The 72,089-nt window shown below is 32.6% G+C and overlaps 2 protein-coding genes across 3 annotated transcripts; both read right to left on the reverse strand.

Moving 5' to 3' along the window:
• Window positions 1-6,713: 6,713 nt before the first annotated feature.
• LOC134684113 (sulfotransferase 1C2-like) lies at window positions 6,714-24,309 on the reverse strand. Its single transcript, XM_063543389.1, has 6 exons — window positions 24,182-24,309; window positions 16,161-16,327; window positions 14,792-15,115; window positions 13,609-13,712; window positions 7,903-8,071; window positions 6,714-6,855 (listed from the first exon to the last, which is right to left on the reverse strand). Exons 1-6 carry the CDS (start codon window positions 24,223-24,225, stop codon window positions 6,743-6,745), a joined length of 921 nt encoding a protein of 306 aa, XP_063399459.1. The 5' UTR covers window positions 24,226-24,309; the 3' UTR covers window positions 6,714-6,742.
• A 5,742-nt stretch (window positions 24,310-30,051) lies between these two features.
• LOC134684114 (growth hormone secretagogue receptor type 1-like) lies at window positions 30,052-38,337 on the reverse strand. 2 transcript variants are annotated; one of them, XM_063543390.1, is made up of 2 exons: window positions 38,289-38,337; window positions 30,052-31,146 (listed from the first exon to the last, which is right to left on the reverse strand). In XM_063543390.1, the coding sequence occupies exon 2, from the start codon at window positions 31,140-31,142 to the stop codon at window positions 30,090-30,092; it is 1,053 nt and encodes a 350-aa protein (XP_063399460.1). In that variant the 5' UTR covers window positions 31,143-31,146; window positions 38,289-38,337; the 3' UTR covers window positions 30,052-30,089. The 2 variants fall into 2 exon arrangements, with proteins under 2 accessions (XP_063399460.1, XP_063399461.1); XM_063543391.1 differs by having other exon boundaries at window positions 30,052-31,149; window positions 38,289-38,328.
• Window positions 38,338-72,089: the final 33,752 nt, after the last annotated feature.

Consider the following 72,089-nt stretch of genomic DNA (forward strand, 5'->3'; position numbering starts at 1 on the left):
CACCAAATAACAACACGAAACCTACCCAAATACCAATCTGATCTGAAAAATTAAGACATTAACATGATAAACAGGAAACACAATCAAATATTAGTTATCTTTGCAAAGTTTCCGAAATTTCAGGAATTCATAATTGTTAAAACATTTATCGTAACACATTCTGATTTTCACAAGATTTAAAAGCACACTTTTCCTACCTGTAGTACTATTCATATTCAACAGACCAGATGCGTTATACTTTATACCAAAGACCATAGTTCCATCATCACTTATAAACCCCTCAACTATAGTACATCAATGCATTTCATCACTTTACCGTATTTATCGTATTAAGTGAGCAGTTGCGTATATTACACGCTCCTTTTTTAATCTTTCCAACTTTGAAAAAAAACATAAATAAAAAACTAAAAGTAGAACGTTTAAACTTTTAAGTAAAACAAACGTAATTTCTTCCTTTTTGAGAATACGCAAAGACATTGTGATAATTTTTTTTTATATATAAATGATACATAACTATTCATAAAAAATTACGATTATAAGAATCATCAACTTTACTTTGATATTTCATTTGTGTTCGTACTTAAAGCACATTATTAATTATTAGGCTTGGTAGATAAAAAATAAAACCCTGATTTCATAGAGGTTCACTACACAACAGGATGTCTGTGTCTTTTGTTTTGACTGTCCGAAAAGAGTTTCCAAATGCTTTTCTATACCATGTTCCGTGATGAGGGGACCGGAAATAAATGTTTCCTCTCCTAGTCGAGTAAACGGATAAATCACCAAACCAGAATCGATAACGCTGAAAAACAACCGCGAACAAATATGACAAAAACAATACATTTAAGATACAGGAGTTTCTGACATCGGTAAATATTTTATAATAGCTACACAAAAGTGGAACAGAAATGACAAAGTTTTACGTAAAAACTTTCTCAGCAGCAGAACATAAGAGCCGTGATATTCAGCGGGCTTAAAACATTACAAATTATAAAAGAATGAAGATAAAACCACAGTCTTAAGCACTTTACTAAATAAATGTACAAACCATTGAAGAAAACCAACCAAACAATCGGGGTGAACTCGTGTGTAATGGAGGATCAAAAGCACCTCCATCAGCAGATAACATAATGTCGCATGAAATTTGGTAACATGGCGCATCCAGTATGATTCACTTGTCTTCAATATGATGATGTTCAAATGAATTAAGGATGTACTTATGTGAAGTCTTGGAATAAGTGTCATATATGTTCGGACTCCTTAGTGATTAACAAAGTCAAATGTTTTGCCCCATAACACCTGTTGATCTTTTCACATAAGACTTAATAGCTCATAAAAGGTGACTTGACAAAATTTAAGCAGATTCTTGATTTTCTTTCTTTTGATTTGAGATCCAAATTATACAAATGCAAACAAAAGGTAAAAGTCTGAGTCAACCTTTTCCCGCCATATTATATTAATCAAATATCCCGAAGAATTCCATAACCTTTCAACATTTTTAGCTTCATTTGATCCTTAACTGATACTCTTTAAGCTTAAAGTATCAATTTTGATTTCTTGATTTATTTTAATTTTACTTAAGATAACCTAAATATATCCTAAATATACATTTGTCCTCCCGTTAACACATACATTTCAATGGTTATACATAACTATTTGTATAATTTGGTGAAACATGCATCCTGTTCCCTTTTCGTGTTGTCGTAAGTGTCCATGATCTTCGTTCTAAAAGAAAAATTTGTCGAGGCATTTGTTTTCAAAGCTGTTATATTGAACATAACCTAACCATAGTCCTCAGCATTTTTAAGATAATTATTTGTTATTCATGTTTTTATTCCGTGACCTACTCTGACAAGAGTATTACTGCAGGTCGAAAAAAAAAAAGAAATTACTATATTTCCATATCTCAGTCAACCCTTATTTTCCTAATCCACTTTAAGGGCATACGATATAGTAACAGGGGAGGTAATGACGTTGAAACGTAAATTAAAATTTTTGCGACGTTATACTGTGACATATCGGGAAAAGATGGATTTCCGACTGATTTTTATCATTGAAATTGATTTAACGGGAAAACATGTTCATGGACCCCTCGCTTTTAAAAAGACATTTGGTTTGATAACGTATGAAGATTATTAGTACCAATTTTCATGAAAAAAGTCAATAATGCTAATTTTTTTTATTTGATAAATATATAAGATTTTTTTTTCTTAATGCATGAACATTTGATAAATATGAGTTATTCTTAAGAATAAAATACACAAATTTATAGGAAACGTATATAGAATAGATGTTGCAAATAATTTTGCAAAACACAGCTTGTGTTTACCTTTAAAACTAAAATAATAGGTGATTATTTCGAACCTAAAAAGACGTAAACAAATCCGAATTTTGAACAAATATCTGAAATATCTAAAAAAAAAAAAAAAAAAAAAAAAAGGGCATGAAAGTATATTTTTTTTATCACATACTTGATTTAATCAATGTAAAAAATAGTCTCTATGCAAATTTTCATTAAAAGTCATATGGGATCAAAACTATATCATATGTCCTTAAACGATGGAGAAAAAAATTCTAAAACTTTTTATTCCTAAATATTTCCTGTATACAATAACCTTAGTCATCCAGGAACAGTCTAAGAATCCCTGTTTACAAAATGAATCATCTATCCAGGGGAAATAGACGGCAATAAAAATTTAGTCCACCTTTTACCTTGGATTTACAAATAGTGTAAAAAATATAACCATATAATGTTACAATCATCTAACAGTTACATAATAATGTATAGTAGTAAATTCATGTAAATAATACCCAAACAAAAGATGTGTATTTACTACAATAAACATGATAGTTTAACTTTTTTATGTTTTAATTTTTTGTTATTTGTATAAATTGTTAACATCGATATTTTTATACGATAAACCATGAAAAAATGCACTTTGACTCAAGCTTATACTATCATTACTGTCTAACTTTTCATTATTGCCGACTCCAATTTTGTCTTATCAATGATGTCAACGCCTTTCAAAAGAAGAACACATTTTAGATTATTTTTCAAGTTTTGTTAACAGATATTATAAATGTCTTGCGGTGCTATAGGCGTTTTGTTAAATTTTATTGAATTTATAATTTTCCATAGTGTCCATTTAAAATATATGATAATTATGTTTAAAAAATTTTCATATTTTAGTTCTCCCTTGTTTTTACCTAACATAATGTCCTTTTCAACAAAATAATAATTTATTCCTATGTTTGATTTGATAATTACACATGTATTTCTTGGAGATTTTTTATAATTAACTGTGATGTACTACAACTAAAAAATAGGTGTTGAAACACAGGGTTTCTATATTACTTTCATTTTGACAAATGTGGCATTTTCCATTTGAAATCTTCATTTTCTTTAAGGTTCATCATAACAAATGGACAAATATGGCCGTATTTTCACCACAAAAACCGCTCTGTGTACAGACTTACCTGTGCTGTTAGGAAAGTTTTAATACCTAGCATCCACTAGATATATAAAAATTAAATGCATTTTGTGTTTGAGAAAGATAAAATCTTCTTGGTTTTTGATGGGCATTTTTTTTTTCTTTCTGGAGAAGGTGCAAAAACAAACAAACACCTGAATTACTTTGGTACTGTGTACTCAGCTGACTCAGATAAATTCTTTAACTCACCTATAGTTGTGAAGATACCTCTTGTCCATGTCAATTAAGGACAATCAAAACAATACAAACCAGTTTTTTTACCTGAGGGTGAATCTCATAGTTGTACCACAACTTAGTTATTTTTTACACCTTTTGCATAAAGAAAAAAAATGCCAATCAAATTCAAAAACCGATTTTATCTTTCTGAATCACAAAATGCATTTAACTTTATTATATCTAGTGGATGTCAGGCATTAAAACTTTCACAGGTAAGTCTGTACTCAGAGTATTTTTTTGGCATGTAAATACAGCCATATTTGTCGGTTTGTTATGATGAACCTTAATCTTTCTTCAGTATATAAAATATTGTGCATCTAAAACCTTAAACTTTTCTTATTGTATAGATGTCAGAATTTCTTTTACGTCAGATTAACATTTTTTTGCTATGAACAGCAGAAAGCCCTTCATACGAATTATAATTATATAAGTATTAAACAATACATTTTACCTTTCGATATGTACTTCTTTTGGAACATCATGTGCCTCCGCCATTCTAAGTTGCTTACTTGTGTACAGGTATCATTTACATGTGAGTGTATGTTTATTTAGGTTAATACATATAGCTATATAAAGGTACAGGGTAAAATAACTGTTAACAAAGACAATAGGTAGAACGCGGAATATGTTAAATTCATAATTACAAATAAAAATATAAATGTGTGTATGTACGAAATTCAGAATGGATGAAGTATTTAGTTGGGGGGAGATGGATACAGTTATGTTTTCAAATTCTTTCCCTTATATCCACTATAGAAGAAAGATTGAATATAACTTATGTTCAACATACCAAATGAAAGAATTGTAAGTTATGATACAATTTTTCTAATTATAATAACATACTATTTGGCTTTCCCTAGTAATGGACGAAAAATGTTCATCGATACTCGTCTCCCACATTCTTGTTCTGAACTTATACATCTCGTCGTTGTGTAATTGATCTATGGTAATATGTTGTATTCTTTTCTTTCATTTTTCGCTAAATTAATGTGCTTTGCTGATATATTAAATAAAAAAGAAGACGTATGACTGCCAATGAGACACCTCTCAACGAGAGACCAAATGAGACAGAAATTAACAGCTTTAAGTAACCGTATAGTTTTCAACAGTGAGCAAAACCCATTCCGCATAGTTAGACATAAAAGGCCGCGAAATGACAAAATTGTAAAACAATTCAAACGAGACACGTACGGCCTAATAATGTACAAAAAAGACAGAAACAAATATACAATACATCAAGAAACGGCAACCTCTTAAATACAGGTATCTGCCTTTTGGTGTTGCTTTGTTAAGTATGACGCGGAAATTTAAGCGACTTTCATACAAGTGAGAGGTTTAGCTCGCTAGAAAACCAGGTTTTACCCACTGTTTAATACATGTACATACATGTAAGAAAATTGCTGTACCAAGTAAGGAATGTGAGAGTTGTTAATTATCCATTATCCATTCGTTTGATTAGTTTGAGCTTTAGATTTTCCTGGTGTCCAGTATTTTTGTGATTTTACTTTTTCATGTTGAAATTACTAATTTTGATAAAATCATCTTATATAATGGAATACTGATCAAGTTTTATTTTGAAAGGAATTGTTTCAGTTACAAATAATTTTGGCCCAAATTAAAAAGCTGATGCGAAGATGTGAAAATCCAACCAAGACATAATATGTTGAAACGTTCATTTTTAGTTATAAACGATTTAAGACAAGTTACATAATACTGTGGATTAATTTATTTTCGTGGGTACCAATTTTCGTGGATTACCGAAAACTTCTGAGTCTGCATATAATCCTATAGAATTTTTGTAATTCGTTGAACATTTAATTTCGTGGTTCACCTGTACCCACGAAAGCCACCAAAATTGGTATCCAACGAATTATAATGAATCCACAGTACATCATTCCAAATCTAACAACTCAACTGTTAAAACAGTAAAGTGTATTTTCAGGATAAAGGACGAACTATAAATGTAATTTGTTTATTTATGTTATTGGTTGACATGATATGATAGAAACATCATATTACGCAGAAGATAACGTTTTTACAGTTTAATAGTTTGTAGATGCTAATACATGTTTCTTTACGTTTTGAACCCCTATTGTTGTGTTTGACAACATACTGATAGATTTTAAAGTTAAACAGCTCTGAACCTGTATTAAATTTGTTCTAAAACGAAACAGTGTACTACTACAATTAACCTATGTATACATACAACTGACAACACGATATCCTAAAAGTTAAGCAGTCATGGTCCTCCTCAAACTTTCATCAACGTAGACATGTATTCCCGCAATAGGTTCCATGGTAATCTTTTGGTCAGCAAAAAAGAAGCCCTGAACATAAGTATTTTATGCATATATAGATACAGGAAGATGTGGTGTGAGTGCCAATGAGACAACTCTCCATTCAAATAACAAGTTAAAAAGTAAACCATTATAGGTTAATGTACGGCCTTCACCACGGAGCCTTGGCTCACACCGAACAACAAGCTATAAAAGGCCCCAAAATTACTAGTGTAAAACCATTCAAACGGGAAAACCAACGGTCTAATCTATATAAACAAAACGAGAAACGAGAAACAGGTATATATTACATAAATAAACGACAACTACATGAACAGTCTAGGTGAACATAGTACCCTTCCTTAATTTACTATTGAACATATAAGAGTTCAATTCAAACTTCGTAAAACTCAAGTGATGCGTAAATAAGTAAGACATATATGCATTGTTATTCTTGTCAATTTAATTGATAGAACTCGTATTTAACAATTTTACATCCCTGAGAGCAAATAGAATAACTATTTAACAAGGGTTATACTGCTAGAACGGACGACGATCCATGGAGGCTGTATGTTTTTATCCAAACAAAGCCATTGGATTTTATTGATGAAGGGTAGATGATATATACCCGTGCTATTGGCCTAGACGAAATTATTTCTGTTTTTTACAGCCCGGCAAGTAACATTAACAGAACTATGAAATGAAAAGAAATAGCGATAATCGATTCCATTATTATTAAAACAAAATTTATTATTTTTATTATTGTTCATATATAAAGTTAACATCATAGTCCTTCATTTCATCTCTGTACATTTCATCAAATTTCTCATTCTGTGCTACAGTAAACCAGTTCTTCCAGTCGCCTATAATACCTGTTGGATAATTGAATAAAAATCTGATAATACAACATTTTTTTAAATAGCTATAGTTTGAAAGAATGTTTTATTAAAATTATTGATTAAACGTGAGTTAGATTAGTTAAGTGGGCTTGCGGGTATACATCCGGTTTTTTTTTAATATAGGATTTCGCTTTGTTTTTCTAAAAATAAACTTGATAGAATGTTTTGGTTTAAATGGGGTCTCCATACCATAAAGAAACAAATGACAGTATAATAAATATTTTTTTTAAGAAAAACTGCTGAAATTTGTGTACCCTCGAGCCTCCTTAAATCTTGAAACTTGTTTAGTAATACTTTTAAAAAACATGTCTGTGACGATTAAACACAAACATGACAACATTTACTTTCTGAAATAGTTCATTATTTCATGGTTCGGTTTAATAAAATGAGCTAGAATACTAAAAAAAAGCAGTACATCACACAATATTTCATAATACTGTGTTCGTGTCGACTGATGTACTAGAGTATACTGTGTGCTACCTTTTTTTCTTTTCTTGAAAATATGTATTTTCCGTACAATTGTACATAGTTATTCTAAATATTTGATATAATTATAATTGTACACAGCTATTGGGATATGTTATAAACAACCTTTAAAGAACGATCATTGTTCCTTTGTTGAAACGTTTCAAAAAAGAATTATTGAACAGTACAATATCTGTTTTGCTCAGTTTTTGGTAATCTGCTTTACCATTGGTTCTCAAATCTCCATTTTATCTAACTTTTATAGATGTGTTTAAAGCAATAAGTACCACATGGATTTAGTTTTAACATATTGAACACATAACCTCTAGCAATATTACCTGACGGCGACTATATTCAGTTTTCATTTTCGTTTTAACTATAGATGACATTGTTAAGTTTTCGTATTTGTTTCCCTAGAAAAATGCACGGACTCAATCCATTATGAGTACACAGAACGATATCATTTTGAGTGACACAGAACGTAGCAGAAATTTAAATGAAAGTAACCCAGTAGACATCTAAGATATCACTTTTATCTTTTGATAATTAGATTACCTTTTCGGAATAATGTCGATTCATGATTTGGGTCGATCATTCTTGAGGAGTCGTACTTGTGTTGTTTAATATTCAAGAAACTGCACTTTTCTATTATCTCTCTGATGAAGTCGTCAGTATAAGAGATATTTATAAACTCAGCCATTGTTTTAATCGTTGAGAACGGATGCTGAAATACAGAGATAAATACATCTGATGAAGTGTATCATTTTCTGAAGGTGATACAAGAATGTTTCTGATTACAAATGTTAAGCTGTAAATAACTCTCTGAGTTTTGAAATACTAAGGCTTGTGTACCTCAAAAATAGGCGTTGTCAGTTTATTTTCAATTGATGAATTTGACTGTCCTTTGGTATCTTTCGTCTCTTTTTCACCTAGCTGTAAAACTTTTAGGAATTTGTGGTCCTCAATGCTCTTCAAAGTCGTACTTTTTTGGCCTATTAAACTTATTTTGATTCCAGCGTCACTGGTGAGTCTTTTGTTGACGAAACAGCAAATGGAGCAATACTAAATTGTAATCCTGGTATATATGATGAGTTTTCCTCCTTGTTCATAAATATAGCAATTGTTAACAGACAATTGGTCCTATCTCTTCAAATAAAGTTCCCTTCAGTTGAATTTGAGCATCAGTGTATGCCACCTTTTGTAACAAAGCTCATAATGTTTCCCTGTATTTATACATTTCTGGACTTTCTGATAAAGGAAAATCAAGGGTGGACCAAGCTTAAGCTATTGCAATCTTTTTTTAACGAAACCCACACCTTTGTGAAACGCGCAAACATTATGTGATGGGACAAGAAACAAGTTTATATGCGCTCAACCCTCTTCATTTAAGCCATGTAAGTCATTGTGGCAGCTCAAAATTAGAGCATAACGTAGAACTTGTTTAAAACGTATTTAAATTGTTTTCAAAACAAATCAAGAGCACATCACTCCTTTTGTTAATGTTTGTTAAATTTTACCTGAAAGACGCTTTACTATGGTAAAGGTACGCATGATTTCATTTTTTTTCTCTGATTTGTCGAAATTACGGAATTGACAATATTAACAAAACAACTCATACTATACAAATAAGAAAAAAATATACACCTTAATATAATTTTACAAAGATGAATAACATACAATTCAGATGAATAAGGTGTCATTAGCAACTAGGTTGTAAGTTTAATGTTCAGTCACAGTAACCAGAAGAGGCATTGGTGTAAATGTCAACACATGGGTTATATAGGTATCAGTTGTATGGTTTTGTAAATTAAACTTTTAATACATGAGCAGGTAACTTTCCATGACAGGTTCATCAGATATAAAAATTGAAGCTAGGTCAAATAAGCTCTTATAGTTGGAGTATAAAGGTATCGTTTTGAATGTGTGTACTTGCAAGTACACTCTTAAAAATTTCCATGGCGTTCTAGAATTCTCAAAGAGTACAAAATACCTTATTTGAAACAATAAATGTTGTATAACTGGTAACGCGAGTTCAATAAACAAATGGAAGTTTTTAACGACCTTGACTGGCTATACAGCCCTTGCACCGTCGGGCGAGTTCAATAACTTGTCAAACGCTGTTATATATGAATCATATTTCTTTTGTGTCCATTATACCCCAATATGCATCTGAAATAGGTTATATCTGTAATTGTGTAAGTTGTGCTTTGCATGGGGTTATAATTGACAGTATTTCGTGGTTTGAAATTATTTTATTTTGTTAAAAAGGAGATCTGGCCTTGAAGGCATAAAACTTTGCTCAGTGCTCGGAGCACAAAAATCATGCTCGAAACACGAAATCCAGCAATTTGATTGGTTGATTTTCGAGTCTGAGTACAAAAATCATGCTCGAAAGTTTTATGACCGTGAAGCCTGGTCTGGTTGGTAATGAGAAAACAATCCATCAAAGTAAAAAAATGAAGTGGATGCAAATATGTATAAGCAAATATACGGTCTTTAATAACGTAAAACATCTTATAGCACATAGTCGGCTATAAAGGCCCCTACATGAAAAACATAGACAATTCAATTGAGAAAAAAAGTAATGGGATTATTTATAACGAATCAATTAACGAAAACCAAATATTACAGACATAAACCAACGACAACCACTGATCTGAATGCTCTTAAGCTTGGACAGGCACACATATAATTTGGCAGGGTTAAATAGGTTTATGAGTGCTCAAGCCTCCATTTATTCTAAATAGTGGTTTTACAGCACAACATAAGCATAATGTACAAATCAGTTGAAAGGGAATTAACTTCAATGAAATAATACTTTTAAAACAAAATGGTTAAATAGTATACTTATTGACTAGAGATAAATGGAATAGTGCGTTTATTGTCCCCAAAGGTGCAACTATTGCACTAATGCGTAATTGAGGGGACAACTAACTTACTATTCCACGAATATCCAGTTCGTTAGTGTTTTTTATATCGAAAAGACAACAGACAAAAAAAAGACGTACAATCGATATAGTTTAGAGCCAAATCCAACCATATTGTTTAACGTTTTCTTCCTCAATGTTTCGAAATATTAAGGCTATGTCCTGCACTGACTTCAACCCTTAATACAATTGAATAGTAGGAAAAATCGTCGTCGTAACTTCCGAGGGTTTTTAAAAATGCTTCAATTCCCTAGCTGCATTTAAAATTCTTCTAAATATAATGAAGTTTCCAATCAAATAGTTCCATCGAGGCACAGTAGCAAAAATCATTGACCGGTCATATAGGTCATCGCTTGCAATTTGGAAAATAGTAAAAATACCTATTGATATAGAAAATGATAACGGAGGTATATTAAAAATTGTTATACAAACCGAAAAACAAACAAAAAGAGTAAGGCAATACGAAATAATCAAATTAATGAAAAGGTTTATTTACATGCATTGATTATTTCTATTTGTGAATGCAGTAAAGAGGGCGATCACAATAGTTAATATGACACATACAACATCAATTCAATTGTTGCTAGCCACTCTTTAGAACGAATTCACTGGAAATATGTGTAGCCCAGCATCATTTTGATGTGCCTGTTTTAAATTAAAATTATGTAGGTCAGTGGTTGTCGTCAGTTCATGTCCGTCATATTTTGTTGGTAATTAGTTTTGACATAAATGTAGATTTATAATTTGTTTCATAGGTGAAAGCCCTACGGTTGTCCATTATTGCTTGATTCAACCTCTTCAATGGGCCTTGACAGATGTCTCATTGGCAATCATACCACATCTTATTAGTGTTGCTATATACATTCATTGATTTTTACCTAAATTGAAAGACACATTAAGAATTGCATGCTTAATTGTTGACAACATAGAGGGAGCTTGAATATGAAATGACAAAGTTATGCTGACTCTATGGAGGTCTTATCGAAGACCTGTAAATCTTCCTTACATAGTTATCAAAAGTACCAGGATTATAATTTTATACGCCAGACGCGCGTTTCGTCTACATAAGACTCATCAGTGACGCTCAGATCGAAATAGTTAAAAAGCCAAATAAATACAAAGTTGAAGAGCATTGAGGATCCAAAATTCCAAAAAGTTGTGCCAAATACGGCTAAGGTAATCTTCTCCTGGGGTAAGAAAATCCTTAGTTTTTCGAAAAATTCAAAGTTTTGTAAACAGAAAATTTATAAAAATGACCATATAATTGATATTCATGTCAACACCGAAGTGCTGACTACTGAGCTGGTGATACCCTCGGGGACGAAACGTCCACCAGCAGTGGCATCGACCCAGTGGTGTAAATAGTTATCAAAAGTACCAGGATTATAATTTTATACGCCAGACGCGCGTTTCGTCTACATAAGACTCATCAGTGACGCTCAGATCGAAATAGTTAAAAAGCCAAATAAATACAAAGTTGAAGAGCATTGAGGATCCAAAATTCCAAAAAGTTGTGCCAAATACGGCTAAGGTAATCTTCTCCTGGGGTAACAAAATCCTTAGTTTTTCGAAAAATTCAAAGTTTTGTAAACAGAAAATTTATAAAAATGACCATATAATTGATATTCATGTCAACACCGAAGTGCTGACTACTGAGCTGGTGATACCCTCGGGGACGAAACGTCCACCAGCAGTGGCATCGACCCAGTGGTGTAAATAGTTATCAAAAGTACCAGGATTATAATTTTATACGCCAGACGCGCGTTTCGTCTACATAAGACTCATCAGTGACGCTCAGATCGAAATAGTTAAAAAGCCAAATAAATACAAAGTTGAAGAGCATTGAGGATCCAAAATTCCAAAAAGTTGTGCCAAATACGGCTAAGGTAATCTACTCCTGGGGTAAGAAAATCCTTAGTTTTTCGAATAATTCAAAGTTTTGTAAACATAAAAGTTATAAAAATGACCATATAATTGATATTCATGTCAACACCGAAGTGCTGACTACTGAGCTGGTGATACCCTCGGGGACGAAACGTCCACCAGCAGTGGCATCGACCCAGTGGTGTAAATAGTTATCAAAAGTACCAGGATTATAATTTTATACGCCAGACGCGCGTTTCGTCTACATAAGACTCATCAGTGACGCTCAGATCGAAATAGTTAAAAATCCAAATAAATACAAAGTTGAAGAGCATTGAGGATCCAAAATTCCAAAAAGTTGTGCCAAATACGGCTAAGGTAATCTTCTCCTGGGGTAACAAAATCCTTAGTTTTTCGAAAAATTCAAAGTTTTGTAAACAGAAAATTTATAAAAATGACCATATAATTGATATTCATGTCAACACCGAAGTGCTGACTACTGAGCTGGTGATACCCTCGGGGACGAAACGTCCACCAGCAGTGGCATCGACCCAGTGGTGTAAATAGTTATCAAAAGTACCAGGATTATAATTTTATACGCCAGACGCGCGTTTCGTCTACATAAGACTCATCAGTGACGCTCAGATCGAAATAGTTAAAAAGCCAAATAAATACAAAGTTGAAGAGCATTGAGGATCCAAAATTCCAAAAAGTTGTGCCAAATACGGCTAAGGTAATCTACTCCTGGGGTAAGAAAATCCTTAGTTTTTCGAAAAATTCAAAGTTTTGTAAACAGAAAATTTATAAAAATGACCATATAATTGATATTCATGTCAACACCGAAGTGCTGACTTCTGAGCTGGTGATACCCTCGGGGACTAAACGTCCACTAGCAGTGGCATCGACCCAGTGGTGTAAATAGTTATCAAAATTACCAGGATTATAATTTTATACACCAGACGCGCGTTTCGTCTACATAAGACTCATCAGTGACGCTCAGATCGAAATAGTTAAAAAGCCAAATAAATACAAAGTTGAAGAGCATTGAGGATCCAAAATTCCAAAAAGTTGTGCCAAATACGGCTAAGGTAATCTACTCCTGGGGTAAGAAAATCCTTAGTTTTTCGAAAAATTCAAAGTTTTTCATACATTTTCCTTTACCTGCAATCACTGAATTATTATGGATGAAAGACTGACTGGGTAAGTAACATGCATTGGTTATCATTAAATGCAAAACGATGCTGAGAACATGTAAATTGCAAATAAATCTACAAATTGAACTGGATTTCTAACGCTGGAAGACATATCACTATACTTCGAAAGATTCTATGTTTTTGAGAAAACGAATTGTTAATAAAGGCACTTTTAAGTATTGGGCAGCGTTTTAATAACTGAAGAACTTTGCATTTTAATATGAAGAATGATCTAGTAATCTATATTAACGCATTCAAATAATGTTGTTCACACTTACTAGTTTCAAATCTTCATATTTAACTGGTAATATATTTGATGTCTCAACTTGTGCCGCCTTTTCAAATCCCTTTGTAAAGTTAAACCAGCCTCCTTGTAAGTCATCTGAAAGGCAACAAATTCGGAATCTAAATGACTTAAAAATATTCGAACGTATAGCTGTATGATTTGTGTCTCATTTTGTAAAAAGTGTTTAGAGATACCATTTGTTCACGGAATATTCTTTTTTATATTCGGGTTTCAAATTAACAACTCGATATTATTTTAAGAGAGCTACTTAAATATTTTAATATTCTTAGGCTTATCATGAAATGCAAAAATGATAGACGAATCAAAGGATCACGTAAAAATCAAAACAGGGTCAACCATGTCAAAAGAGAATTGTAAGTTTTTTTTTATACAACTGTCGTCCTGAACATGAACAAAGTATGCTCCATTAGACATTAGCCATCAACCAATCTTAAACAACAGTCACTGGATGTAGTCCTTTACATAGCCTAACCAAACATGACTTTCAGAAATAATTATAAATTGGCAAAAGTAACATAAAATGTCTATTAAGAAAGTTCGTAGATAATAATGGTAAGAAAATCACAAATTAAGTGTTTTGAATTACGATATCTAAACATCAACGAACATTTTTAAAAATGTTGCAATAGCTGAAATCGTCTTACTGGAATATTGATTTTAAATATAAGCTATTAGCAACTGAAGCAAACAACCAAGTAATATGTCCACTTATTCATGAATCCCAACGCAAGTTGTAGAATGTAAACAATTTCCAAATTATTAACTGAACAGTTTAAAATAGATGACTGGGAAGTATTTTGTTCATGTCTGTCAGTTTTTGGTTCCGTAGAATATAAATTAGACCGTTAGTTTTCTCGTTTCAATTGTTTCATAATGTTCATATCAAGGCAGTCTATTATAGTTGACTATACATGTTGGTTTTAACATTGTTAAAGACCGTAGTTTTAGTTTTCGTTATTTAAACTCGGAGGGGTAGGAGTTGTCTATTATATAATCAAGACACATTTCCTGATTGTCAATAAATTGTGCAATATGGTAAGAGGCACTGTTTATTCGATATTTTGTCTAGAGCCTCATGTCCAATACCGATGATTTTAAGTTCAATGTTACTGTATTACTTAATTAGATGACAATATTAAGTGTGATAAATGTACCTTTAAGGATCATCTTATCAAAAAATTCATTCCATGTCCAGTCTGGTATTCCAAGCTTCCCATGAAGAAATGTGTAATTAGAAACCCATCTATCTTTCGGATTTCTATTGAGGTATATAATTTTGTATCCATTTTTAACGTGATGAATTGGTAGATGATGGAATGGTAAATGCGTTGTGAATAGTCTAGGGTCCTCCATCTCGTCTAGTTTATCGAAGAAGTGTGCTGCTAAGTCTAACAACATGTGATGTAAAACACCTTTTGTGTTATATTCTGTAGTATGAGAGAGTAACATGGATAATATCTCATGGCACCAGTGTGTTCCTGTTTATAAAAGACAATTATTTAATTATTTTGTAATCCCTTATCTTTGAGTGTTGGCGAGATAAAAGTAAAAATTAGAATTAAAATAAGGCCATTTAGACATCGACGTACATCAATGAAAACAAATGGTTAATGAAGATTGGAACTAATTGATAAACGTATTATGATATGGGATTTTACACTTTCCGTCTAATATTATCTGTAAACATCCATAAACACCGAAGAACGGAAGGACACAGATTGATTTATGACAGAATTGTGCTTTGGTGATGGTGATGTGTTTGTAGATCTTACATTACTGAAATTATTGCTGCTTACAATTTTCTCTATCTATCATAAACTTGGCCCTTAAGATGTTTAGTTACAGAGGAAAATATTTAAAAAAAATATTAAATAAAATGTTTAGCAAATTAATGAAAATTATTTGAAATTGACTATAAAGGGAAAATAACTCTTTAAGGGCTCAGCTTACAATTTGGTCATGTTGACTTATTTGTAGATCTTACTTTGCTGAATATTATTGCTGTTAACAGTTAATCTCTATCTATAATAGTATTCAAGATAATAACCAATAATTATCAATAATAACGGCAAAATTTCTTTAAAAGATACCAATTTAAAAAAAAAAAAAATGAAGGGAAGAGGGGGGGGGGGGGTAGCAAACCAACAACCAGTTGTCTAATTCATGTGACAATTTCAGATCAGATAGATAATAACTTGATAAACAATTTAAACCCCTGTCAGATTTGCTCTAAATGCTTTGTTTTCAGAGTTTTAAGCCATGGCGGTCATCTTGGTTGGTTGGCCGATTCAGCAGACTTTTTTTTCAAACTAGATACCTCAATGGATTGTGGTAAAATTTTGTTAAGTATCTTGATTATACAACCATTTCAACTTTTTAAATCAGGTGGTTTCTTTTTTGTAAATAGAGCGGACAAGTAAAGTAAATGCTACCAATTTGAGAGACAACCCCAATTAGAATACATCAAAATTTGTGAAAATTTAAATTATACATAAAGAAAATGCACAAGACAAAAATAAAAACCTGATTTCATAGCAGTACACAGTAGTATATCTGTGTCTTTTGTTTTAAGGGTCCGAATGGTTTTAAAGTTCTTCTCTATACCATGTTCCTTGATAGCGGGACCCGAAATAAATGTTTCGTTTCCTAGTCGGGTAAACGGATAAATCACCAAATTGGAATCAGTAACGCTGAAAAAAATAAGAACATGCTAAGAAAAAACAATAGTATGATGTCTCTGGGGTTTCTAAAAGACGTCAATGTAGAATATCAGTTTCACGTAAAAACTGACATGTTTCTGGTCGAAAAATTAAAACAAATATACCACACTTTGCTAAGAGAGAAAAACTACAATGATTCCGAAAATAAAGTCGAACAAAAAACTATAAAATGTAAAATAACAACAAAAAAACAAATAAGAAACCCCCTCCTTAAAAATTTACTAGCAAAAAACAAATTTGTATGATCTGGTGGATATTTATTAAAAGAGGGACGAAAGATACCAAAGGGACAGTCAAACTCGTAAATCTAAAACAAACTGACAACGCCATGGCTAAAAATGAAAATTACTTGTTCAACAAATGGTAAAATCAGTTTCCTCATACGTATTGTTTGATTATGTAATGTCATTTGTGTTATGGTACCATGCATTTATACACTTGAATTCAATAATAATTTTTTTTTTAAATAAATTAAATTAGCAGTATTTTTGTTCGGACAAATGAAGTATATTTTCTTTTCCAATATTATAAGACCATAATCATCGTTTGTCTCCCTTGGTTCTTACTAAATTTGTTAACATCGTTAAAAGAATGCATAGCCTTTTTTTCAGTGTGTTGTCGTAGATGTATACAAATGGTCTGAAATACATGAGTTTGGATATATTTTGATATAAAGATTTCAAAGCTGCTTCAATTGATAATTAACTTACCATAATCCTCAGCATTTTATCTACACTCATTCGAAACTCGTATAAAGAATTTTTATAATAACACACACGGCTGCAGTTTGCTAGCAACATCTTGGGAAATTTAACTTCAAATTTTAGATCGTCACGGAAAATCTAAGATACTCGCACTGCTTATTCTACAAAATTTGTTATAGATAATCTATACATTTATTTAACAAAGATATGTATTTTTAACAATTTTTTGTGAAGCGACATAAAAACAGTTCTGTGGCAAAAGTAATTTCTATCATTGACAAAGCTGAATTCATTCATTGTATTGATAATTATGTTTTTGTGTGTTTTTTAAAACCGTTGTGTTGCAAACACCTCGTAAATAAACAAGACGGAAACAAACACACATATATACAAATAGGTTGGTACATGTTCTTAAATAGTTGTTGACCAAACAGAGATCAGACGATCTGGAATGCCGTTGAAATAAGAATGAAAGACGGGGCGAACAATACTCTAGGGATATTCAAACTCATAGCTCGACATGGCTAAAACAGTCTAGATTCTACTTCGTCAAAATTATCTCCCCATTACGCCAGTTTATTTTCACAATCGTAGAAATGGAAGCCATTGTAGGGATGACGCGCTACCAATTTTGCTCTTTGAAACCGATAAATTTATCCACATTGCACCATTACGATTCTTATATGTCAGTTGTATTTTCAAAGACAAATGTATCAACTAGCTAATGAAGATCAGTTAATGATCTAGTCTGCATTGATTCAACTTAAAACTTTTTTCTGATCGATTGTCAGCTGGAATTTTAGAAAATTCATAAACATTTAAAAAGATTCTAATTAAATATTTCGTGGAAGGGCAGAATAGATGTTTTAAGTGGTTGGAGACTATAAACCCTAGTTATCGCACACAAACAATTGTAATTTTTCGAAGATATTCATTTTCATCATCCAACTTGAAAGACTGTCGTCAAGTACTTTAGTAAAAAAAATAGCTATTCGAACCCACCTACTCTGTTTTTTTGTGATTCATTAGAAAGGTATTTCACTTGACCCATATAGTGCATCTCTTAGTACTGTGATTTTTTATGCTATAAATCAATCTGTAGCTTTGATATATAAAAATAATAGAATCTGAAGCGAGACAATGTACGATATCAAGACAAAATATTCAACTCAAACATGCCCTAACATAAAAAGTTGCACTCGATTCTCTCCTTTCGATACTATTATGACTTATTTTATGGAATTTTCTCTTGAGTCACATAATGAAAGGGCAGACACGAAAATTATTGAACTGATAGATTGATATATTTTCCGTCCGTGGTATTTTTCTTAAATCGGAGGTTATGCATTTTAGTCATCCAACTTGAAAGATACCCATGTCGTTGACTTGATATCTAATTGTTCTGCTTAACTATATACTGGATAAATTGAAAACTTATTTGTAGAATAAAGGATCATGGGAAAACATTATTTGTTTATGATTTAAAAATACCAAAATAAATGATTTGAAACTAAATTTTAACATAGTTTCATTATGATGTGTCTTTTTAATGTAAAATAACAGTATTAAAATTCAAATATGTGTTATAAAAGCAACATAACATGGAATTTAGTTTTTAAATGCGATCTATTTTCACTATAGATGCGATAAATTATCACTGTATGGCATTTATTTCTGATGTAGAATTTTCGAAAATGCGATGAATTTTTATTGCAGATTGATGTAGTATTTAGACTTGCAACAAATGAAAAACTTATTTCATTACTTTAATATTTATATCTATTAATAACTTGTATATGTCTATAGAAACTCTGGCCATTTATATGTTTTCCCACAGTATTGACATGTGTGAACTGTATTGCCATGTTTCCCCGCAATGTTTTTTTTCGGCTCGAATATTGCTCTGATGTCATTATCGTCTGCGTCGTCCGAAGACCTATTTGGTTTCCGGACAACTTTAATTTAAATGAATGGATCTATATAATTTTTTTAAGAAGGTTCAATACCACAAAAGAAAGGTTGGGATACTGTTAGGGATGATGGTTTCAACCGTTAATGAAAAAGGGGCATAAAAGAAGCATGTTTTTAGTTTCAGGATAATTACTTGTGTAGAATAATTTTGATTGTTCTGAAATTGTACCACAGTGTTCATTACCACAAGTAGATGCATTTTGGGGTTATGGTACTAACAGTTTTTGAATGAAGGAACAAAAATGGACAAAAAACAATCATGTTTGTAGTTTCCGGATGATTACTTGTGTGTACGTTTTTGGATCTTGTTTGCGTTGTACGGCAAGAAACAATATCACAAAGGGCAGATTGGTATTTGGTTCGGGGATAATTGCCCCAATCATGCAGAAATTAGGGGCAAAAGAAGTGACAAAACAAATGGCAAAACAAACATGTTTCTAGATTCTAGACAATATCTGGTGTTCAAGTGTATGGGCTTCCCTAAAATTATACTACAAGGTTCATTACCAGAAAGAAAAGACTGGAATTTGGTTGGATGGTTATTTATCCTAGAAGGAAAACAAAATGTAATGGGCGGAAAGAAATCGTCAGTTGCACAGTATTGCGTATACGATTTAAGATCTTCGACCCCATTTACCTTGTGTCAGAAACCTATATAACGTCATAAATTTTATCACAATCCAAATTCAGATAGTATCAAGCTTTAATATTGTGTCCAACTGTGGTTCGATCTCTGCGGTCAGCCAAGCATTTTTAATGTTTTACTATAAAACGAGCAGATGTGATTAAAAATTTCTGTTGCTTTCTTCATATGGTAAGCTATGCCAGTATAGGCGTAACCAGGGGGCCTTGTAAAATTAGGTTGATTATATAGGGAATCACTGAAGTGTGACTTGAAGCCCCCCCCCTCTTTTTACGTCAGCCATCGGACCCGCCTTACAAAAGGTTCTGGATCTGCCAATGCCCAGTTCTGCTTTTAAAGTGTTTGGAACAATGAGTACATGCTATCAGTTGTTATGGTTATTGAGAAGTCTTAAAATTTTAATTCACACTGGTCACATTTGTTTAACCAATTAGTGTAGATCTTCTTATGCCTGGGAGAACTACATGTAGCTTCCCATTTTGGTCGTGAAAGGACAATATGAAGACCCCTCTTTACCTTTAGTTATTTTTACTGTGATGCATCTTCACTTGCCTCCCCTATTGTTGAGCCCCAAATGTTTCAGTATCCATATTCCGAAGGAAAGATAGTTTTTACCTCGATTGTTGCTTGCATGTTCTTTACTGTATAAATTGAAACGACAATGTGACATATAATTATCCAAAGTCATTAAAGCGTGAGATGCAAGTCAAATTGTGCAGGGCAAACTTTATCTATCAAAAACGTATCCTGATTAAGTTGCATTGGAACATGATGTGCGTGTACGTGTTGTAGAACACCCTTGATACTACCACAGATGACAAACCCTGAACAGTTTTTGGTAAGTATGTACACAACATTCAAGTTAGACTTCATTTTTTATGAAATAAAAAAAAATGTTGAATTTCGGACACTTTTGGCCTTTTAGAGTTATGGACCATTTCTATAACTTGGCCCAAAATACCAAAATACCAAATTTAAAAACACGGTAAGATTCAGCATTCCTAAGTACCCCAAATATTCAACTGTTGTTGAAATCCAAAAGAATTTATTTTTTGACAGTTTGGATCCCCAAACGTGTTAAATGGGCCAAAAATTTACAAAAAATAAAATAATAAACACAATGTATGGATTCAGCCTACCAAAGAACCTCAAATTTTTATTTTCGACCCTGTGGACCAATTTAAAACAGGACCCTAAATCAAACATCTTACTTCAAAACCTCATTGAAATTGCTCAAGGAGTGATTTATAAACAAAATTAGAAAGTACTGTTGTTTTTATCCCTTTTTATCCAATTCTATTTCGATACACATGAGAGATGTGCGTGTTCAGTGATGAAGTTTCAATGCATTAGATAAATATAAATAACTACACTTTAAATAAAGATTCTGATGAATTCTAAAAAATTCTATGACATTCTTCTTCTGATTGGTAAATAGACCCATACTCTAAATCAAAGGATAAAATTTGTTTTCACATGCGTATAATTACTACTGCAGAAACATGAATTTTATCAAATTGGTCTGCATTTGAAAATATTTTGCATTAATCTATAAAACACTTTCAACTCTGAAATGATCCACATATTGTTATATTATGACAACTATGTGTTTTATTTTAAATAATTATTAGTTCTATTGAATATATTGGAGTGGTTAATCAAACTTTTCATCTCAAAGTCAGCACTATCAAATCCTTTTCTTACTTTAGTTATTGTTTGAGCAAGTCGGCTGAATTTGGAATTTAATGCATAAAAATTAATAAAATTCATACAGAGAAAATGCACCGCATATACAATACTAATGAATCGCTCTACAGTGAAAATGAAAGTAAAGTATCATTATTCAACAGTAAACATGACTCGCATAAAGATAGCATCATAGTGGAATTCAATACAATATGGACAAACTGAATAACAAAGCTATTCTACGTAATACATGTAATACAACAATAATAAATGTGTTGTAATGAATATTTTTTTGCAACTACATCTTTTCTGCTTGTTTTTAATCACCTGCACGATTTGTTCGTTAAACGTCCTAAATATTCACCTATTTTGGTATATGGTTCACGTATGGATGGCTCTCGGCGCGATAAAAACCCGTTCCCATTTCTTACTTTGTATAACTTGTATTGTTTATTACTAAACATAATAGATGTGACCAATTTTTTTCATTTTCTTCAAAAATCATATTGTTTTCGTCTGTTTATTTACCATTCTACATCAGAAATGCATGGCATATACAGTGAAAATGGTATTTTAGGATCCTCACTTTACATACAGTGAAATTGTAGACAGACAAATAATAGTATACAAGACGTAACAACAATTATTAATGGATAAGACTATAGATTTAGCCTTGTAACAGCTAGGTCCCTAGTATACCCTTCAAAGATTTGTTAATGATATTTTAACAATAATATTTCATCCCAATGTTTGATTGCTAATATAAAAACATTTTTTTGTAAATATTTTTTTATAATAAATATTCTTTTCTGATGTTTTTAAAACGTTAAATAGACAGTTATATAAATTAGAACAATTGTATATCGATGTGATATTTCTTTCCAATATTCAATCAATATCCGATGGACATTTTTTTATAACATTTAATATATATATTTTTTAGATGTGTAAAAGAAATATTTATAAAACATTTTGATTTACATCTATGTAAAGTATAGGTTTGATGTATAATAAAATATCTTGTTGATGTAACATCAATATAATTTTCTTATCCTAATTAAAAATATAAAAATGGTAATATCTAATGAATATTTCAATAACATCATAACAATATATTTTTTCGATATTATTTAGAAAATATTAGTTAAAGACTGTTTCATAAACGTTTTAAGATAATATGTTTAATAGATATTTGTAAGATGTATGATAGAAATGTTTTCCAAATGTTTGTTAGTGATATTTGAGTGAAACACATGTTTGATATGAAAAAAGAAATATTTATAAACATTTTTACATAATATTTTTAATTGATATTTGTAAGATGTACGACCAATGTTTTTCTAATGTTTGTTAGTGATATTTGTGTGAAGCCCATGATGTTTGATATGAAACAGGAAATATTTTTTTATACATTGTATAATTTTTTAACCAGATTAACATGAATGTCTCCTCCTTTTTGATACAAAAGTCTTAACAATTCTAATCTAGCTTGGAGGAAAAATTCAAATCAAGTCAAAAGAAAAACTATCTAGCGAATAACGATTGTGTTTGAAGAGCATTGAGGACTCAGTTAAAATCAAAATAATAAAGTCATACCAAATAGGACTACGATAATCTGTACCTAGAACTAGAAAATGCTTTGTATTTTGCCTATTTCAAAGATTTTTAAACAGTGTTTATAAAAAAATATCATTGATATTTCATGCCAATAAAGAAATATAAGCCAACATTGTGCCAACTATATGCCAACGTATTTAGGTACTTATCTCCCCCTTTATACCACATACTTAAAAATTATATTATTGCAATGTTCTAACAAAAAAATGTGCTCTTCCTTCTCCATATCTAACATTTTCAAATCTGTGTAGTCATTTAAATGTATTTACCTAAATGATTGAATGATTTAATGCACAAACAAAAAATATTTAAAACCAGCCCAAAACAACAAAATAAAATACAATTTGAATATACTTTCATTATTTTCATTTTCATTTATATCAATACATCATTGACACGAGTTTATTGTTCTTACTCTCCAAATGACAATTGTGAATTTACTGAATATATATATTATAATATGTACCAGTAGAATTTATGAATTGACTTATAATCTTTCATAAAACATAATTATCCTAGACATTAGAAGAATATTTTGTCCAGATGTTTAAAAGATGTTGTCTGGATATTTTCAATTGACACTGAATAATATAAAAATTATGTTATTTCAATATAAAATTAAAGATATTTAAAAAAAAAATGCTCTTTAAACATTCAGAACAAATATTTCCAGAAAATATGCTATTCACATGAGTACAGCCATACATATCACGTCAAAAGCATGTTTTTGAATGATATTTTGGTGACATTTTGCAATATATTTTAAAAATATCAATAAAATGTTTTTGTGCTACCTGAGAAGTCATCATAATTCATATAAACATTCCGACTAGTCTAGGCTACATTTATACATCCCAATCCCTATCTAGACAAGAGATTTTACGTACGGTCGTAAGTAAACAAAGGAATGACGAAAATTCGACCCCAGCCAACTATTGTTGCCTAAATACACTTTTAAACTGATGTCAACCGTAACAAATTCAATACCTATAGAAAGAAAACAATTTCCCCAAAATTTATATACGAAAAACCGTAATTCCCATTTAAATTAAATTGCTGCTCCCTATATATACATTAACTGCCAGCGATCGAGCAATTAAGTTTGAAAAGCTTAAATATTTCTCAGATAAACATGTATTTTACAATGAACAGCAGATAACCTTTCATTAGAATAACAAATAAGAAGTTATTAATAAATGTTACCTTTCGTTATGTACTTTTAGGGGAAGATCGTGTGTATCCGCCATTATAACTTGTTAACTTCTGTATAGAGATAATGTTTATGATTGATACGATATTTATAAAGGTTTATAAATGTGGGTATATAAAACTACAGTGACGGAAGGCATTATCTAGAACGTCGATTTTGTAAGTTAAACTGATAATTCCAAATTAATTATATTCATGTGTGTGATTTGTATAGTTTATCTTTATATTGAAATCCCTTGACAATCATAATGATATGGATATTACACGTTGTACGTGCTTTTACATCAGGTGTTCATTAGAGTTTAATGACAACTATTAGTAAGGTACTTGGAAAAGCTCTTAGCTAGGTTTGGCATTATAGTAGATGGAGTATGTTATTTGCCCCCTATGTTTTACATTTTTACCTATACTATTATGTCGTTTTGTTTTGTTTACACATCAGTGTTAATTTAGTGGAGTGGTATGCAACTTTATCTTACAGCTGAAAGGTTTAGCTAGCCAGTTTAATCCACCAATTTCTACATAACAAAAAGCCTGCACCGTTAGGAATATGAATTTTTACCATTCGGTTGATGTGTTTTGAGTGTTTGATTTGGCCATTTGATTTGGAGTTCATTAATTTTTTTCTTTTTTTAGTATTTTATTTGTGGGATTGAGACAAAAATCATGTTTTTCCATTCTTAACATTCGTCATGATAAGAATACTTGTGTAACTCTTCCTTTGAAAAAATACATAAGTTTGTTCAACGAACGAAATGTAAAAAAAATAGTAGTTATTCAGGTTATTGGTATTGCAATTATATAAAAAAGAAAAAAATATTTTAATGTTACAGTAATTGCAATTTTAAGTATATACATTTGTATATTAACGGTGCCCCTATTTCAATTACCTTACATTTTTTATAATCTTCTCGCCTTTAACGATTTTTTTATTTATTCCGTGTTGCTTGTTGACAATGTTATTCTAACAGTTTTATAATTAATCTGTATAAATAAATAGAATGTATAGATTATATTTATCATATTGACATTGTCAGAAAGTAGGTACTTAATATCCATAGGTTTAAGAAACGGAAGAAAAGCTAGCCTGACCAAGAACAAACATATTAATTCCAACTTCTTACTGAAATCAACAACGAAGTGATTGTCAACATAAATAATAAAAAAAACAATAAATATTATTATGGTTTATCTAAGATGAAAGAAGGGAAACGTAACACTTTATTTGTTAACTATTAACTATGTTAAGGCAACTACTTAATTAAGAATTGCATGCTTCTTTTTGTAACTTCATTGGAGTGTAAAAACGTTGACCGAAGTACATTTTGTATGAAGAGCGGAAGCTTTCATTCTAAAAATGTGCACACGGTCAACACTTTTACACCCCCATAAAGTTACAAAAAGAAGTATTCAATACTTATAATTACCTTTTTTTATCTAGGTTAATGAAAATACGATTTTTATCAGGTTTTTATTTAATTTACCTGTGCACTTTATTGTGGAACCTCGTGTCATCATCAATGATAAGTTTTATTGTTTAATGCAATTGCTCTAGGAATAACGCTTCATTGCAGTGGGTAGCCAATCAGAATAAAGTATTATAATGAAACATATATCTAATGTAATTATTTGTTAATACGTATTTAAATGGACGAAAATTGGCTGATTGCAGGATAAATAAAATTTAATCAATAGAAGTTTATTTTTGTCGTTGAAAATTCTTAAGCTTTTACCATTTGTTTGAAACAAATTTTACAAATATATGTATACAAAATACCCTTTCATTTTCATATCACTTCCCTAACATTGAGAAAGATAAGATGATTTCTTTAAAAGACTTCAGAACTTTAGTTTAATTAGTTATCAAAGGTACCAGGATTACAATTTAGTACGCCAGACGCGCGTTTCGTCTACACAAGACTCATCAGTGACGCTCATATCTAAATTTTATAAAGCCAAACAAGTACAAAGTTAAAGAGCATTAAGGATCAAAAAAAGGTTAAGCTAAATACGGCTAAGGTAATCTATGCCTGGGATAAGAAAATCCTAAGTTAAAATCGAAACCTGGAAACAGTGATAAACTGAGGTCACATGATCTGATAGGGGTATAGTCAGAGTCAAGTTTACAATTACAATTTAAGTATTCGTGTACTGGTTTGACTTTAAAAAGTCATGCGATATTTCTCATTATTTACTCCCCCTTGGAAATATCCCATACTTATTGATATCTATTAGCAACGTACATATAAATACATTCATCCTGTGAATACTACGTTGTATGTGCTATAGTAGTCTCATGTTTATCTATAATTTCAAAACGTATTTAAGCTGTACCAACAACTTACTTTGCCTCCCAAAGTATCTATTCATATGCAGAACTTGTTGGAACACAACTGAAAAATATACTTTCGCTTGAAATTGACGATCACATTATACATGACATATGTTACTAAACAAAAACAAAATCAAAATGGCCTGCGGTAAACTATACAACCGAGTAGACACATTTGTAACGGTTATTTTTAAAAACGATGGTCAGTATTATATTAAAGTACAGTGTTATATTACATTTCGTTTCTGTGTGTGTTACATATTAATGTTGTGCTTCTGCTGTGTCGTAGTTATCTTATATTTAATGCGTATCCATCAGTTTACTACTGTTGCCTTTATTTATTGTTCAATAGTCCATTTGCCAATAACCTATTTGATTCTGTTATTACACACTTTTTAAACAAATTACTTCCCTTTGTCAATCGTCGACTGGTTCCATACCGGACAAAATTGGCTTTTGCCAATGCAAAGTATGATGAATTGAAAGTGTTGTATCAGTGGTTTAACCAATTTTTCATAAAACATAATTCAGTGTCAAAAGTATTTAAATTAAAAACAAATTAATGTAATTAATAGATTTGAAAACCTTAAAGATTACTAACATTACGCACAGGTAAGTTTGCTCGTTCTGCTATAAATAAAAATTAATGTCCCTCATAAGGAAGACAACTGAAAGAGGGATCTCTAATTACAGGGTCAATTACGGGGAATTGGCCAATAGCCTATTGCATCCAACAAAAAGAACTTTCGATACACATAACCCTGAATCTAATTATATTGAGTTTGTGGTTTGTAATAATACGTATGTCTTTTGTTAAGATGGCAAGCAAATCTTCATATTATAATAATGTTTATGAAAGCACCCATAATCTTACCATACATCTTTCTTAATCAATAATAAACTGTTATCACAGAGATATGTCTCGCCTTTTTGTAATTTTGGCAATGAATTGTGCCAATTAATGCTAATACAATTGCAAACCAAATATCAATGACCTACCACTAGTGGATCTCCATAAATTGACCTAATCACAAACTAATACATGTAATGTAAGCAAACAAATCAAAGTCAATAGACCATGACTGAGGGGGCCGAGCCAAATAATCTCCATGGCAATGAGATGTGACAATGCTAATACATCTGCATACCAATTATCATTGATGTACCACAAGTGGATCTCCATAAACTGACCTAATCACAAAGTAATACATGTAAAGTAAGCAAACCATTCAAAATCAATAGACCATGACTGAGGGGGCGGAGCCAAATAATCTTCATGGCAATGAGATGTGGAAATGGTAATACATCTGCATACCAATTATCATTGACATACCACTAGTGGTTCCACATAAAACTGAGCTAATCACAAACTAATACATTGTTGACGCCGTCGCCGACGCCGGAAACAGCATACCTATGTCTCGCTTTTTGACTCCGTCAAGGCGAGACAATAAAATTGCTTTACTGAATAAAAATTGTATCACCCTTATCATGTCAGAAAACACAATTCACAGTAAAATCACAAGAATACTGAACTTCGAATGTTCTTTAAAGGCCTCAAATCCTAGACATATACAGAAGAAAACAACATTTTGAAAAAAGCCATTGTTCATAATATGGTTAAAAGATATAGCGTTCGTGTCCCCGAATGCATTACAAAAATTACAAAGGAATAGTTTTGTTACAGTTGTGCTACAAATAAGCACTGAAACATCAAGTAAAGTAACCATCAAAGACAGTTTGTTTCAGCATAAGATGAAAGTCTGAAAACTTAATGAGAAAGGTCCTTGAATATTACAAATGTAGTTCATCATTTAATGAAGTAGCTACTTATCTCAAATTTTCAAAGGTTTAACAATATATAATAGCGAGACATTATCATTTGTTATCAATATCTTTTATTTTTGCGAAGTATTAGTTAATTCAAAGTGAGCATTATCTCTGAAATGAAACAAATGTAAGGTAAAATTCTAAGAAATATTTTTTTACAGAAAAAATATCAACATAATCAATTGTCATCAATACATTTTGTATGTTTTAAGTTCGAATGGTTTAAACATTATAATGATGTTATTCAAGGGAGAGTTTTTGAAACAAATGAATCACATTCAACATAATAGACAAACAAACTTTTCGATTCCTGTATCTTGGCATTGTACACGGTCATGTGTTTGTGGGACGATTTATGACGTCTTTACACTATATCCATTATATTGTAGATGTGTAGTCATTTGTATGGTTCTACGCTAGTAATTTTGGAACCATTTAAAGCTTGCTATTCGGTGTGAGCCAATGTTCCGTGAAAAATACCATACTTCATTTTTAAAATGTTTTACTTTTGCAAATTGTAACTTGAATGGAGAGTTGACTCATTGGCAGTAATGTCAAATCTTATCATATCAAATAATCCCACCATATTCTGTCAGGAGCCAGTCATCCAGTGGTAGTAGTTTTGACTGTTACATATTTGTTTTCGTTCATTGTTATGCCTCATTCATAGGCATTATGTTTCTGGTCTGTGCGTCCGTCTGTTCGTCTGTCCCGATTCAGGTTAAAGTTTTGGTTAAAGTTTTTGATCAATATAGTTTTTGATGAAATTGAAGTCCGATCAATTTGAAACTTAGTAAACATGTTCCCTGTGATATAATATTTCTAATGTTAATGCCAAATTAGAGATTTTATCCCATTTTCACGGTCCAGTGCACACAGAAAATGATAGTGCGGATGGGGCATCTGTGTACTTGGGACACATTTTTGTTTGTACATTAATTAGGCCGTTAGTTTTATCGTTTAATTGAAATGTTTTACATTTGTGGTTTCGGAACTTTTCATAGCTAACTATTGGGCATGGGCTTTGGTTATTGTTGAAGGCCGTTAGGTGATATATTGCTGTTAATTTCTGTGTCATTTGGTATCTTGAGGATAGTTGTCTCGTTGGCAATCATAACACATCTTTTTCTATATTTCATCCAAATTTCTAACAAAAAACTAATTAATAAGCGTCAATTTTAAAATTTGCTAAATCCACACATTTTAATTCAATCTTGAAACCTAATAAATGGTAGATTGACAATCAACGGTACAAAATTTCCTCCTTTTATAATTTATTAACTATTTCTTGCATTGAAAGAGGTTATTCTTCTGTAACCTACTATCAAGACAAAAAAAGTTGTAAAGTGTTAAGACACTTTATATTTAACTTAATTAAGACACGTTTTATCTTACTTAAGAGTTAACACACTTTGTATCTAACTTAAGAGTTAAGACACTTTTTATTTAACTTAACTTGTTAATTCAATCGTGTTTATATGGTGAGGTCATCACACCTCTATTTGTGCTACGAGGTATGGCTTCTCTCTTAAATGAAAATCTATTAGTTACATCAATATATATATAACGGTATAGAATACATTTGTATATCAATTTTGGCAAATACTAGCGATAAATTGAGACAGTTTTTCGTGATCTTTTTTTTTATTCTTAAACAAAACAAAACAAAAACAATTAATGGACACATAACTAAAACCGGATAGAATACAACACTCTTCTTAAATATTTGATCCAGAAAAACTACCTAGATATTGTAGATTTCTTTGTCTTATTTTTACTGGATGTGAACGTGTCTCGAGGCAGACTTTTTCTGAATAATCCCACAAAAGCATCACGGAACTGCTGAGAGGTTAACACATATAAGAAAAAATTAATTCCATAGTTGAACTGCTCTAATCCTTGTGAAAACTCCTTCAATACCTTTAACCATTCATGTTGATTTCCGTGGCCGTGACTTTTTTTTTGGAAAGCTACAAATTGAAAAATAGAGACCGGACAAACAAGGAGAATGAATGATATGTTTATACCTATCAACATAACTGTTATTTTTATGTGTACGTCATCATTACTTTTTGTTGTCATTGATTTTCTAGCCCGTATTTGGATCGTAAGCTTCCAGATGATAAGGGTTGTAAGGATCACTAGAACGGGGATCGGTATCAGAGAATACCATGCCAATCCAGCTAGTAGCATTCCACCAAACAACTGGACTTCTTGTGTTGAATTGTGATTATAACCATCATGGACACACACTCCATTGGTGCTTGTGTATGCGTAACTCCAGAATCCATTGAATGTTGCGATAACCATAACAATGACGGAAATCATGACGATGACTGTTCTTTTTGTCACAATTAATTTTGCTTTCAAGGGAAACCAAACTGCTATGAAGCGCTCGACACATAGACCAACTACAAACCAAGAAGACATCATCTTTGAAGACTTTAGGATGATAAAGTACAATTTACAGAGTACGTCACTGAATGCCCGGATGTCCACACCAAAAAACTGTGTGACAAATGCCTTGTGGAAGGGTTGAATAACTAAAAAGATGGTATCAGATATGGCTAATGCTATCAATGATAAAGATGAAGTTGTATTTGAAAATCTTTTTGACCGCATAACTATGATAGTGAATATGTTTCCTGTTACTCCGACAATTGTAACAACTGGTAAGAAAATATAATTGAAGTATTGTAAAACACCTGGCTGCTGCATCATGGGATTTCCTGTGGTTGTATTCCCGCCTCTCTCTGTTAAACTCGAGTTCGAAATATCGGTGAAATTTATCATATTTCTGCTAAAAGAAAACAATAAAAAACATTGGTATATTTTAATGATGCATGGTTGTTTATTTTTATATCATTACATATACAGATATTTTAATATGTAGTATGAGTGCAAATGAAACAACTCTCCATCCAAGTCACAAATTATTTTTGGATCCTCAATGCTCTTCAACTTTGTACTTGGTTGGTTTTATAAATATTTTGAGTTGAGCGTCACTGATGAGTCTTGTGTAGACGAAACGCGCGTCTGGCGTACTAAATTATAATCCTGGTACCTTTGATAACTATTATAAAAGTAAACCATTATAGGTCTTACATATAAGCGGACTTATACATGTACAAAACAGATTAAGCAAAGTATATACAGCTTATCTCTTTATCAATCTAATACATAAAATGTCATTTTGATCACCCAAAGGAAATATTTTTTCGAAAAGTTGATTTTGCAACATTTTCCCGATAAGTACGTATTTGGTAAATTTAATGTCTTTAAACGAACACTTTTTGAACAGTTATAATTGTCACAATTCAACACTCAATGAGAGAAAAAACTGCAACATTTACAAAAAATCTGTCAATTGATCCATTGTTACATAAGCAAAGCTAGAACACACCTGCGGTATCACGGGTCCATAACTGAGTTCATGTATAAAACGATATGTAAGTCTTATTTTAGCCTGGTTTTTTTTTTGTGTTGGTATTTTCATCTGATAAAGCCATGCTGAATAAAAGATGCACAGTTTTCTTTGCTTTCCAAATCTTTTTTGTTTGAACCAGTCGACCTGGAACTTATCAAATATTGGTAATATTATTTTTTTGGGAAACCAAAGGGCCTGTAAAAAGGTTTTCCATCAACAGCATTGTCCTATATTAGTTAAAATAAGGTTGAATTCTTCGATTCACCGTTTTTACCGTACGTCATGCCTTCTAACAAATCGCAAAATGTACATAATTATACGCCTTATTTTCAGTCTAAATATTTAGTATTTGTGTTGTCATCTTATAAAGTCATGCTGAAAAAAAAAATACAAACCAATGTGACAATTATTGAAAAAAGAAGTGTGATTGTGACCCGTGTATATAGCAAATCCCAAATACACTGTTTGGTGGTGCGCCTGTCCGATGCGGAAAGTACAGATAAGGTAACAGGTAAATATACTATAATTGGTTTCGGTATCTGATTCGACCCGGAACTTGTTAATCATTTTTATTGCACACGGTTGAATTCTCAAGCTCTTATATCAGACATTGATACTCAACAAGAACCATTATGCAGAAGCTTTTGCTATAAATCACATGCTAGAAGATATCAGTTACTGGACATTACAAAGAAGTCAAAAACTGTTAAATAATATTCCTTGTTGGGGACTGATCGCATCTTGGTACTTCCCAGTTTCCCTTAATTTTTGTCATACTTATGCATAATTTATTTTCAGATAGTATAAACATTTTTACTTTTTTAAAATCCTTGTGATTCTCAATTTATAGCAGATAAGATACAGTGTGGCACTGCTTAGATGACATTTAGACTTTAAAAGCAGATGAATCTTTCTTTTTTTTTGTGTGTGTTTAACTAAACCTTGACAGTTTGTTTTATTGGTGAAGGATTGTGATAAAACTGTTAATAATTCAATAGTGTGACGTTTTTTTAATATATATTGCTGGATAGTTTTCTTACTCCTATTTGTGGAGGTGTGCCTAAATTGGCAGAAGATAGACAATACAGATACAGATTGCCAATATTATTTATGTGGGAAACAAAAGGGACTGGAATGATGTACTTAACACCATTGTCCTATATTAGCTATATATAAAGATGAATTCTTTGATTTGTCGTTTTCACCTCATGACGGCTAACAAATTGGACCCCGTTATATTAGTATTAAAGATAACGAAATCTGCACTAGAACCTATTCTACTGCAATGATTCTCAATCTTTTTGATGGAGCAATTAACTCTTTTTCAATCTATACAAAGATCGGATCTTTATTGATTGGATGTTGAGGTTTTAACGCCGCTTCTAAGAGTCAGTTTTGGGCTATATCGAGAGGGTCAGTTTTCATAGTGGGAAAGCCAGAGTGCACGATGAAAACCACTGACCTTCAATAGAAAAAATGACAATCCTAGCATAGACAATTAAGATTAGCATCAAGTGCACATGCACGACCGGTGGAGTTCGAACTAACAACATCGGTGTTGACTAGCTAGTGATGACAGAGTTAGAACTATTTATACCACTTGAACAACGAGGACCCTGGCTCTTAATTAAACCTAAACAATTATTAAGCAGGTCATAGAACAAATGTGAGTTATAAGTCACATTACAAACAGCATAACTTTATCTATCAGGTGGCAATACGAAGGATAAAAAATAAGTCGTAGGTATTTTTATTCAGTAAAGGACCCACGTGTTCTTGAAGCCCGAACAGTAAAACACCCGGTCATAAAACATTACAAAGGGTGAACGTAAAAAGTGAACCTCATTGGCACTCACACCTCATCTTTCTATATCTAATCTTTTCTATTGTTAGTCATTCTTTCTGCCAATAATTTACCAATTATAAAATGCTATTATCATGGTCATCACGATAAACTTAAAAGTTTGAATTCCTAAAAATCAGAGATCATGTAAGGACAACTTCTGTCTGAAAAAAATGTCCAGTCATCAATAAAATACGAGACAGTGATTTATAAAATATTTACAAGTACTAGACTAAGTTTAAACATATATGTATTTATAGTGGATTGGGAAACAAATTATTGCAACCTATATTACTCCCTTTCTACTGTGCAGTTGCGAGTGCTACCTTGAAGCGGCATTAGCCTGCTATTTTTCAAAATCTACGAGGGTGTCTGTCGCGTGCAAGAGATATGGCTCTCTCTTAACACGAGTCAGCCTGTAATCGTCCCTTTCTGACGAATAATCATCGTTTCCTCAAAACCATACTCGCATATAGTGCCAAGGGAGACCCGAAATTCAGTCCCGGAACGTTTCCCCCTGTAGCGGGTATCGAACCAGGAACCTTTGTGTTGGAAGTCCAATGCACTAACCATTAAAGCACGGCTTTTATAAAGTATTAGTATATAGTTTATAGACATTTGGAAATATTCTTGTATTTGCATCATAAATGTATGTTACATGAATTTATGTTATATGCAATGAAGTTTAAGTTACATTCAGAGTATTTTCTGTTTGTAAATCTCTGTTATTTTGTTGCTGTTAACATACCCACCGATGTCCTTTTAACATTAGCATATGTAATGCGTTTTCATAAAAACGGTCAAATAAATATTTAAAAGTTGAAGCTTTTCTTTTCATAGCTGTAGATCGTTATATTTTTGAGCGTTCCTGATGAAGGTAAATTCAGAAAATCGCTTCGGACGCAAGAAATTGATAAATGTGTTGCTTTCAATTTTTTAAATCACTGGGTACAATACCTCTGCTGGTGGACACAAGTCCCGAGGGTATCATCTGTATTTTCAGCTCAATAGTCATTTCTTCGGTACTGACATGATTTAACAAACTTTACTAAAATTGTCCGTGAATTAATTTTGAAATTATTATGAAACCAAGATTTCAACTCTCTCGGGCAAAGTTGGCTTTAGATGAATTTGGCTATTTAGTTTAGGTATTTCGACATATAGCTCTTCGGCGATTTTCGGTACTTATTAATCTTCTGATTTCCAATGTTTTGCTTTAAGCGTTCCTGATGAAGGTAAATCCAGAAAAAAAGCTTCGGACGCAAGAAATTAATAAATGTGTTGTTTTCAATTTTTAAGCACATTCCCTACAAAATATGATTATCTCTCTGATATGTTATGGTAAAAAAATGTAGGGAAACAGATTCAATACTAGTATACAAAGATGTATGGAAAATCTAATTAGCTCCTTCGTCAAAATAATAAAATTGTATTTTTTATCCAGCCTCCTTTAAAAACAAACACAAACGTTTATTACATATTTAATTTTCTTACCTTCTGCGTAAATATCAACTTATTCCGATTCTTCAAATGTCCACTCTTTGAAATGTCTACAAACGAATACGAAGTGGTGTGGTTATATATCAGAGGAGGCGTGACCTATGTAATGGGTAGCTAATTTGTCCAAAGAAATGATGAGAAGGATTAAGGAAGCAAAAATAAGTTAACAGATTATCTCAATGTTCGAATATCAAAGATTCAAAGTCATTCATCGATGTATCTTAAATTTGTCTTTATCTGCAAGGTCAAAGCAAAATATTAGCTTCTGTTAAATGGATATATAATGCTGATTAAAGCAATTTCTAACATCAAAGATCTCAAAAGTCACCAATCGATATATCTTATAATTTGTCTAAAAAACTAAAAAACTGCAAGGTCAGACTACTAGTAACTGACCTATCTGACACATCAGGATCATCGCAAATTTGTTTTCTTTACTGGTGAATCATTTGTTTTGTGTAAAGTTTTTCTCTACCTTTAGTTTTGATTGATTGATTGTTGGTTGCTTAACGTTCAGTGGCAAATATGTCATGCATATTCAGGACGAGAACAAGTTCACAATAAATACATTAGGTAGGTTGATACAATAGTGGCCATCTGGGATGATGGTCGGAGAAATTTGGTCTGCCACCGGAAAAGGAGGATATATTGGATAGGGACAGACATTTTGCCTTGCAACAGGCCACCTACGGACCCCTCAAAGAGTTGTTGCAAGGGTTCTTAACGTGCACAGAGCGTGGCACTCTTTTTACACGAGGCATCGAATTTAACGTCCCCTTCTGACCGGACGTGACTGCAAACTTGATACATCCCGCACAGCCAAACGGACGCCCCACTTCGGCAAGCGTTTTAGTGCCGGCTGGGAGAAGACCAAGTGACCATATTTCTTTACCCCAGTCACCCTTGGGGATTCTTTAGTTTTGAATAAAAGTCATTATATGCAAAAGGAAAAATTGAAATAGCGTCATTTAAGGAACGTTCTTTTCTATTTATATGAGAGTTATCAAAGGTACCATGCTTATAATTTATTTCGCCAGACGCGTGTTTCATTTACATTTACATAAGACTCATCAGTGACGCTCAGATCAAAATTATAAGTAAGCCGAAATTGGTACAAGTTGGAAGAGCATTGATGACCCAAAATCTCGAAACAAATTTGCCACATAACCCAAAGATAATCTAGTCTTGGGATAAGAAAATCCTTATTATTTAGAATAATTCATATTTTTGCAAACAGTAAAGTTATAAAATGATCATATAATTATATACATAGCAACACCGAAGTGCTGACTACTGGGCGGGTGATGCCCTCGGGGACAAAACGTCCACAAGAAGGGGCATCGACTCAGTGGTGTAAAAAGATTGAGGTTGATGGCTATGTTTGTTATTCAGAAATATCGTCTTACTAGTATACGGTTGTATTTTCTAAGTTTCTTGAAGATATAGACAAAATAGAAACGCAGTTGTAAATTTGGTCATTAAGCGGCAATAATTCATATAAGGAGTCAAATGACAATTGTGAACATTTGATTTATTTGTAGATCCGGTTTGTTGACAGTTTCTAGCAATATAAAGATTCTCCAGCTATTAAAAGTAAAATGAATTGATGGCATCGGTTATAAGGGAGCAATGTTTTCTTTGTGTATTGAATACTAGTATTAAATATACATGTACACTGGAATAAATATTTCGTTTAAGTTATGGATTATGTGTTTTAATAGGTCTAAATAAGGGTATGATTTTATTAAGGTTTTAATTACCCAATATTTGTCTTCGTGAAAATTCTTGGCCGTATGACTTTTGACGTGACTCGGTATTTACACGTCCCGCAACAAGGTAATTGACTTTTTGACTATTTGCATTCCTGGTGCAAGTGTGTCAACTCCTGATGTTGCGTGTTTTACAGTGTTTGTTCTGTTTTGGTTTCCCTTGTTTTTGTATTATCTACTACATGTAAATAAACTATATACGATACGTACTGTCAACAATACAAACTTTTTGTGACATTTAATGTCAAATTACCTTTTTTCTTTGCGCCTTTGTTACATTATCTATTGTGCATAGTTCTATTTAAAATCAGGTGGATATTAAAATCAATAATAATAATAAAAAAATGCACGCGATTTCATGCTAAAAATTACCTATTCGTAATTCGAAGAAATCAAAATTAGAATATAAATAAATGTAGGAATGCTATCAACACATTTCCTTATATACTGAATCACGCGACAATTATTATATTTCCTCCTGATATTGATTTGAATAAACCAAACGTGTGCAATGCTAAAATATCAATAGAAACAATTTCAGGCAAAGTCACAGTAGGTTAGAGCTCCCTTGGAAAATTAATCTTATCAAATAAACAAAATATAGTAATAATAACATAAGGGAGCAATGCTGACAAACTTCTGTAAGCGCCATGAATCAACAATATTATAAAACTATACACTTAATACAATTCATATCGGATTTTTCTTACATTTTGACAAAAAGTACGTGCGCTTGACAAATCATACAAAGACTCGTTTTAGGGATCCTTTGTTTTTACATTTTTATATAATTGTAATTGAAGCGTAAAAAAACTTCGATAGCGTTGTGTCCCAATGTTTGCCTATAAAGGACCGTATACTGCATGCACAACGACATGTAGCAATTTCATTTTCGTGCGATATAAGAATTTCAGGATGTTCAAATATGAAACCACCAAAGGGAAAGGAAAAAACTCTACAAAATATATAAACATAAGCTCGCCAGAAGAAGAATATATATATACGGGATATATACCCCTAAAAATAAAAGTTTACTTCTCAACTCCCGACCCTCTCCTAAATAATTACATCATAACATTATTCAACCTTAGAAAATACTAAACCAAATAAATTCCCCTTCTCTCACAGGAAAACAAACAAGATAATTAAAAAAGATACTTCCTTAATTCAAAGAGTTGCAGCCCTAAATATAGCAAAATTTCATAGTTCTTTTTCAAAACATTGATCATCTTACGGTCGTTCGTACCTTTCGTCAAAATGTAGGAAAGCTATGTTAGTCTAATCCAGATAATTTGCTTTAATATAGAAATAGGGTCTACTCGGCGACCATGAATTGTTCAGTATAATGTGAAATAAAAAAAAATCAGAACACACATTGTATATACAAAAGTTTTACTTACAAATGTTTGACGTGTTCTTGATAGTCAGATCTCTATACACTGTCGGCTCTATTCACAATTACTTACATCTATTCATGTTTTTTTTTATAATATTCCGTCCTGCATTGATCTACGTGCATTGAATATTTCTCAAAAGAATCATACAAAAGTCGACAAGTGAGTATAATAGTGTGAACAGAATATTTGTGTTCGTGATATTCGGTTAAACAGAATTATTTTCATCCATGTGCATATTTTTTTATGATGTCATACTTTGATTGTTATACAAATAGTCATTGAACCAATGTTGAAAAGAATCGTACAATAGTTTAGAAATGTTAACTCATTAGTGATAAATGAATGTTGGCCAAACCAGGTTGTCAGTTCATTATATTTTGTTATCACGCTTCCTTATTGTTATTCATTGTATGACTATATCTGTTGACGTTAATTCGATCACGCTAGCATTGAACTCGATCTCAATTCTCGATCCAATTAATTTTTACAGTTATCTTAATTACTACATTTTCGAAATATATGTTTGAATGTTCCTCTGGTAAGCCCTCTTCTAATTAAATACACTAGAACACCCGCGAAATCGCGGGCATTGTTTTTGGAAGAATTATGTAAAATATTGAATGACTGGCGAATTTCAGCAAAAGTATCATAAGTCAGAGGTTGTTGGGGACAGGGAAATGTGTTTTTTCTTTATCCCTCCTCCTTTATTTCCAAAATTCCCAATTTTGGTTTTCTATCAATTTCAATATGAACATAATACATTTAGTGAGGAATTTCAGCAAAAGTATCATAAGTCATAGTTTATTGGGGACAGGAAAATGATTTTTTTATATCCCTCCTCCTTCATTTCCAACATTCCCAATTTTTGGTTTTCTATCAATTTCAATATGAACATAATACATTGAGTATGTTATGAACATTTAAGTAAGGGAGCTACCATTTGATTTTGAAAAAAATAGGCAGGCCAGGAGTTTTGAGTAAAAAAAATAAGCAGGATGAGACACACTTGCAAAAAAAAAGTCAGGACGACAATTTAGGTAAAAAACCAGAGACTCTCAAGAGCCTGAATCGCTCACCTTAATTTTTTTGCTTAAATCTCTCATCAATGATTATTTTGGCTTTTCAATTTATTTAAATGTTCTTTGAATCGTCCTATTTTCTTCAAAAGCAAAAAAAAAACATTTTCTCCTATGTTCTATTTTAGCCATAGGAGCTATGTTTCTTGACATACAAGGAATTAAAATATAAAATTTATACTAGATTATCTGAAACTCATTAAGTTTAAGTTTGGCTGAAATTGATACAGCAGTTTCAGAGGAGAAGATTTTTTTAAAGTAAGTCAACATGATGAACAAATTGTGATTTTTTTTTTAAAGGGCAATAACTCCTTAAGGGGTCGATTAACAATTTTGGTCAAATTGAATTATTTGTAGATCTTACTTTGCTTAACATTTTTGCTATGAACAGTTTATCTGTATCTATAATAATATTCCAGATAATAACCAAAAACTGCAAAATTTCTTTAAAATCATCAATTCAGGGGCATAAAAACTAGTTAGCCAATTCGGCTGAAAATTTCAGGACAGGTAGATTTTGACCCAATAAATACTTTAACTTCTTGTCTTATTTGTTCTAAATGCTAGAGTTTTTGAGATATCAGCCAAAAACTGCATTTTACCCTGTGTTCTATTTTTAGCCATGACAGCCATGTTTTGACGAAATAGAAAATAAAACACAAACTTTATTTTATACACCCTACTGATCATTAAGTTGAAGTTTGGTTGAATTTGGTTGAGTAGTTTTAGAGGAGAAGATTATTTAAAGTTAGCAAATATGATGAACAAATTGTCAAAAATTGTCATTAAAGGACAATAACTCCTTAAGGGGTCAATTGACAATTTTTATCATATCAACTTATTTGTAGATCTGACTTTGTTGATCATTTTTGCTGTTTACAGTTTATCTTTATCTATAATAATATTCAAGATAATGACCAAAAACTCCAAAATTCCTTAAAATTACCAATTAAGTGGCAGCAACCTAACAATAGGTTGTTTGGTTCCTCTGTAAATTTTAAGGCTGATAGATCTTGACCTAATGGACATTTTTACTACTGGTCAGATTTGCTCTAAATGCTTTCGTTTTTGAGATATAAGCTAAAAACTGCATTTGACCCCTATGTTCTATTCTTAGCAATGGCAACCATGTTTGTTGATAGATCAAAACTTCGGATACAATTAATAAACTAGATACCCTAAGGAACATTCAGTTAAAGTTTGGAAGTATTTGGCTTAGTAGTTTCAGAGGAGAAGATTCTTGAAACAGTTTACGACGACGACGACAGACGACGGACGCCAAGTGATGGCATAAGCTCATTTGGCCCTTCGGGCCAGGTGAGCTAAAAAGTCAGGATGATCTAAAAAAAAAAAAGGCAGGACCGAATAGAGTCAAAAATAAAAAGGCAGGATAGAGATTACAGCTAAAAAATGCAGGAAAATTTTTTTCATCCTAGCCCCACAATAAAAATTAAATGGTAGCTCCCTAAGGAGCCTGTAATTCAGTGGTTGTCGTTTGTTTATGTGTTAAATATTTGTTATTCGTTCATTTTTTGTACATGACATAAATAAGGCCGCTAGTTTTCTGGTTTGGATTGTGTTACCTTGTCAGTTCGGGGTCTTTTAAAGCTGATTATGCGGTATTGGCTTTGCTCGTTGTTGAAGGTCGTACGGCGAACTGTAGTTGTTAATTTCTGCGTCATTTTTGTCTCTTGTGGAGAGTTGTCTCAACATGGCTATCATACCACATCTTCTTTTTTTGTAATCAATGAATTTTGAAAAAGATTTAATAACTGGAGAATTTCAGAAAAGGTATCAAAATTTCACATGAATAATTTTAGCGCTTATCTGTATATTATGAACATTCATTACTATATATAAATAGTGTATTTACTTTCAATTTTAAGTTTACTAATCGATCCATGGTGGTCATTGCTATAGTATACAGACCCTCTCTATTTAATAAACTATGTGATCGCCATGGATAGTAATCTTGAAAATGATAGCAGATAGAATTCTTAAAATACTGTATACAGAAAAACGCAAACCGGAAGTCTTATCAGACTTAAAATTTCGTCCAAAGACGGGACAATATCCGGATGCCTTTTTCCTCGTTTTTCTCCCAAAATAACTAAATCTGAATAATCATATGTGTGGATGACAAATTCGACTATGCACTGTACCTATAGGACACAGAGGCGTGTTGATTAATTTATTGTGGAAAGAAGAGAAGCGACACCAAAAATGAGGTCTTCTCGTTTAATAGTATAGATTAGTTAAATTATAATAGTGTGGATTGTTGTGTTGTTTATTCCTTCCCTTTTCGTTTGCCGTCTTGTGGCATGATACACGATGTTAAAATGTATATTTATTATCAGAGTGAATCCCCATCTGCTGTGTAAATCTGGATCAAATTTCGTTGATAACGAAGAATTGGATAGAGACCAAAAATACTTTTCATTACGTGTTAAGTGATATACGTCATTTCGTGGATAGGTATTTCAAAAGTAAAAGTTTTGATAAATACGAAAATTCTTGAATCGTTGTTTCAAAAATAAGAATAAATGATTTAATACGTACTTCGTTGATTTCTTGTTTGAAAAATAATAAAACAAATTTGATAGAAATATATGGAATTGTCAAAATGCTCGCTCGGTCATTCTATGTAGTTTAAAATGTACATGTAAAACAACGATTGCATGCGTTTGATATGTTCAATTGATTATTTGTTTGTTTTCATTATATTTTGTCGTAGATATTAAAAGACGATGTATCGTATATAATAGATAATTGAAATTATACGCAGTCATTAGAATAAAGTAAAAAATCGCAAAACACATTCACGATGTTTGCCGTCGAAAGTGGTTCATTTTAATTAAAGCTAGCCTATAAACAGTAATACAAACATTTGCTCTTCGCGCGGTTTTGTTATCCTAAAACAGTTTTATGAAAAGCTATTTGAAAATGAAGTATACATGTAAAAGCCTATATTGTCACTTTGTTTTTTGTCTAAAATAATTATTTTAATAAATTTGGATAAAAGATTTGGCAATATTACAATAATTAGATATCAAATGAATATTCATGACAATGTGTTAATGTGGAAGTGAAATGTTGTGATAAAAAGTCGTTTCTGTCTAAAATAAAGAAAGAAACAAGCTAAACGACAATTTAGCGAAAACAATTTGTGTCTTCCAAGCTCCTTGTTTTTGTTCTTAAAATTTGATTATGAAAAACATGTAGATTTTGTTCAGAAATAAGAAAAAAAAACAACCCAGAAATTTAATCAATATTATTTGAAATGCAGTTTGGGTTCTACATTTTCCCTTTTTATCATTGTTGAAAAATATGTCGTTTTGTCCGAATCAAAAAAACTAAAATGCTTCAACGGCAGTTTATCAAAATTTTATTTGAAAAGCAGTGTGTGGTTCTACTTTTGTTTCATGTACCTTATTAATAAGTGTCAATTATTGTCATTTATTAATAATAGTTTGTTAATAATTGTTATAAGAAGAAGGTGCGAAACTTATTTTTTTGTGTTATAAACATGATAACAAACGTGCAATGTCCCTAACACATATATTCAATTAATTTAATTGATTTTTAATCACAAATAAATCAACTTATGACACGCAATAAATTCTTGCAGTTATTTCCAATAAAATCAAAAATCAGTTAAGAACTTACAGTAAAGTGTCACAGTTTTTTTTTTTTAAATCTAGTTTTGCACGAATTGCACAACATTACTAGAACCCGATATGAAATACACCTGTGACGTAAATTATTAGTGGAAAGATTTTTTTCTTCAGGTGTTATTTTCTATTGTTCTTCTGGATTCTGCTTTCTATCGGACGTTTTGACATTTGAATAGGCACAATCTTCAAAACTGTTTAACCTTTAGGAATATTTCTGTATGACGTATTTAAACGAGATATATTTTTCATATATTGATTTGAGATGAAAACTACATGTACATGTAAGTGGGGCGGCTGATACAGTTTTAAAAAACAAAACGCAATGCTTTAAATTACACATCTCATTTAAAACAAACAGCTTTAATTGCCAGCTGACTTTCTATCTTGTAAAATATATCGTATTCACTAAATTAATTTACCAACAATATTCCTAGATTGTGTTTCGATGCTAATCTTGGGAGACTTTCTGGCACAGATAGTATCCAAGCGGGAAACACAAATAAGTATTGAGTCAGATTTCTCTTATTGACCTCTACAATATATAATGACTGTGTTATCTCTGTTGAACACATTCACATTATTCAATAATGATAAAAACACATATTATATTTAGAAATTTGCATTAAATTTACAGTCTAAATATCAGTTTCATGAAATTTAAAAATTGTACTGTGAACTCATTTTTATTCGTTGTTATTTAATGCCCAGTAGCAAATATCAAATTGTTTATATTTGGCATACAGAATACAACCATATGGGTCAACCAAACACTATTTCAAACATATATTATACAGATAGGGAAGAATTACAAAATAAACTAGAGGCTCTAAAGAGCCTGTGTCGCTCACCTTGGTCTATGTGCATATTAAACAAAGGACACAAATGGATTCATGACAAAATTGTATTTTGGTGATGGTGATGTGTTTGAAGTTCTTACTTTACTGAACGATTTTGCTTCTTACAATTATATCTATCATGAACTTTGCCCATTAGTAACAGAGAACTATATTTGGTAAAAATTTACATAAATTTACCAAATTAATGTAAATTGTTAAAAATTGACTATAAAGGGCAATAACTCCTTAAGGGGTCAATTGACCATTTAGGTCATGTTGACTTATTTGTAGATCTTACTTTGCTGAACATTATTGCTGTTTACAGTTTATCGCTATATATATATATCTATAATAGTATTCAAGATAACCAAAAACGGCAAAATTTCTTTAAAATTACCAATTGGAGGGCAGCAACCCAACAACCAGTTGTCCAATTCATCTGAAAATTTCAGGGCAGATAGATATTGACTTGATTAACAATTTAACCTCTTGTCAGATTTGCTCTAGATGCTTTGGTTTCATAGTTATAAGCAAAAAACTGCATTTTACCCCTATGTTCTATTTTTAGCCGTGGCGGCCATCTTGGTTGAATGGCCAGGTCATCGGACACATTTTTCAAACTAGATACCCCAAAGATGATTGTGGCCTAGTAGTTTCAGTGGAGATTTTGTAAAAGATAACTTAGATTTATGAAAAATGGTTAAAGATTGACTATAAAGGGCAATAACTCCTAAAGGGGTCAACTGACCATTTTGGTCATGTTGACTTATTTGTAGATCTTACTTTGCTGAACATTATTGCTGTTTACAATTTATCTCTATCTATAATAATATTCAAGATAATAACCAAAAACAGCAAAATTTCCTCAAAATTACCAATTCAGGGGCAGCAACCCAACAACCGATTGACCGATTCATCTGAAAATTTCAGGGCAGATAGTTCTTGACCTGATAAACATTTTTATCCCATGTCAGATTTCCTCAAAATGCTTTGGTTTTTGAGTTATAAGCCAAAAACTGCATTTTACCCCTATGTTCTATTTTTAGCGGTGGCGGCCATCTTGGTTGGTTGACCAGGTCACGCCACACATTTTTTAAACTAGATACCCCAAAGATGATTGTGGCCAAGTTTGGATTAATTTGGCCAAGTAGTTTCAGAGGAGAAGATTTTTGTAAAAGATTACTTTAATTTACGAAAAATGGTTAAAAATTGACTATAAAGGGCAATAACTCCTAAACGGGTCAGCTGACCATTTTGGTCATGTTGACTTATTTGTAGATCTTACTTTGCTGAACATTATTGCTGTTTACAGTTTATCTCTATCTATAATAATATTCAAGATAATAACCAAAAACAGCAAAATTTCCTCAAAATTACCAATTCAGGGGCAGCAACCCAACAACCGATTGACCGATTCATCTGAAAATTTTAGGGCAGATAGATCTTGACCTGATAAACATTTTTATTCCATGTCAGATTTCCTCAAAATGCTTTGGTTTTTGAGTTATAAGCCAAAAACTGCATTTTACCCCTTTGTTCTATTTTTAGCCGTGGCGGCCATCTTGGTTGGTTGACCAGGTCACGCCACACATTTTTTAAACTAGATACCCCAAAGATGATTGTGGCCAAGTTTGGATTAATTTGGCCTAGTAGTTTCAGAGGAGAAGATTTTTGTAAAAGATTACTTTAATTAACGAAAAATGGTTAAAAATTGACTATAAAGGGCAATAACTCCTAAACGGGTCAACTGACCATTTTGGACATGTTGACTTATTTGTAGATCTTACTTTGCTTAACATTATTGCTGTTTACAGTTTATCTCTAACTATAATAATATTCAAGATAATAACCAAAAACAGCAAAATTTCTTCAAAATTACCAATTCAGGGGCAGCAACCCAACAACCGATTGACCGATTCATCTGAAAATTTTAGGGCAGATAGATCTTGACCTGATAAACATTTTTACCCCTGTCAGATTTGCTCTAAATGCTTTGGTTTTTGAGTTATAAGCCAAAAACTGCATTTTACCCCTATGTTCTATTTTTAGCCGTGGCGGCCATCTTGGTTGGTTGACCGGGTCACGCCACACATTTTTTAAACTAGATACCCCAATGATGATTGTGGCCAAGTTTGGTTTGATTTGGCCCAGTAGTTTCAGAGGAGAAGATTTTTGTAAAAGCTAACGCCGGACGACGGACGACGGACGCCGGACGCCAAGTGATGAGAAAAGCTCACTTGGCCCTTTGGGCCAGGTGAGCTAAAAAAGTATAACTATAAATGGTAATATAACATTTACAGATGTAATGAACACGGACCTTACTTTTGCAGTTCTAAATATTGCTTTAAAAAGTCACCAACTTCTGCTTACTTTAAACATATTTTATTGTTCCAAAAAGATATTGTTCCAAAAAGAGACAAATAGATTAGACACAAGTTTTCCAACTTAGTAACGTCTTCTCCAAAACTTCTGCTTAAACTTCAGATTTAGAATATAAAATGTTTTAGCCGTAAAAGTGGTTGATAATTTGTTTAATTCGGGTTTATATATATATTTTTAAAATAAGCCATATTGTATAGTTGAGTTCAGTTTGTAATAGGGGAGAATGGGGTAAGTGGACACATTAAGCGCATACACACGTTTCAGTTTTCTGGGACATAGCTGATAATTTCCACCTGCGTTCCAATTAATTCTGTGTAGACATTTCTTCATGTTTGTAGGCATTTGTTTTCATTTTCTATCACGGGCTTGTTGGAGATGAAGGACTAGATCAAACAGCGAAAAATTACCATGCACTTAACCCATGCAATGGTGTAACTGTGAGTAAGTGTAAAAGAAGTGTTCTCAATCCATTTTCTTGTGGTAATCGCCTCGATTCCACCTTTTATTCCTACCTCCGATCTATGTCAGATTGGTTGATCAATAAAAAAAAAGTATTTGCGCCCAACTGCCGACTGCATGGTTCTTATATTGACCAAAGTATTAGCTTTTAATACAGCACGTTACCTCTAATGAATTCAGCGTCTATATCTCCGTTTGAGAAATCGTATTCAGATTTAGCAATTATGAATCAGAAATTTTGCATTCATATTTTAGTCATTGTTGGAAGGGTACAAAATGTATGTGTGGAAGGATTTTCGAATATTGTAAATTTTGATTGGTTTTGTAAATTTTTTGTTTGTTTTGGATAGACATTTAAGACATGCTTATATATGTTGTTTTGTGACTTCTTAATATATCCTGATGGGAACAAATTATGATTCCAGTAATGATGATTGCGTTCTTAAATCGACCCAAACTCTTCCATACGTTTAATGGTATGACATTCTGTTCTGTTGAACGTGTGTTCACGTCCTGATTAAGCACGACACGTTTGTTACTAGATGTCAATCAATCAATCTTGCAAATGCATGTATGTATAGTTACAAGGGGGAATTTAAAGCCTATTTTTTGGTTTGGGGTATGATCTGACTGCTTACCCTTCTGGAGCGCCTGAAGTCGCCTAAGTTTTTTTTCCGGGTCCGCTTCTCATTTACTTTTAGTTTTCGATGTTATATGTTATTGTTTTTCCTTGTGTGTCTTGTCTTATATGTTCCGGGGTTTTTCTGTTATCCATGGATTGCCATTTTTCTTTTGATAGTGCTTCGGATGTAACACTTCTTTTTTTGAATGTTTGATTTGATAGATCTCGTAATTAACAGTCAAAGATTTAAGTGGAAATAAAATATTTAATGATCACTAGAACACGCTCGCGAAATCGCCGGCATACAGAGCTTGGTTTGAAGTGTGTTACTTTTGTTTTTTGTAAAAGATTTTGTGTCTTTTAAATTGAAATATCCCAGTAGCTCTGAAGCCACTAAATATATTGAAGAGATTCATTTTTTCTATAAAGGCTTGCTTGAATGGGCAACACAAATCGTAGCGCTCGACTAATCTCCCTTTATTCTGCATAAGAAATGCTTTGCAGAATAGAGTGTACAACCTTTTCAGCGGTCCAAATATATACGCTTCTATTGGGTGGCTGTGTCCAGTGTGTTGTATGAAGACAGAACATTTCTATCTGATTAGATACTACTGTTTACAACAGATCTTTTGTTTTGTGGAAGAATGTCCATCCTGTATACGCAGAACAGGTCACTATTGAGGAAGATTAGGTATAAACAGCTTTGAAACCACTTATTGAAAAAATCTGAATCAATAAATGAACACTTACTGGATGCAGATAATGTGTTTGCTGGTGCATTGCCCATCAATGCTTGGCTTTCTCTTTGTTCCTTAAAGATGAGTATTGGTGGTAGAACTCTTGCCTCTGCGTTCACACATAATAAATTGGTTACATTTAACTCGTTCTCAGCTTGTTTGGGAATGCACACTAATTTTGCCTCTTTTACCGACAATCTTTGATGGATCATGTACGGTACTCAAGCCAGTCTCGTCCGCAATTAAAATTTACTGGGGCTTATAATTAATTTTCAATTCATCCATGAAACTTCCAAGCTTTTGAAAGTAAGCTGAATTGACATTTGGATTCATCATTGAACTTCGTGCTGCGCTAAGACCCTCTGGTATGCGTACAGATAAACATGGATGTCGATCTCTAAACCCTTGAAACCAATCAAAACTGGCACTTTTCTTATCATTGTGAAAACTGTTTTCTCCCAGACTTCATGGTTATCGCGTAGGCTAGCTTTCAATCATCTGTGATTGTTAAACAAAACCCTCTTTCCTCCATTCTTTGTATATGCCCGACCAGAGCTTCTTCCATCCTTTACAAGAAGTAAGTGCTGTTGGTTCTGTGGTTGGTGAATCCAGGTACATAGTTTTCAGTCTCCATAGTAGTGTTGTTCTTGGTATATTACATCTTTGATGCTTTTAATTGAGAAATGCCACCACTCCTTACATGCATGGCGATCCGCTTCTTTCAGATCCACTTTTGACCACTTTCCTTGCTTTGATGTCTATCATTTTTTTCTGAAATAATAAAGATATAGATTGTATTTATTGTATTATATGAGTGTTTTATAAACTATATATTTAAGAACTGAGACTAGCGTCGATATACAGACTTAAAACCAAGTAAATTGCGGGAAACACATATTGCTTACAGACATTTGCTCGTATTTGTAACTTTTTATGAGATTATCCAGCTCTTTGGAATGTATTCAATCCAAAATGTTATTGACTGCGATCCACCCTTTTTCCTTTTGGATTTGTTCATATCTATGTACCTAACATTATCCGGAAAACCTTTAATAGCCTTTTTGTAAGTTTTCATAAATTTTGATGCACAACACAAAACAATGGAAAAGTAAAGATACATACCAAGTATGTTTACATTTTCATAATACGAGTTGTCCACTTTCCTCATGTAATGGGGTAAGTGGACAACTCGATTGTTACCGTGTTTTTCAAGAAACGAAAACAAATGTATTCCTTGTAGGCCATTTAATGTGAAACATTTTTTTAATGATGCATTATTTGTGTCTATTGAACTATAACTAAACTTAAAGGGTGTGTGTGTGTGCACTGATCTGTTTAAGGATATGTTTTATGTAAATTTCTGTCTTTTTAAAGGAATGCTATGATGCATATTGCAAGCTACTTGCAACACGGCACGGCTTTTTCTATTTCACTCAAAGCAGCAATTTTCTGTACAGATAAATACGTCTTTGTGTTTGAATCGTAATTCTTGATATGCAAGTTAGATCAAGTCAGGTTATTTTCAACGGAATCCCACAAATATGTATTGTAAAAGACAATATTTAGAACGTACATATTCGGCGGATATACGACATGCACGCCGCCATTTAACAGAAGTATGATGTTTTCATTCAGCTAGTTGTGTATTTTTTATGTCATTTTACTATTAATGCATCATTGGAAGTCTCATTATAGGACATATTTGTCATTTTGAGATCTCAAGTATGCATTCACGATCGTAAGTCGCCGAACGAGATAGATTTCTGTGTTTTATGTCAATAAAACAATCGTATGATTCATTAGAACTACAAATTATCTCTCACATCCATTATCACTAACTAGCAAACAAAAAAAATGTGCATGAATATTTAATGCTACGGTACATTGACCTTCTTTGACTTTGTCCGTTGTGTTTATCATTTACGTGTCCTACGGGAGACAACTCGCATTAAGACAGCCACCGGAAATAACTAACGCGATGACCACTTACCCCAATCTCCCCTAATTCTTATATGATTTGCCTTTCTACGTATAGTTAACTGTGATTGGTCAATTCGCTTTCTTTTCTTGGGTTACACTTCGATAGCTTGGGTTGCCGGAACTTATTTTGTAACTAATGTAAACAAAATGGCGAAGGCTAATCGTGTACATGTAACAGGGCTTGTATTAATTTATATTGTTTGGTGGTATTAAAATTTAAATGAAATGGAATTCATAATTGCAGCTGTAAATCTTTTATTTAATTGGTAAAAAAGTATGGAAATCACATGACATTCCATTCATCTTAAAAAATCGTCTGCTATAAAAATCTGTAAACATGGAGCTTGATGTTGAGTTTGACACATCTACGATGCCAGATATTCCAATAACTTTTGATTAACAACTGCCAGAATATGATGATAAAGTTGTTGAATTTTTCGGAATTATGCACCAAGAAGTTGAAGTAGCCCAGTAGTCAGCACTTCGGTGTTGACATGAATATCAATTATGTGGTCATTTTTATAAATTTCCTGTTTACAAAACTTTGAATTTTTTGAAAAACTAAGGATTTTCTTATCCCAGGCATAGATTACCTTAGCCGTATTTCGCACAATTTTTTGGAATTTTGGATCCTCAATGCTCTTCAACTTTGTATTTGTTTGGTTGATAACTATTTTGATACGAGCGTCACTGATGAGTCTTATGTAGACGAAACGCGCGTCTGGCGTACTAAATTATAATCCTGGTACCTTTGATAACTATTATTAGGTGATCGTAACAACGATATTTAGATATAGTAGTATATATTACAGTTCAGCTAGACTTGAAAGTACTGCGGACTTTCAAATCGTGTTTGTAGACAGTCTGAACAGCAGTTTGAGACAAAACCTCATAACATAAACAAAAGGGCTCTAAAAATTATGCCAGAAAAGCAGGCAAAGGAGTATCACAAAAATTCATTGAAAAATGTACGTAGACAGACATCACAAAAATTCATTGAAAAATGTACGTAGACAGACATCTCAAAGACATTGTCCGTGACGCAGAATTTAAATCAGCAAATTCTATGCTGAGTACCAGATGAAGCTCAAATTTAATTTGCGCAATGGTTTATTAAGACCAACACACCGCCACTTTACTCTATCAGCTCCTGAATTGATGAACATTAACAGCTACCTTATGAATATAAGAAGACCCTGTTACACTCCGCCTCAGAGTATGGTACCTTTACGGCATTCATTTCGTCAGACGTAGAGTAGAATTCCATCATAGGTTATATGTGACGGAAGGGGATCTGAATTCCTGTCAATTTTACACGAGACACATCAAGAAAAAAATCACCAAGAGGAACTAGATGATGCAACAGACGAAACGCAACAATAAGAGAACGTATGGCGTACACAGGACACTAATTCAGGTGTACAGATATCAGAGTAATAAGTGATGCTGGTTTAACAGATAAGAGCATCATATTTATGTCGGACCATAAATGTGAACAAAGTCTTAAATCCTATTGCAGAAGACCAAGAACAGTTCAGAAGCATACGATAAGTTTGGTGTTATACAATGCAGCAACGGGTACTTGTTTGTCATCAGCAGCAATTGTACCAGTTGCCCCTTTTACTTTAACCGCCATTTCTCCAATTCTAAACTACTAGTATCTCACAGGCACAGAAACTGGACAATCTGTTTTTACCGAAAGAACCCCACTCCGCTCTTTTGATATGCCCAAATCAGAACGTTTTAATGAACAGTCAGACCCACACTATGTTTGAATGTGTAGCAAATTCTGTATTTCACAAATGTAGTTTCAATTTCAATTTACATGTAGCACTTTTAAGCTGGTAGATGGCTTCCAGTTTATTTGACTCTTGACTGTAAATATTCAGTTATTAAAAGTGAACATTGTTGCTGTCCTTTATAATTAATGGTTTCATTAAGTGTTTTAAACAACATTCTTTTATTTAGCAGACTATCTTGTTAATTCTTACTTTTCTTTTACGAGAATGTGCGATGACCTACATTAGCTTCCCTGTGCGTCTATTTCACTCTGATATATTCATGCGCATTGCGCATATATGATACGCTAGTGCTCCACAAGTGAACAAAAAGCCTACTGATGTTTGAGATGTCCCACCAAAGAGGAAGCCCACATGGCTGAGAAGACCCGTATGAAGGCCTATATCTTCACGGGCACCTGGCCCTAGAGTTGGCTCCATTTTTATGTACGCTCTGTATGTACAGATGTAAATTTCCGAAAACACTTCACAAACATGTGGACTCATTCATACCCCACTTAAATCAAAGAAACTGATGCATCACAGAACACAGATTCAGAGGAGAGTCTGAATACTTGCTCGCAAGTTCTCAACCACATGTTTTCAATGCTCTACAAGACTTTCCTGACTATGAGGTCTTGCCAGCTTTGGATTCAGAGGCATTGGACATTCAAGGTCCGGGAAAGGCCACTCGAGTAGGGACAGCGGCTCGTCAAGCCACCCACCCTTAATCTGACCAAGGCTCCAGTGAGAGCAGTAGCTCTACCATCCACTCACTATGTCCAGACCAAGGCTCCAGTAAGGTTGACAGCTTTACCAGCCACTCACCCGTACCCAACTGGCAGCAGTTACCATATGCATGTTGCTGGTGCTAAACCACAGCAAACTGTAAGGTGTGAGCCAAGGCTCTGTGTTGTAGGCCGTACTTTGACCTATTAAAATTTACTTTTATAAGTTGTTACTTGGATAGAGAGTTGTCTCATTGGCACTCCATCACACCTTCTTATATCTGGTATATCATTGTATTACAGAAAAAACATAGTTCAATCAAAGAGGAAACTATTTGTTTTAAATGAAGATGGTCAGGCTAAAGATGTAAAGGTCCCTAAAGCCTTTAACGATAAAAATTGAAGATGCAAATCGTGAAGACACTAATAAAAAAAGTTGTGGAGACTACACATGATGATGAATTCAGAATTGTTTTATAGGTCCAATGTTCTAAGGGATCTTCAAACAAATCGTACAGATTATCGATAGAGGTGTTTTAATTTTTTTAATTAGCAACTAGTCATTTACCAGTGACATCTCATAAAACGTTATTCTTACAAACATGTCGAATGTCATATACGTACGTTTACACTCATTGAATACATAATAAGTTCCCAAATATTCTATATGAAATTAGAAATAGAATGTTAAAAGACGAGTTTGAATATGAAACGAACATTTGTTTTTATTTGGAGTTTAAAATATTTTGTATTTTCAAGGTTGTCATTCCGTTTAACGAGAGAAATGATCGTGAAAGAATATATAACGGTGGTCAAGTGAAAGCTCTGGTAACGGATCGTGAAAGAAATTTAAACGAGGAGACATATGAAAGGTAAAGTAATCTTTTTTTTTAATTTAGTTAATTTCACAGACTAATTTACAACAAAATAAAACTGTCTGTCAAAACAGTTCAACATTATGATCAGTATGTGAGACAATCAAGTTTTAAAAGTACATATTTTTTACATAACTACAAAAGGCAGATTTCCTCTCGACATTTCAATGACATAAAAAATGTAAACAAACATGATTTTTCACACATAAAATAAACTACTTTTATCCGAATAAGGGCATTCTTTTTGAATGATTCAATTGTTTCACAAAGTTGTTTTGTATAAACATAATTTGACTTTGTAAATTAAGAAATATTTACACAACATTAATTTTTTCGGATTAAGAAAGATCACGCACCGCTTTTTGAAGATCATGAACGATCTGATGATACGAAAACATTTAAATTATTCTTCAATTATATGATAGTTACTATTTGAAGCAAAGATGACCAGAACCATATGATATACAGAAAAAGTAATGAAACGTCGAACAGAAAATGCACTAGCTACGTACCATTCATTCCAAAGTGTTTGCCATCATATTTTCCAAATATGAGTTACTAGGAACAAGGTATAAAAATTGTTAAAAATGGAAGCCGTGATATCATGGGTGTATCCCCCGACAGAAGTATACGAGCATCACAGAAAAAAATGTGATAACTTCAGAAAATATCTTCATTTGCCGTAGAAGTTAAATGTCCAATTTCAGTATACATATACAACACTCCTGTTTACTATCAGATTCTCGAAAGATATATTTACAAAATTATGTTGAAAACGGGAGTATTAGGTTGTAAATAGTGCCTTTTTGTTTGTTGGTCTGAAGAAAGCAGTATTGTGTTAAAAGTTCGAATAAAGCAAATACTTATTGTACTAATATTGAATGAAACTATGGATGTGTATTTCGGGATAACAAAGGTGCATCGTCCCATTTGTCAGTGAGAACCAAAGAAATGAAAGAACTTTGCAAAGAAGTATCCGAGCGGTAAGAACTCATTAATGAATATATTTTTTCGACCTTATGTTCCGAATTAATTGGCCAAACATAACTTTTACATTTGTCAGTTTCTAAGGTACTGTAAGGATCGGAACACCTATATTGTGTGTGCCGGATGTTTGTAGAGATCTGTATGAAATGGTTCATCCGACTTTGACCTCTTTATATGAACCGTTCACAATTTAAAGGGTATTTGCGCTTCTAGTAAAACCCGTAATATTACAGATGTTCAACAAGTATAAATCATAAGTAAAGCAGCCGAGACATTTCAGCATTTGCGTTCTGGTATTCTTAGTCAGTTCATTTGAAATCAATCCGCATCTGCTTCGTTGTATATAAATACACACAGAAACAGAACTTAAGAAAGTGCTGTAGCACAAATTGTTGGTTATCGTCCAATTTGGAATTGTTCAGAAAGATGCTGTTTTTGCTATGATTTTGGTTGATGGTCAATATTTTGGTTTAAACGTTGCATACCCATATCATTGGCTTTATAGTCGCGGTCTACCTGAATTCTACTTCTCAGAATTTTTCACACTGATTAAGACACGTTTTTCATTTTTTTTTAACTTTCGAGGTAAAGTGTTGAATTTAAATAGCTTTCATGTTCATTCTTATCAAAATAGTTACAGGCTTCAACCAGTTGCAGGTTTATCAAATGGTGAAAGAAATTTTAATTTGTGATTTAATTTACTAGTTTTTCAAGTGTGGTCATGCATTATCTTTCACGATCAAAATAATGCATTGGCTGGTCTCTCACGATCAAGTTCGATGAAAATTCAACAAAATTCTAGGTTTTCATAAAGAAGTAAACGCTTTTAAGGGAGGAGCGTACTTTAATTTTACTGTATTATATTAAACCCCAAAGATTGAATTTTATCATATTCCATCCAAGATAAGAGGCTGAGTTTTAAACAATCAAGGTGTTGCAATACTTTTTTCCATGTGTATATGATATTAGAGTGTTTTAAGAGGGTAAAATCGTCGATATTTTGTTAGTTACTACATACAGACGGAATTCGAGGCATAAATGATAAGTTATTAGCTTCAAACATAGTTGGTAAATTCGCATTGTATTTTATGAATCATAATTTTAACATGTTGGTGTATAGAAGAATGAAATTACGGGAACGAAGTGTACACTTAAAAGTTGTAGTATTGCGAGCGAATTTAAAAAGTTTAATGACACATCTCTTCTCCCATAAATTTCCCTTTTTGATATATGAGTTTTTTTAATTGTATAATGGTACAACGGACACAAGTAATTAATACTTTGCTAGCATTAATTAATCAACATTTTAGTTTTTGACGAAACAAATTATTCATATTTCTGACTGCGGCACCATTATCTTGCCTTTTCCTGCAGAAGCAACGTTTTACTACTAAAGAAATATGTAAACAAATAAATACAAATAAGGTATATACTCAAAACATAAGCAAAAATTGAGAAACAAATGTTTATGACAGCACAAGTACGGGATGTATAAGTACAGAGCCACGTCATATTAAAATAAGAAACAGGTTATGGCATATAGACAAACCACACCAGCTAACATGAAGACACACTTAAGGGATGTTTAAATACATAGCCTTAATAAATTCCTAGAAAAGAAACATTAATAGGCAAATAACCAAATCATATTGTTTTCCGGCAAAAATTAAATAAACATAAACAATGACCGGATGTACATGTACAAGTAGAGTCACGTCAATTGGATTTCACCAAAAAAACCAGACTAAACAGTAACGATTAATATTCATAAAGACAGATTTAAAAAAAAAACACGTTATTAACATGATAAACAACGTCTGTACGCATCTCACTCGGAAGATGACTTTAAAATCCCATATTCGAATATGCATCATCGATTATTTACTACAATTTCAAACCAGTTGAACAAACCTCATATCAAATTGAAATACAAAACATGATATCGACAGGGCTGGAACAGCGCATGCAACACAGCAATATATACCACAAAACACAGATGTTGATTTTCATACCAAGTTTTGACCTTGATAATTATTTGAGCACTATATCAGAAAAAATATTATGAACAAACTTGTTGAAAATAATAAAAACATTCCAGAAGATTTAAAAAAAAATAAATATAACAAATGAAAGAAAAATAGTTGTCAAAAGTACCAAGATTATAATTTAGTACGCCAGACACGCGTTTCGTCTACACAGGACTCTTCAGTGACGCTCATTTTGAAATATTTATAAAGCCAAACAAGTACAAAGTTGAAGAGCATTTAGGATTCAAAATTCCAAAAAGTTGTGCCAAATACGGCTAAGGTAATCTATGCCTGGAATAAGAAAATCCTTAGATTTTCGAAAATTCAAATTCTTGTTCAACAAGGGAAGCAGTTAAATACTGTAATGAAATTGAACTCTGCTGTAAAAAAAACCATCAACTTAAAAACAGTACAGGGAAAGCAATAATCACAAATCAAAAAGCGAGAGAAACGCATTAAATAGAAGAGGAGAACAAAGACACAACATTAAAATGTAAAACACACCGAAACATACTAAGCATTAAACAAAATGCCATGAGAATAACCAATATATCATCAAAACCAAATACATGAATTTGGGATAGATTAGTACCATGACACGTCTTATAGTAATGTGAATTCACACTCAAAATAAGAGAAAAAAAAAACGACACAACGTTAAAATGTAACACACAGAGAAACGAACTATAATATAACAATGGCCATATTTCTAACTTTTTAAAGGAAAACTGGTGGGTTGATCCTGGTTTTGTGGCATGCCAAACCTCCGGGTTTAATGACAGTGTCAATTATTATATTTAAATGACAACGTTACACAACAGGGTTACAATAAATAAACAGATGAATGGGAGAAAATATAGGACAAAGAAACAAACGAATAATAGTCATCAAAAGGTAACAGGTTAAAAAATAGTTGTATATGCCAGACGCTCGCTACGTCCAAACAAAACTGCTCAAAAGTTTTAAATATGTTGCAATTTTACTATCGACTATCCTCGACGCCGTCTGTTTTAAAAAAAAACCTTGAAATTTACATACATGTACTGTTACGATACGAACAGAATTTGGATGCCTTCTATTTTACATTGTACGGTAATTTCAGTCTAGTAAATAAACTCATCATAGATACCAGGACTCAATATTGTTTATACGCCAGACGCGCGTTTCGTCTACAAAAGACTCATCAGTGACGATCGAATCCGAAAAAGTTAAAAAGGCAAAATAAAGTACGAAGTTGAAGAGCACACCAAAATTACTAAAAGTTTTGCCAAATACAGCTATTAAGGTAATCTATGCCTGAGGTAGAAAAGCCTTAGTATTTCAAAAGTTTAATTTTGTAAACAGGTAATTTATTTTATACTTATTATCTGTACTATAGTACGACTAGTTTGTGTAGATTCATCTTCGCTAGCCTTGGTGTAAATTTTGAATTTACAGTATTTCCTTCTAACAAACCAGCTGCTATTGGTCGTACTCTCCTTATTAAAATGAATATACGAATTCATCAATATAAAAAGATAGGAGGGTGCTAAAAACAGTTGTGAATAAAAAAAAAAAAAACAAAACTAGGTGTTATTCCCCGACGTAAAATAACTATGTAGGGAAACCCCTGTTTATTTACTTAAAATTGGTGAAAAAAGTATCATGTTTTAGTATTTGATTGTAAAAATTAGTTAATTAGCTTTCAATTAAAATAGGTTGAAGGATTGAAATAATTCTAAAAGTTATATACATTTGTTGAGGGAAAAAAACACTGTAAACTCCCTGGTATTTTGGCAGTGAAAATTGAAAACTTATTTGCAGCCACTGTAGCTATTTTCGGAGCAGGAGAGCGTCCAGGAAACAAGATTTATTTTTCAAGGTATGAACCTATATACATTTCATACAGTTTTGATGATGTAAAATGTGCATGCACATGAACTGATTAACAGATTTCAGGTTTTTTATGTTCAAATTAGGCATTCCCTCCCCCTCCATGTTCTTTGGACGGAATTATTTTAATATATGTTTATTTCATTATAAACTAGGGAACATTCTGAGTTCTGTGATATAGTTGTATACACGTATCTTTATTAATCAGTTCACCACTACGGGTCACTGATGCATGATCCCTCAAAAGATGACGTCATATAAATAACACTGTTGATTGCAACCAGTGTCAAGCAGCGTTTATGTTGATGAATTTCAAGATTGGACACAATACGGAATCAAAGGGCAAAATTATTTAAAAAAACTTGTCACTAGTATAAATGTGATCTCCGTTACTGTATCCAAAGATGTCGAACGACTTTTTTTTTGTCGTTTATGTAATATTAATGAACTTAACCCCGCCTGTGATTCAGTGGTTGTCGTTAATTGTTTATGGGTTACATATTTGCTTTTCTTTCATTTTTTGTATACAAATAAGGCCGTTTGTTTTCTGGTTTGAATTGTTTTACAGTGTCATATTGGGCCCTTTTATAGCTGACTTTGCTCATTATTGAAGGTCGTACGGTGACCTTTAGTTGAAAATGTCTGTGTCATGTTGGTCTCTTTTGGACAGTTGTCTCATTTGCAATCATACCACATCTTTTTATATGAACTATTTCTCTGTATGTCGTGTTTTGTAAGATGACATTCCTAATTTTGAAAATGAAATACTATGGGGTTTTCCATAGATAAATCGCTTTAAACATGTTAAGGGGAAATCGGTCGTACGAATAACACGATGACAGGGGTACGTGAACAAAATAAATTGCTGTTGATATTCGTAAGAATTATATACATTTATTCTTCTCGTTTGGGATGAAATCAGTGTCTCCGATTATCGACATCATTAATGGCAAAATGTAATTATAAGCTCAAACAAATCAAACTAATTGCTAACAACTGTCTTGAAATTATAAACCAGACTTCGTACATACGATTCAATTTTTCAAATATAGTCAATTGAACCTAGATCTATAACTTGCTGAGCCTTTCATTCGCTTAACAATACATGTCATTGACAATAGTGTGTGAGCAAAAGAAACAGATATAGCGGGGATTAGCAGTCAACATACCTATTTTCAATCGGTAATAAAACAGATGAGCAAAAATTAACTGCAGCACGATAACACAATTGCGGGATGAATAAGTACTGAGCCACGACAGAAGAATATCCTTAAAGATATATTATACTAAAAATGCTATACATATACTGTGGATTCATTAATATTCGTTGGATACCAATTTTCGTGGATTTCGTGGGTTCAACAGAACCACGAATTTAAATGTTCAATGATTTACAAATATTCTAAAAGAATGCATGCAGACTTTGTCAAAACCACGAAATTAGATATCCACGAATATACAGGTTTTCATCAAATCACGAAAATTGATACCCACGAAAATAAATGAATCCACAGTATACAGAAAGCTTAAAGGAACGCATCACACGTCATTTAAATGAAAAACAAAGGCGGCATCTATAATCTATGAAGCAAGACTATGATACATGTATGCTGTTTAAGACGTTTTTACACAATTCGTTTGATGTGTAATGATAGATAGTTTGGTCTTACGACACATAATATTATTTAGTAGCTGTTAAATGCCTTAAACATGCAGTAAGTATTCTTGTATAAGTTTTTAGTGTTCATTTTGTTGTTGGGATGAACCCTCCCACGTCCACTTTGATTTTTGTTAGATGTATTTTAATTTGTACACATCTGATGCCTTTTTCATTTCCTTTTTGGTCTGTTTTTATGTTCTACTATTACATTATTGTCCCAGGTTAGGGTTAGGGAAAATCGTGTCACATTCTGTTTGTGCTTGTTTTAAGTCTGTAGCTTGTTATTCAGTGGTTGTCGTTTGTTGATGTGTTAAATATTTAGTTTTCGTTAATGAACGTTAGTTTCGTTGAGTAATTTGTTTTAACTTTGATAGTTCGGGGCCTATATAGCTGGCTATGAGGCATGGGCTTTGGTCATTGTTGAAGGCCGTACGGTGACCTATAGTTGTTAATTTCTGAGTCATTTGGCCTCTTGTGGAGAGTTGTCTCATTTGCAATTATACTACATTTTCTCTACTATACTTGGCCAATCATTCACGCAGTTATTTTAACTTATAAATTCGACGTTTAATCAGATACCTGATGGTTTTGACACATATGGACACATTTTGGCAAAGTCCCAAATGAACATGTTGCATCAATGTTTGTTAAGACAAAAAAAGGCATGTAAATATGTAGAACATAAATCAGGTTTCATGGTATTCCTTTTGATAGCATTTGATTTGTTGGTTGGGTCACTTGGACGTTCTTTAATAGATTTTTTTTGTAATGTTGTGATAATTGCTCATCTTTTGACCAATTTATGACAAATTGTTCGTCCGATCTATTAAATCGAGGATACTGAATGACGCTGAAACTACAAAATGCAACAGTGACGGATACTCTTTTCTGAAATTTATATAGCTATGGATATCAGTCTTTATAGTTACCCGTACCATCGCTTTTTTTTTGAACGACCAATTTCTCCATTTAGCGGTTAAACTATTAAAAATAACCATATTTTTTCAGGTTAAAATTTAGTAAATAAGTTTAAAAGACACGAAATACCGAAGAATAGAACATACTTATTACAAAATCGACAAATGAAAAAAATACCAGAAAGTCGTCCGCCATATCTGGATATTCGTAACTGCAGTAATACAGATCAGATTTACCCTAGTGAACTGTCAAAATTCTAACTTGGTACAGGCATTTAATATGTAGAAAATGGTGGATGATATTTTTTTAGGATACGTGGCATTAACTCGCCGTTCCCGAGTAGATAGCTGGTAATGTTGTTACAATCTAAGTGCATCTCACTACATAGGTCCTTCAATACAATTGAGAATGGAAATGGGGAATGTGTCAAAGAGACAACAACCCGACCATAGAATAGACAACAGCAGGAGGTCACCAACAGGTCTTCAAATGCAGCGAGAATCTCCTTCAGCCGACCCCTAAACAAATATATATACTAGCTCACTTATGATGAACGCCATACTAAACTGCAAATTGAACACAGGAAACTAAAATTAAAAAAAATACAAGACTAACAAAGGCTAGAGGCTCCTAAATTGGGACAAGCACAAACATGCGGCGGGGATAAACATGTTTATGAGATATTAACACTCACAAAGCGATAAAAAAACAAAACATATCCGGGTCATCAGCCAAAACCGAGGGAAAAACATTGAATAAAAGATAATGACGACACAACATTATAATGTAACACATACAGAAAAGAACTCACAATAAGAGAAAATCAGATGAGAATAACAAATATAACATCAAAACTTAATACATAAAATTTGGATAGAAAAGTACCGTGACACGTTTTATAATAATTTGAATTCACACTACAATATAAGAGGAAACAAACGACACAAAAGAAACACAATGTTAAAATGTAACATACACAAAAACGATCTATAATATAACAATGACTATATTCCTGACTTGGTACAAGACATTTAAAAAAAAATGAAAAAATTCCAAGAACAATGAAACTGCATCAAATCTTCACATTATCAAGATTAGAACTTGAATATAGAGACACAAGCTATCGCGATATAGATTGCAAGAAGCATGTATGTGTCAACTTTGTTTTTCCTATCGAGGGTAAAAAAGGATTATTTTGAAAATAAATAACTCTGCCTTGATAATTACAAAAATAAATGTTTTTTTTTCTGTGGTAGTTTGAAAATATAAATTACCTGACTTGCAATGTATTGAAAATAAATAACTCAGCAGGTCTACTCGAAAGTATGAGATGGCACAAGAATCTTCTTTTCCTCTAAAAAAATCGGGAAACACTACCACTTTTTTAAGAATAAAAGTATAAATATATTTTAAATATACTTAAAATGTCTGAAAATTGGTTTCATTTAACTTGAGGTATATTGTTTTAAGAAATATTACCTCACTTTGATTTAAACAGGGCTGTAATAACATTGAGGACAAAAACGAATGGACAAGAAATGGCGTATTCCTGGCTTGGTATAGGCATTCACAAATGTAGAAAATGGTGGATTAAACTTGGTTTTATAGCGCCAATCCTATCACTTTGATGACAGTCTCATCAAATTCCGTTGTAGGAAATTTCAAAACCAACCACTTGTCTCCATAACAAAATGTGTTCAAGTCGAGTGGGAAGAAGCAAGTTCTGTTTTCCCTCAGACTTAGTCCTGATTTTTCGGGATCAATGTTTTTTATTTATTTGTCTTTTGGTCATTGATTGCCCTTCTGTATTCTGTTAGTTTTGCATTCTTTTTGTAATCGAGTAATTTTGTTATGATCTTAATCATGAGTTTAAAAAACAACAGCAGCCACAGCCATAACTATGTGAATTCCATTTTTGCTTTATCATGCACATTGGTCTTTTTCATGCACATTGGTCTTTTTATATTGTCCCTAGAAACTAAAGTCTTGAACTGAATTTATACATTTTGCTTTGAGACAAAAATATTGTCAAAAAGTTATTCAAACAAAACTTGCATTTTCAGATTAAGAATGGGTCTTCGGAATACCCAGAAAGCATGACTTTGCATCATTTGTTCTATGGCTTCTTGGGACTTCAGTGGATCTAAAACCCCTTCAAAACCCTACATAGTACCCAAAAAGCTTTATCAAGATATTGTTGAATCATGGTTTTCTCAGCCACGTTCATGCTGTGGTGGTAGTCGTGAACCAACAGTTATGAAATATGGTTACAACTGCACAATACTGTTATCTCTGATTAGAGCTAGCACTGCTATTAACAATACAATTTCTGGTCCTGCTAGTAATCAGGATGTAAACAGTGAGGATAATAAGTTGAAAATTAAAGAGACAACAAAAAGTTCATTATGAACTACATATTGAATACCCCAGTTTTGTTTTAATATTTTATACCCCCGCTTTAAAAAAAGGGGGGGGGGGGTATATTGTTTTACCTCTGTCTGTCAGTCCGTCCCATGAAACTTTCGTCACATTTTTCTCAGGAACTACACATCCACCCTTTCTGTAATTTGGTATCAACATTTATATATGTCAGCCATACCGTGTGATGCGTTTTCAGATTCATCATTCATCGACTTCCTGTTTACCGAACAGTTGTATGATTTTTCACATGATAGCCAAGTTAAAAATTTTCGTCACATTTTTCTCAGGAAATACAATACAAGGATTTCTTAAATTTGGTTTCAGGGTTTATCTAAGTCAGCTATACCGTGTGATGCGTTTTCAGATTGATCACTTGACAACTTCCTGTTTACCGAACACTTGTATGATTTTACACTTGATAGCCAAGTTGCAAATTTTCGTCACATTTTTCTCAGGAAATACAATACAAGGATTTCTTAAATTTGGTTTCAGGGTTTATCTAAGTCAGCTATACCGTGTGATGTGTTTTCAGATTGATCACTTGACAACTTCCTGTTTACCGAACACTTGTATGATTTTACACATGATAGCCAAGTTGAAAATTTTCGTTACATTTTTCTCAAGAACTACAATACAAGGATTTCTGAAATTTAGTTTCAGGATTTATATAAGTCAGCTATACTGTGTGATGCGTTTTCAGATTCATCACTCGACAACTTCCTGTTAACCGAAAACTTGCATATTTGAAATTTAGTTTCAGGATTTATATAAGTCAGCTATACTGTGTGATGCGTTTTCAGATTCATCACTCGACAACTTCCTGTTAACCGAAAACTTGCATATTTTTACACTATTAATATTATCCACTTGCGGCGGGGGTATCATCAGTGAGCAGTAGCTCACAGTTTCACTTGTTTTATCATGTGTTTGTGAAAGATAATGGAGTTAATTTTATGATGCCTCCTTTTTCTTAAATATTACTTGTATAGGGCAACAAGAGCAGAATTTTTAAACCCCTGTTTTAAAAAAGGGGGTATACTGTTTTACCTCTGTCTGTCCCTCCGTCAGTCAGTCCGTCCCATGAATATCTTTCGTCGCATTTTTCTCAGGAACTACAATACAAGGATTTCTGAAATTTGGTTTCAGGGTTTATCTAAGTCAGCTATACCGTATGATGCGTTTTCAGATTGATCACTTGAAAACTTCCTGTTTACCAAACACTTTATGATTTTACACATGATAGCCAAGTTGAAAATTTTCGTCACACTTTTCTCAGGAACTACAATACAAGGATTTCTGAAATTTGGTTTCAGGATTTATATAAGTCAGCTATACCGTGTGATGAGTTTTCAGATTCATCACTCGACAACTTCCTGTTTACCAAACACTTGCATATTTTTACACTATTTATTTTTTCGTCGCATTTTTCTCAGGAACTACAATACAAGGATTTCTGAAATTTGGTTTCAGGGTTTATCTAAGTCAGCTATACCGTGTGATGCGTTTTCAGATTGATCACTTGAAAACTTCCTGTTTACCAAACTCCTGTTTACCAAACACTTGTATGATTTTACACATGATAGCCAAGTTGAAAATTTTCGTCACACTTTTCTCAGGAACTACAATACAAGGATTTCTGAAATTTGGTTTCAGGATTTATATAAGTCAGCTATACCGTGTGATGAGTTTTCAGATTCATCACTCGACAACTTCCTGTTTACCAAACACTTGCATATTTTTACACTATTTATTTTTTCGTCGCATTTTTCTCAGGAACTACAATACAAGGATTTCTGAAATTTGGTTTCATGGTTTATCTAAGTCAGCTATACCGTGTGATGCGTTTTCAGATTGATCACTTGAAAACTTCCTGTTTACCAAACACTTGTATGATTTTACACATGATAGCCAAGTTGAAAATTTTCGTCACATTTTTCTCAGGAACTACAATACAAGGATTTCTGAAATTTAGTTTCAGGATTTATATAAGTCAGCTATACCGTGTGATGCGTTTTCAGATTCATCACTCGACAACTTCCTGTTAACCGAACACTTGCATACTTTTACACTATTAATATTATACACTTGAGTAGCTCACAGTTTCACTTGTTATTTATGCAAGGAGCAGAGGATCTGTTTTGCATTTGGAGACCGCTACTATATAAGTTTTCCGTGGTGCCACAATTAAAAAAATTAGGTCAGCAGGCATATGTAATGCTGATCGTTATGATAAACCAGGGGAGGTGGTGGTTTATTTTGTTTTGAATTATAAATATGACTTCATATTTAAAAGAGGTTAATTATGCAGAGGTTTTTTTACTGACAAAAATACAATTTTGAATCCACCATAGAAAAATGATGTGGTCTGCGACTGTTCCAGGCATGGGTATCAAAGACTGGAACAACACAAGGTTGTTCCAAAATAGAACCAGTCATTTGTTATATACAACAAACTAAGCAGAGATGCAGATTTACATGCATCAATGTGTTCAGGAGATTAATACATTTCCTATTAAAGGGAATGACATAGCGGTATGCACTCCACACATAATTGTGTAAAACATGGAAAACACATTTTTTTTCGACAACTAGTTTGATGATGTAGTGCATGCCTCTGGAAAAAATCTAAAGAAAAATGGTTTGCAATATTACAAAAGTATTTTCATGCCAACACAGCATTATTCCACCAATAAATTAACAGGAATGTTGCTGTGCCAATGGAGGGAACAGTTAGTATCAACTCTGGTGTGGGTTCGGTTACAGTGCAGATTGATTTTAACCTCTCCATTACGTGAAAAATATAAATCTAATATATTGTTCTAATCATTGAAACTCTTACAAACTTGTGGCAAAATATGAAATATCCATCTGTGAATCATTACATGATATTACTAATGTTGTTACAAAATGTACTTACAAAACTTCCCTCCCAAACCTTAGTCCAAAAAGAGTACTTACTAGAAATCTTTTAAAGTAACAATAGGTGACAAAAAATCAAATTAAGAGAAATGATGCCAGATTGCATCCCATTAAATTAACTCATTGTACATAGACAGAGTATATACAAAAAGGACTGATTGCTGACCTTGTTGCAATTTGTGACAAACAAGTTGTGATCATCAGTATATGTTACAGTTCTGCTTATTAAAGATCTCCAAGACTGGTACTTTGCTTGTATAACTAGTCCTTATTTGTTTACTGGTAAGATATATCAAACAAAATTTACAGTTAATATTTCCATAGCATTGTGGTTCATTTCCTAGAAATGTAAAGAAAATTTTGTCTACGTTCTTTGATACTAGAACATGTAGAAGCTGAAGAGAGAACTTTTGGTGATTTAAGTAATATATTTGTATGGATCATTAATAGGCTGGCATACTGTATAGTAGAAAATTGTATACTTCGGTTGAAGGCACATTCAAAATGAATAATGATGGTAAGGTCGATTCTTCCAAACGTCATGAATCTATCATTAATAAGCAAGTACAGATACTTCAAAAAAGAGAAAACAATTATTCCTGGTCAAATAGTCACAACCAGATAAACCTTAATCCATGCTCACTGTGAGAGAATATCAGATTTTTGTGTCTGTAGAAATCATGTCTTGTGATGGAGTTGTTACAACATGTTTATTTCTATCGTGAATATAAAAAGATGTAGTGGGATTGCAAATGACAGAACTAACCACCAGAATTGATTTGAGGTCGATGTAGGCAACTAAAGGACATTTCTTTAGCTCACAACAATTACCCTAACTCAAGTATGGTCAAAGATAAATGCCCTGACATGACAAACTGTGGAATACTTAAAATGAGAAAACAAGCCCATTTTATTATAAATCCACTATAAAAGCAGATTTGACAAACAGCATCCCAAGAACAACCACCAAATTACAGGCACACATGATTGTAATGTCTAATTATTAACCTTCTAAAGAAACTATAAAACTTTTTTTCCTTTTTAGCAGGAACATACCAAGAAAGAATTTACTTATCAGTATCCTGGAGTTCCCACCGGTGTCCTCAGTATAGAGCTTTTGGTGACACTATTTAAAATTATGTTTATGATGCAGATGGCACTGAATATAACAGTGTAACAGAATGGATTGCTGAAGAGTTTTTTACTTGTCTTCCACCAGAAGCTGACATTTCTAAAGTAAAGGTAGAAAGAATAAGGGATTTTTTAATGAACCTGAAAGTAACGGAAGAAATACCCTTTTACAGAGTATTACACAATTTGAGCAGAGCAATTAAAATGATGATGGTCAAACGACAACAGATTTTGATTCACATTTTTTCTGAGCAGTTACCTCTTACGTTGAATGAACTGCTTCTTTTCATTAATGAGAATATCACCATACAAATAATCATATCATAAGAGTGCTGCATTTGCTTATGGTGATCATGTTGTAAATTAAGTTGAAAATAATACCATAATTGAAGATGACCGTAGGGTTTTATTTATGCATTCAGAAGACATGCGGATGAAAAAAAAAACCTTTTTCTTATATTAAAAAATATTTTGTCAATGTACATGCACATCAGATTAAAAAAGATAAAAGAAGATTTTGATGAAAGTATTTTCCTTGATGCTCAGATTGTTTGTGATAATTTATTAATAAGTAAGCAGTTATGTAATCTTACTTATGAAAATGATAATGGTTTGTGAACTTTTCTCTATTCATTGCCATTAATCAATCATATGTTTCCACTGTGGCACCATCGAATTCTGAAAACTAAACAGTCAGTTCTTTTGAGGAGTTGCTCAAATGATAATGAAAAATGTATTGAAATATATGCAGATATGACCTTCATAGTATTGATATATGGTTCGAATATTGATCTGGACTGGACTGATATGCCTAGAAAATAAATTGTAGTTCAGAAATCTTAAGCTTCACCGATTCATTATAAATTTGAAAGGGATTTTACTTCTCAGATGACCACTAACGTTTGTGTCACTTGGGATAATTAAGAAATCATTTACACAAGAAAGGGTTTACAAAAATAAATTAAACAGAACCCATCCCATTTAAATAAACTATAAATTTAAATCCAAGGTCGAATTAGCGAAGGACTTTGCTACAACTTCTTCAAAGTATAAGGACTTAAAAAAGAAATGTCCAAAGCTTAAAAGTAAATTTGAGCAAACTTAAACAGGGTAAGTGGACAAAGATCTGAGAGGAATGTTTCATAATTTACAAGATAGGTTATCATATCAGCACTGAATGAACAAGAAAGGTTATCAGCACTGAATGAAAAAAGTGAAGAACCCAATATGTCGTTGAAGTAAATGCCGTGCTAAGACTTTTGGCCGTATATGGACTTGTTAAAACACATTTACATTTAATGGAAGGAAATTAAAGAGTAAAAGCTGCAATTCATAAAGTCTACAGTTGTAACGAGAATCTTTGTAAAAAGGTTTTTTCTTGAAAATGAGAGTTAATCTTGCTGAACATTTCCTAAGTGAAGAAATTGTAAATTGAATGAAAAAAATGAAAAGGTGGCAACAAAATCCACACAAACATTTATCAGGACAAGTTGCTTGTTAATCAATATTTTTGATAGCGAGACACCTATAAATAATGATAGGGATCCACGTATTAATCAACTTATTGATATAAGAGATTGGTTCTAAAATGAGAAAATTACCTTGATAATAAATTGATCATGCCAAGTGAGATTCAAATACACCACATTTCTTGGCAAACAAGGCAAGATGTGCATTTATTGATTTGATAAAATATATATCTTCTGAACTTATCCGAACCATGTACCCATCAGAACCCTTCATTATACCCAAAAAGCTTTATTAAGATATTGCTGAATCATGGTTTTCTCAGTAACGTTCATGCTGTGGTGGTAGTCGTGAACCAACAGTTATGAAATATGGTCACAACTGCACAATATTGTTATCTCTGATAGCACTGCTATTAACAATACAATTTCTGGTCATGCTAGTAATCAGGATGTAAACAGTGAGGATAATAAGTTGAAAATTAAAAATAAAAAATAAACTTCATTGACCACTTCACTTGTGAGATTATGTACTACATATTGAATACCCAAGGTTCTGTTCAACCTTTTATTTATGCAAGCAGCAGCATCTATTTGAAAGATGGAAGGACGGACAACGGACAGCATACCGAAAAAGTAAAAAATCACAAAAATACTGAACTCGGAGGAAAATCAAACATCAAAAACAAATGAACAACTGTCCTATTCCTGACTTGGTACAGGCATTTGCAAATGTAAAACATGGTGTATTGTACCTGGTTTTACAGCGCTAAACTCACTTGTAGTACGGTTGCGCCAAATTTAATAATATTGATAATGATGCGTTAACAAAACAAACATACACAATCGGTAGAAATGTCACAAATAAAGGTAAACAAGTCTTATTCGTGAAAAGGGATCGGGATTACATTTACGACATAAGAAAAATATCCGATATCGTCTATAATACAGATATTTCATAACGGTGAACCAACTCGTGATGGTGTCCGTACAATTTACGAAGTGAGGATTTCAGATTCTCAAAAGTCACTGTTTGGGAGCCGAAGTCATCTTTTTCGTCGTAAAGTTTTGTTTTCAACCGACCCTCATAGTCAATTTATAGATATACATCATTATCAAGTGCCCAAACACATCAACCGAAGGGACAGCGACTATCTTATTTCTGATTTGGTACAGGTATTCCCTATGTGGAAAATTGTGGATTAAACCTGGTTTTATAGCGCTTAACCTATCACTTTGTACGGTAGTTTCGTCAAATTCCGTTATATTTACAACGATGCGTAAACTACATTGTAAACAGACCTGCGCTATGGTTTGGAACAATTTAACAGAACAAATAGGCATCTATCAAATTCGCCTGTCTGGCGTCAGAAAAGGTATACGTCACATAGGCAGAAACTTTGTCGTTCAATTTTAATATTAAACAATTTTATAAAAATGAATAAATTTTGCATACAGGGTTAAATAAATTAAAGTAAATTAGAATTTAATTCAGAAATAGACCGGGATTTAAAATAGTCCAAAAGTTTTATAGAATCCACAACTGGATAATTCCATTTAACTCTTAAATAATTTTGACGTTTATGGTTCAACGTATTTTCAAGTACAGTCACGTTATGAGAACCAAAAAAACAAAACAAGTCGCATATACAATTTACACCAGCAAAAATGAAAGATAATACAAACACATTGACGGGATGTATAAGTACCGAGCCACGTCAAATGGATATCACAGAAAACAATTCAAACAGTAAAAGTAAAATTATTTAATAGAACCAAGGACAAATGAAAGAAAAATATAACACGTTGTTAAGACATCCATTCTGCACTTGTCACACAATTATTACTCGAGTTCTCAGTCAGCCCTGAATAAAATGGATAACTAGGCAGCCCTCTCGTCGGGTGAACGAAAGTGACAAAGTGAGCCCATACCCTCTTAAGCATGGGCTGGGTCAGCGCTCAACACGCAGGTGTTAAAATTAATTTAATAAACTAAAAGAGTGGGTATACTTGAGTTGAGTTACCAATGTTTGACATGGGATGGGCCAGCGCTCAACATGTCACTTGTAGAGAGGAATTTTGAAGTAACACACATATTGTTCTTTGAATTATGCTTCGAGCTCTTGTAAATACTCTTTTAAAAGGCCCGCTTTGCTATTAGGTTCACATTGTTTGAGGTTTCGTTCAAAACTCTACGAGTTATGTTTCTGTTGGATGTATACTAAAGTGGCTCGTGACTTTCTCCTTAAAGTATATGGTCAAAGTTATTTGAAGTCACGGTCCCACATCTACACTCTGTCGTCAAGTGCAAGTGCCGCGATAGATGCTCGAATACTGTGAATTTGATTGAGATATGTATTTTATTTTTTATTTTATAAATACATATCAATTGCTAGCATGTTGCCCGTAACGCCAATTTTATTTTTTAATTTTATTTTTTATATTTTTTTTTTATTATATTATGTTTTTTATTTCTTTTTATAAAAATATGTCTTGAATACAAGCCTGTGTAATTAAATACAATAAATATTAATCATTCTTTATTGATTTGGTAACTTTAACTTAGGTGGCAATTTTCTATACTTCATCAGTCGTTCTAAGTCTATGACAGATCTAATCCGTACCGTTACACATTTAAATCTTAAACAGCTGGAGAAAGTTCATCGCTAGTTCAAATATTTATCAATAGAAACATGGCTCATAAACACGTTGTTCAGATGATAAACAGCGTCAGTACGCATACTGTATACATCAAGACCATCATGTATTGTAATATACCACGTTGTGAAAATGATAAACAACGTCAGTACGCAGAGTCTATACATATAGACCACCATGTAGTATGTGTGAAGTTGATACGGAATATTTGTCAACAAGGGCTTGGTACCTTCTGATGAACTCAGGACGAGACGTTCTTTGACAAACCCCTGATTCATCAACCCTCTCCTCAGACACTGGTGATATTTAACAGAGTCTGAGTAGGAGCTGCAAGCTGTTGAATATCGAATAACTTGAGAAATGTATATCCCATATGCAGGCGAAGTTGGTATATTGCTACATACTTATAATTTCAAAATTACAATCGTCTCGTTTGTCATAGATTTTTTTTAGATGATGACTGTGTATTCAAAATTCGAGATACAAATCTAAAAATCAGGCGGAGGAAACTGTGTCTGTTTCTTTCATTTCTAGTTCTGGGGAATATTTTAAATTTTAATGGAAACCAATCGGATTGTGTATGGAAAGAACATCGATA

The sequence above is a fragment of the Mytilus trossulus genome, chromosome 9 (genome assembly GCF_036588685.1).
Source record: "Mytilus trossulus isolate FHL-02 chromosome 9, PNRI_Mtr1.1.1.hap1, whole genome shotgun sequence".
NCBI classification, from domain to species: domain Eukaryota; kingdom Metazoa; phylum Mollusca; class Bivalvia; order Mytilida; family Mytilidae; genus Mytilus; species Mytilus trossulus.

Excerpts from the sequence above, each read along its gene's own strand:
- LOC134684114 (XM_063543390.1), bottom strand. The coding sequence starts at position 31,142 with ATGATAAATTTCACCGATATTTCGAACTCGAGTTTAACAGAGAGAGGC.
- LOC134684113 (XM_063543389.1), bottom strand. The coding sequence starts at position 24,225 with ATGGCGGATACACACGATCTTCCCCTAAAAGTACATAACGAAAG. Across the intron at positions 15,116-16,160 it reads GTGTACTGCTATGAAATCAG|GAACACACTGGTGCCATGAG; the intron begins GTTTTTATTTTT and ends TTTTATAAACAG. Across the intron at positions 8,072-13,608 it reads AATATGAAGATTTGAAACTA|CATCCGTTCTCAACGATTAA; the intron begins GTAAGTGTGAAC and ends TCTGTATTTCAG.